This window comes from Nicotiana tomentosiformis, chromosome 4 (genome assembly GCF_000390325.3).
Source record: "Nicotiana tomentosiformis chromosome 4, ASM39032v3, whole genome shotgun sequence".
Lineage (NCBI taxonomy): Eukaryota > Viridiplantae > Streptophyta > Magnoliopsida > Solanales > Solanaceae > Nicotiana > Nicotiana tomentosiformis.
In genome coordinates this window covers 87,059,634-87,131,722 of record NC_090815.1, presented here as the reverse complement: position 1 = coordinate 87,131,722, position 72,089 = coordinate 87,059,634, and the positions used below count along the sequence as shown (strand labels likewise).

General features: G+C 37.3%; 2 protein-coding genes across 7 annotated transcripts; both read right to left on the bottom strand.

Moving 5' to 3' along the window:
• Nucleotides 1-14,409: 14,409 nt before the first annotated feature.
• Nucleotides 14,410-22,886, bottom strand: LOC104116489 (transcriptional corepressor SEUSS-like). Of its 2 annotated transcripts, XM_070199974.1 has the most exons (11): nt 22,626-22,886; nt 20,975-22,310; nt 20,718-20,837; nt 20,431-20,479; nt 20,049-20,266; nt 19,856-19,924; nt 19,131-19,228; nt 17,471-17,564; nt 16,487-16,556; nt 15,889-16,014; nt 15,675-15,858 (listed from the first exon to the last, which is right to left on the bottom strand). In XM_070199974.1, coding segments are annotated over exons 2-11 (1,860 nt in total). In that variant the 5' UTR covers nt 21,989-22,310; nt 22,626-22,886; the 3' UTR covers nt 15,675-15,856. The 2 variants fall into 2 exon arrangements, with proteins under 2 accessions (XP_009625648.1, XP_070056075.1); XM_009627353.4 differs by having other exon boundaries at nt 14,410-16,014; nt 22,626-22,881.
• Nucleotides 22,887-23,757: 871 nt separating this feature from the next.
• Nucleotides 23,758-34,162, bottom strand: LOC104116488 (transcriptional corepressor SEUSS-like). Of its 5 annotated transcripts, none has more exons than XR_004512168.2 (11): nt 33,873-34,162; nt 32,010-33,431; nt 31,753-31,872; nt 31,460-31,508; nt 31,120-31,337; nt 30,921-30,989; nt 28,944-29,041; nt 26,957-27,050; nt 26,061-26,130; nt 24,322-25,616; nt 23,758-24,236 (listed from the first exon to the last, which is right to left on the bottom strand). XR_004512168.2 is itself a non-coding variant. In XM_070199971.1 (11 exons), exons 2-11 carry the CDS (start codon nt 33,054-33,056, stop codon nt 24,592-24,594), a joined length of 2,724 nt encoding a protein of 907 aa, XP_070056072.1. In that variant the 5' UTR covers nt 33,057-33,431; nt 33,873-34,162; the 3' UTR covers nt 23,758-24,591. The 5 variants fall into 5 exon arrangements, 4 of the variants coding, with proteins under 4 accessions (XP_070056072.1, XP_070056073.1, XP_070056074.1 ...); XM_070199971.1 differs by having other exon boundaries at nt 23,758-25,616; nt 32,010-32,677; nt 32,744-33,431; XM_070199972.1 differs by having other exon boundaries at nt 23,758-25,616; nt 32,010-32,881; nt 33,285-33,431; nt 33,873-34,118.
• Between the last annotated feature and the right edge of the window lie 37,927 nt (nt 34,163-72,089).

Here is a 72,089-nt window from a genome sequence, read left to right as displayed (position 1 = left end):
CTCACCTAAGACACCCTCAATCTTCCTTGCAATCTCCACTACTTGTTGAAATGGAGTATCAGTTTGCAATTCTCGAGCCATGCATATTTTAATATCATATTCGATCCCTTCAATGAATCTGCGGACCCGCTCTCTGATTGTAGGAACCAAGATAGGTGCATGACGGGCTAACTCACTAAACCTGATAGCATATTCTGACACTGTCATAGTGCCCTAGCACAACCATTCAAACTCTGCGCGCCATGCATCTCTGAGAGTCTGGGGAACAAACTCTTTCAAGAACATTTCCGAAAATTGAGTCCAGGTTGGTGGTGTTGCATCGGCTGGTCTACCTTCTTCATAGATTTTCCACCACCGATACGCTGCGCCTGACAGTTGAAATGTAGTAAAGGCAACTCCGCTCACTTCCACAATACCCATGGTATGGAGAATACGGTGACAAATTTCCAGAAATCCTTGGGCATCCTCTGTAGTTGTGCCACTGAAAGTTGGTGGATCATATTTCTTAAACCTTTCAAGTCTCTTTTGTTCTTCTTCTGATGCCTCGGGCCTAACCTCAGGCCAAACCAGAATAACAGATTGTACTAGTACTACACCCAAAACCTGACCAACATAAACCTGCTGCTCTAGAGTTGTGGTAGGAGTCTGAGCTACTCCCTCAATCTGCGAAATATTTGGTGCAACAGAGATCAATCCCGCCTGAGTTAATGTACCAAACATACTCAGGAACTGTGCTAAGGTCTCCTGAAGTCCGGGGGTAACAACAGGTGCTTCTGGTACTTGTCCCCCAACTGGAGCTACTAGTGGGTCCTCAACTATTGTTCTAACAGGTGCTCTAGTCGCAGCACATGCCCTTCCTTGACCTCTACCTCGGCTCCGGACTCTCGCAGCCCTAGCAGTATGTGCGGATGCCTGCTCAGCTAACCCAGTATCATGTGTCCTCACCATCTATGAGAGAATGGAGATACAAAGGTTCAAATTCCAAATTCAACAAATTCCGACATGAATGAAAGAAATGGAAATATCCTAACAGTTCTGTAGCCTCTCGAAGATAAGTACAGACGTCTCCGTACCGATCCGCATGACTCTACTAGACTCGTTCGTGACTCGTAGAACCTATGAACCTAGAGCTCTGATACCAACTTGTCACGACCCAAAATCCCACCACAGGCATCGTGATGGCACCTAATCTCTAAGACTAGGTAAGCCGATTTCAATTACTTTTTGAAGCTATTTTTTTTTTTGAAACTAACAGCGGAAATAATTACAGTATACAGCCTCCCAAGACTGGTAGTACTGAGTCACAAACTCTAACTGAATACATAGAATGATCACGAGGATCGAATATACAATACTGTTTGATTACAAGTTAACAGTACAATGAAATGAAAAGACTCCAAGGGACTGCGACGACCAAGCAGCTCTACCTTGAATCCTTACGATCCTGCTTTAACTCTGCTCAAGTCCGTTATCTTCAATACATGGCTCTGCACAAAAATGTACAGAAGTGTAGAGTGAGCACGCCACAGCGGTGCCCAGTAAGTATCAAGACTAACCTCAATGGAGTAGAGACGAGGTACAGTCAAGACACTCACTAGACTAATAACCTGTGCAATATAATATACAAATTAATAGGAATAAATAATAATAAAGGCAGGATAAAACAACCAGTGATATGCACAACAGACAACAAGAATACCATAAATATCACTCAACAATTAATAAACACAATTACACCCAATTAAATCAAGCCCTTCAAATAAATATCTTTCACATAGTTCTTCCAGATAACTCTCTTTCAAATATAATTTTCTCAAATAATTATTTTTCAAATATAATTCTTTCAATAAATCTTTTCAAATACAATTTTCTCAAATAAATATCTTTCAAATATAATTATTTTATATAATAATTTCTAAGTAAAAATCCTTCCAAATAAATATTTTGAATATAATTCTTTCAATTAAAAAGTCATGATGTGACACCTCATTTCATAATCATCAAAATACGGGTCTCAGCCCATTTTTATAATTTTCGTAAACACGGGTCTCAGGCCATTTTCATATTTCCACGGCACCTCGTGTCCATAATTAAATCATCATATTTCTCCGGCACCTCGTGCCCTCATTTCATATCACAGCTGCATGGACAATTCACGTGCCAAATATCATTATCATTTCATCACAGCACCTCGTGCCCACATTTTATATCACAACTGCACGGACAATTCATGTGCCAATATCCCCATTTCATATCACAATTCCCGGCACCTCGTGCCCACATTTCATTTTATAAACCGCCTGGCAATAGCCACAGGCTCCCAATTTAAACATAAATCAGATTATTATCAATTTACTAACAACAAAACAAGTTACACAAGGTATAAGAATAAACACAAGAAAATCACAACATCACATGAAAATTGTCAACACCACAACCCCACATCATCACATATCATCCCTGACAATAGCCAACCTTATCGCTCATATTGCCACCCTCATCGCTCATATAGCCACCCTTATCGCTCCGCTCAGACAATATCAATTGCCACCCTTATCGCTCCTATTGCCACCCTTATCGCTCCACCCAGACAATATTCTAACAACACAACAATAGTGAAATGCCACCCTTAAACCCACATAATATCAATAGTAAAATGCCACCCTTATATCCTCAAAATAATAATTCACACAACACAATAATTTACACGGTAAATTATCACGGCAACATAACAAAATCAATTCACTTTACAGTTTGCTCAATGGCCACAACAAATTCCAAGAATATAACAAAATCAATTAATTTCATAACAAATAGCCAAAAACTCCACACAATGTGTACAACACCCAAAAAAATAACCAATAGAGATAGAAATTACTCAACATAAAGCAAAGTCTTCATTTAATTAAAAAATTTAATAATTATATAAACACATCTTCTTAAGCTCATTTAATTAATTATTTGCAGAGGAAAAATACATAATGAAATTCAATTACAATAATTATCAAACCAACAAAATCACGGGATCACATAAACAATCAAGTAACAATCACATCAAATTGTCATATAACAACAGATTTAACAATAACAAGGATCTAGGCACGACAAATAGATGATTAAATATATATACTAACAATTACCCAATTTATCACACAATATGCTTAAGACTTTAACTCAATAAAAATTTACACATATAAGCCGAGTACGTATTCGTCACCTCACGTACACTACTTTTCATATTTCACAAATGGCGCATAAGACTCGATGCCTAAGGGGTAATTCTCCCACTCGAGGTTAAGCAAGATACTTACCTCTTTGAAGTTATGCCGATATTCAAAAATCGCCTTCTTGCTTGAATTGACCTCCGAACCGTTCAAATCTATCCAAATTAATTGTATAACTTCATTAATGTTCATCGAAAATAATTCCGGATATTAATGCGTTGAGTTAAAATTTTATTCCAAAAAGTCAACAAAAGTCAACGCGGGACCTGCCCCTCGGAACCCGACAAAATGTTTATGAAATCCGAACACCCATTCCGATACGAGTTCGACCATACCAATTTTATCGAATTCCAATAACAACTCAACTTTCAAATCTTAAATTTTCGTTTTTGGAAGATTTTACAAAAATCTTGATTTTTCCTCCATTAAATCTGAATTAAATGATGGATTCGAAGAAATAATGATGGAAATTAATCAAAACTAGATAAGAATCACTTACCCCAAACACCCACGCAAGAATCTCTCCAAATATCGCCTTCTACCGAGCTCCCAATTAGATTTTGAGTTATGAACTCAAACCCCAGTTTTTGGAACTTTTAATTCTGCCCAGATAGGCCTTCTTCGCGTTCGCGACCATTGCTTCGCGTTCGCGACCATTGCTTCGCGTTCGCGAAGAGCAAAACCCAACTGCCTCAAATCTTTCATCGCGTTCGCGACCTCCTCGTCGCGTTCGTGAAGGCCAACTGTTTCTGCCCTATCATTTCCTCTTTGCGTTCGCGAACTCCTCGTCGCATTCGCGATGACCAGCTGACCAGCTCCTTCGCGTTCGCGAAGGCAAAACACCCTCAGGCCACACTCTTCCTTTCTTCTTTGCGTTCGCGTTGCTTTGTCCGCATTTGCGAAGGCTTGCCCAGATCCTTCTTCGCGTTCGCGTCCCTTGCTTCGCGTTCGCGAAGGCCAACCAACAGCCCCCCCTCAAATTCCCCTTTGCGAATGCGGGACTCCCTTTGCGTTCGCGAAGAAGGAAACCAGACTTCAGCAACAGCATTCCAAACAGCTCCAATTTGGTCTGAAACCACCCCGAAACACACCCGCGCCCTTCGGGACCCCGTCCAATCATACCAGCATGTCCCATAATATAACACGGACCTGCTCGAAGCCTCAAATCACATTAAGCAACATCAAAAACATGAATCCCACCCTAATTCAAACTTAATAAACTTTAAAACTTCAACTTCTACCATCTATGCCGAAACCTATCAAATCACATCTGATTGACCTCAAATTTTCACACAAGTCACATTCGACATTACGGACCTACTCCAACTTCCGAAATCATATTCCGACCCCGATATATAAAAGTCAACACCCCGGTCAAACTTTCCAAAATTTTGAGTTTCGTCATTTCAAGCTTAATTCCACTACGGACCTCCAAATAATTTTTCGGGCACGCTCCTAAGTCCAAAATCATCATACGGAGCTAACCGAACCGGCGGAACTCCATACCGGAGTCGTCTTCATACAGTTCTGACTACGGTCAAAATCCTAAGACTTAAGCTTCCTTTTTAGGGACCAAGTGTCCCAAATCACTCTGAATCATCCGGTAAGTGAATTCAACCATGCACGCAAGTCAATACGTATAATACAAAGCTGCTCTAGGCCTTATGCCACTGAACGGGACTTACATTCTTGAAACGACAAGTCAGGTCATTATACAAACGTACCCTGATCAGTATTTTGATAGTTTCGGTAGCTCTATATCGTGATTTGGGACTTAGGAATATGCCCGGAATTTAATTTGGAGATTCCTAGCTCAAGTTATGACCATTTAACGGAACTAGCAATTTAAAGGCTAAAAATTTTTATGTTTGACCACGGGGTTGACTTTGTTATATCAGAGCCGGAATCTAATTCTGAAAATTTGAACAGCTCAGTTATGTCATTTAAGACTTGTGTGCCAAATTTTAAGTCATTCCGGATTCATTTAATATGTTTTGGCACGAGATTTGCAAATTGAAAAGTTTAATACTCAAAGTTTGAATCGGGGTGTGAATTGTAATTTCAGCGTTGTTTGACGTGATACGAGACCCCGAGTAAGTCCGTATTATGTTATTAGACTTGTTGATATATTCGTACGGGGTCCCGAGTACCCCGAGAGTGATACGGATTGAAATCAGATCAAGAATTGGACTTAAGCAAAATCTGAATTTTTCCTTCTATTGTAATCGCACCTGCGAATTTTTGACCGCAGGTGCGAGCTCGCAGAAGAGAGCCTTCCATCGCAGATGCGCCCAGGCGTGTCCAGGCTTCGATCGCAGAAGCGGATAGCTTCTCGCAGAAGCGTGTCCGCAGATGCGCACCAAATCACGAAGATGCGGGACTGGGCTGGCCTGGGGTCTAGCCATTTTACGCAGAAGCAGATGTCGCAGGTGCGATAGGAGTGTCCGCAGATGCGGAACTTCACCTGGCAGCCTGGCATCGCAAATGCGAGTCCGCAAATGCGGAACCTTTATTCGCATATGCGAAAATGACTGGACAGAGCCCATAAATTCGGAAGTCGCCATTTTTACTCATTTTTTGAGTTTCAAGTCTCGGATTTGGGCGATTTCAAGAGGGATTTTCACGACTTTGAATTGGGTAAGTGTTCTTTAACCAAAAGTGATTATATTTCACAAATCCATGTCTATCTTCATCATTTATTTCAGATTTAGATGGAAAAAATTAGAATTTTTGTAAAACTTTCCAAAAAACAAAAATTTAGATTTGAAGGTCCATTTGACATCGGAATTGGATAATTTTTATATGGTTGAACTCGTACCGGAACAGGTATTCAGATTTCGCGAGTTTTTCCGGAATTTGAGACGTGGGTCCCACTACCGAATATTTTAATGAATTTCGGATTTTTATCCGGAAAATTTGTAAATTCATATGGAATTAATTCATATGATTCGTATTGATGTTATTGAATTCTTTATGAATAGATTTGAAGCTTTCGGAGACAAAGTTAGAAGGAAAAGCTGTGGTTGAATAATTGATTGGAATTTGCAAAGCGAGGTAAGTGTCGTGGTTAACCTTGACTTGAGGCAATAGAACCCTTAAATTATTTGTTCTGTGAAATGCATGTGAACGACGTTTAGGCAAGGTGACGAGTATCTATATGTCGTCAAATTAATTATTTGCATAATTACTTGAAAAATCATAAATCGTTTTAAATCATGAATTAATTATTATAATAATTGTTCCTCTCCTATTCTTTGTCAAATATTAATTCTTGAATTCCTGCATTAATTGTTGCATGTTATTTGAATTATGTGTCTTAATTATTATTTGACATTTAGCATATTAAATATTAAACTGCCTATTTTCTCCCTGATTTCCATAATAATTTGCTATTTGTCATTGTTTGTTCCATAATTAAAGCATAATTATTGTATGCTTGTTGTCTTATAATTTTATATTAATTGTTGCATTTATTGAGAAAATTTCTTCTATAAGAATTGGTAAATGGAAATATTGGGAGATCGGATTGCACGCTGCAATAGACTTATTTAAAAGTCAATATTGGAGGATCGGATTGCACGCCGCAATAGATTTATTTAAAAGTCAATATTGGGGGATCGGATTGCACGCCGCAGCAGACTTATTTAAAAGTTTATATATATATACTTGATTGAAATAAATATATGACAGACTTGATTAAAAGGAATATATATATTGGGAGAGCGGGTTGCACGCTGCAACAGATTTAAATATGAATATATTGTGAGAGCGGGTTGCACGCTGCAACAGAATTGGTTGAAATGATAATGGATTATGACTGCTGAGTTGGCTTAAATTATTATAAATGAGTTACCTGTTTTATTTCTATTATTTGTTGTTGTTATTAATATTGCGTACAGGTTAATGTAAGTGAACCGTCTTAGCCTCGTCACTACTTCGTCGAGGTTAGGCTCAGCACTTACCAGTACATAGGGTCGGTTGTACTGATACTACACTCTGCACTTCTTGTGCAGATTTTGGAGTTGGTCCCAGCGGCGTACCATAGACTTGCTCGGATTTCAGCTTCCAGAGGAGACTTGAGGTATAACTGCATGGCATCCGCAGTTCTGAAGTCCCCATCTATTTTATCTTAGCTGTGTGTTTATTTCCAGACAGCTTTATTTTATTCAGACCTTTATTTGTATTTATTCTAGAAGCTCGTGCACTTGTGACACCAATTCTGGGATGGTATTTAGACACCGTTATTTTTATGGAATAATCACTATATTTCAGACCTTACTTCCGCGTTTATTTCTTTGTTATTAATAAATCTAAAGATTGTTTAAAAATGGGTTAATATCATTCTAACGTTGGCTTGCCTAGCAAGTGAAATGTTAGGCGCCATCACGGTCCGAAGGTGGGAATTTCGAGTCGTGACAGCTAGCCTGGGGTCTTCGCTGGTGCGACCATTTTTGCGCAGAAGCGCGACCGCAGATGCGGACACACGTTGGGCAAGCCATTTCGCAGATGCAAGATTTTTCTCGCAAGTGAGAGCCCAGGCACCGCAGGTGCGGAAATGCCGGGGCAGTGTTAAAAACGAAGGCTTCCGAGATTTTTACTCATTTTGGTCATTTTGAGCTCGGGTAAGGCGAATTCTTGGGCGATTTTCACGGAAAATATTGGGGTTAGTGTTCCTTTTCTTATATTGATTATATTTCATGATTCTATACTCATTTACATCATGAATCCGTAAATTTAGGGAAGAAAAATTAGATTTTTATAAAATCTTCCAAAAACAAAAATTTAAGATTTGAAGGTCCAATTGACATCGGAAATTTGATAAATTTTGTATGGTTGGACTCGTCTCGAAATGGGTGTTCGGATTTCATAAGTTTTTTCGAGATTTGAGACGTGGGCCCCACTGTCGATATTTAAATTTCAGATTTTTATCCGAAAAATTAGTAAATTTATATGGAATTAATTCCTATGATTCGTATTGAGTATATCGAATTGTTTGTGAATAGATTTGACGCTTTTGGAGACAAATTCAAAAGGGAAAGTTGTGGTCGAATAATTTATTGAAATTTGCAAAGCGAAGTAAGTGTCGTGGTTAACCTTGACTTGAGGGAATAGAACCCTTAAATTATTTGTTATGTGAAATACATGTGAACGACGTATAGGCGAGGTGACGAGTGTCTATATGTGGTCAAATTAATTATTTGCATAATTATTTGAAAATCATAAATTATTCTAAGACACGAATTAATTGTTATAATAATTATTTCTTTCCTATTCTTTGACAAATATTAATTCTTGAATTCCTATAATAATTGTTACAAGGTATTTGGTTTATGTGTATTAATTGCTACTTGACATTTAACATATTAAATATTAAACTGTCTATTTTCTCCCTAATTTTCATAATAAATTGCTATTTATCATTTTTTGTTTCATAATTAAATCATAATTATTGTATACTTGTTGTCTTATAATTTTATATTAATTGTTGTATTTATTGGGGTAATTTTTTCTATAAAAATTGGTAAATGAATATATTGGAGGAGCGGGTTGCACACCGCAACAGACTTATTAAAAAGTCTATATATTGGGGGATCGGGTTGCACGCCGCAACAGACTTGTTAAAAGTCTATATTGGGGGATCGGATTGCATGTCGCAACAGACTTATTTAAAAGTCTATATATATACTTGACTAAAATGAATATATTGAAGGATTGAATATGAATATATTGTGGGAGCGGTTTGCACGCTGCAACGGAAATTGATGGAAATAATAATTGGATATGACTGCTGAGTTGGATTCAACTATTAAAAATGAGTTATCTGATTTATTTATATTGTTGTTGTTGTTACTAATATTGCGTACAGGTTAATGTAAGTGACCTGCCTTAGCCTCGTCACTACTTCGTTAAGGTTAGGCTCAGCACTTACCAGTACATGGGGTCGGTTGTACTGATACTACACTCTACACTTCTTGTGCAGATTCCAGAGTTGGTCTCAGCGGCATACCATAGACTTGCTCGGATTTCAGCTATTCATATGAGACTTGAGGTATAATTGCAGAGCGTCCGCAGTTCTAAAATCCCCGTCTATCTTATTTAGCTGTGTATTTACTTTCAGACAGCTTTATTTTATTCAGACCTTTATTTGTATTATTCTAGAAGCTCGTGCACTTATGACACCAATTCTTGGATAGTATTTTGACACCAATTCTAGGATGGTATTTAGACACCTATTTTTATGGATTATTCATTATATTTCAGACCTTACTTCCGCATTTATTTCTTTGTTATTAATAAATTTAAAAATTATTTTAAAATGGCTAATATTATTCTAACTTTGGCTTGCCTAGCAAGTGAAATGTTAGGCACCATCACGGTCCGAAGGTAGAAATTTCGGGTCGTGACAGTTTGGGGTATAAGCTAATACCGGATAATTTTTACACTAAAATAGTGAGATTAGTTATCTCATATAGAAGGTGGGATAATTAATCCCATGGGATATCCCACCTCATGAGATATTCCACCATTGTACCAAATAACCCCTTAGGGTATATAAATTTATTTCATAAAAAGAGCGTTAGAGTTAAAAAAAAAAAAAATTGAACAAAAAGTAAAAAAAAGGTTAGTATAGTATTAAGATTCAAAACGCCATACAAGTGTTTGAGGAAGCATAATCAAAGCTAAAAAAATGAACAAGAATAAGCTTTCAAGACTATATTATAAAGAGTCGACTCTTGTATATCGGGATTTTCTTTTGTAGATGCCTCCGGCGAAATCGAAATAATATTTTTATGTCATGCATTACTTGCAAATGTTAGACCACATGCATGATACTGTTAGCAATAATAACAAGTGGTGTACCAACAATAATTTTATTATGAGATCACCCACTTTATATTTGATATACTTCCTCAAACAACTGAAATGACCATCACAAATATATCAAAGCAGCGCAATATTGTTAATAATGAAAGCAAAATTAATAAGATGGGATGAAGCGTTTATGGCTAAGTGTCAAACGATCGAAATAACTGTCCGGAGTTCTAGAGATATACTGAATGTCATGAACCATTTGGTGGAAAATTAATGATTTAGGAGGTGATTTCTGTCAAATACTACCAGTAGTTTCAAAATCGACGAAAGCAAAAACTGTAAAAGTTAACTTGCCAAAATTATACTTATGGCCTCAAATGAAAAAAAATTCAACTGATAAGAAATATAAAGTAAGAATAACATCCAGTATTCAGTGACTTCTTTCTTCGTGTCGGAAACGAAAAAGAACATCCAATAAAAGATGATTTGATTCTTTCAAACACTTGGTTATCAACCTCAGTGGAAAGAGTAGTGCATTTAATAAGGGTAATATTTCCATCATTAGATTAAAACACAATTTGCAAATTGCATGATAGAAATTAAAAAGTTATTTTAGCTAGCACAAATGAATATGTTGATCAACTAAATAAAAGATTGATAGCAAATTTCATGGTAAAAATAAAATATTTTTCAATTTTTGACTTAGCAGAAGATGATACCAATAATTATTACCAAAAAGAATACTTAAATATTTTAATACCAAATGGCCTTCTACCATATATGTTTATTGTCAAGTTTATTATTTTTTACGTATGTTAGTGTCATCGTATATATAATAAACAACAACAGTAACCCAGTATAATCTCACTAGTGGGGTCTGGGGAGGGTAGTGTGTACACAGACCTTACCCCTACCCTGGGGTAGAGAGGTTGTTTCCAAATGACCCTCGGCATCCTTCCCTCCAAGAACTCCCCACCTTGCTCTTGGGGTGACTCGAACTCACAACCTCTTGGTTGGAAGTGGAGGGTGCTTACCATCAGAGCAACCCACTTTACCATCATCGTATATATAATAGACTAAGTTAAATTGATATTACGTTGTATATAGATTGATTTTGAAGAAAAGTATGCCCGCCATGCTATTGAAAATTTTAGATCCGCTGAATAGCTTATGTAATAGCACACAAATGGTATATAGAAGTTTTGACAATAACATCATACATGAAAAAATTATGATACTGGTCAATGTGCTTCTAAGTATATTTTTATCTCTTAATTCAACTTTCGTCTTCCAAAACTAAAGAATATCCTTTTAAATGTGTGTGAAAATAATTTTCAGTATGTTTATATTTTGCAATTATTGGACTATGTTTATCGCAATAAGTTTTCTTGCACGGACAACTATATGTTGCACTTTCAAGAGGAATATCAATATCGACAACAAGACAAGGTTATGGCAGAGCAACCAAAGCATTAGAAGGAAACATACACAAAAAAAATATCGTCTACAAAGAAGTGTTCAGTAAGATACCATCACATTAAATACTTTTAAACTATAATACATAATTATCTAACTAACATGACCAAATTAATCATTGTGTGAGTTTTGATGATGTCCTTTCATTTTGAATTCACTTATTATGCTAATGTAATAATATTTTCCGCCATTTAGATGATTCTTGTATTATTATACATAATTTTTTTCTCGTTAATTAAATTTTATTGTTCCTTCATATAAATAAATGTTTAAACTATCACGCGTCATTAATAACGTGCAACGCACGTTCATCGATACTAGTACTATATTAAAAGTGGAAAGCCCGTAAGTCAAAAGTTAAATTATTTTAATGCCCTTTTTATTAACCTAAATACCTATTTTTAAATGTTTCAAAAATTGAAAAACTAACGCCTATAACAAACTCCTTGACTGTCACAACGCTTCACATACAGCCCATTCTAAATAACATACTATTAACCGACGCCTACAAACAACATATTCTAAGCCAACGCTTCATAAAGAAAAATGCTTTTGTACAAACTCCGCAATTTTCTGTCAGAGTCCAACCAATTGAAATAATTGGCACAATCTTTTTTTTAAAACAGTCATGGATCTAAGTCTTTTTTAATCATTGATATTCTGCGGTTGCTTAGTTCAAATCTTTTTTTATTTTTTTTGGTGTGTAGTAAACTAGCTTTTTTGTATTTATGCTTGTGATATTTGGATTACTGAATACCATAGAATTAACATAAGAAGAACAGCATATGATTTAATTAATATCTTCGTGGCTAATTAAAATGAATAGATCATATCACACATATTATGAATTGAATGCATGCTTCTATTTTTTTTTGTATGATTTCTTTGTGTTCTTATTTCATTTTTTTGTGATAGTGCTCATAAAAGATGATGTTTTATCAATCTACTTTTGAGCATTATAATGTTTTTGAAAAAGGTGTAAGGCTATATCTACTAGAGTAACACTTTGTTGGATGACAACGTGTATGTTTGTAACTTTGGATATTGTTCACGGGGTTTCTTAGCAACCTTTTAATATTAGCTTTTCTAAGGGGAAAAAAAAAAGAAAAAGAAAATACGCTTTCAAATATTTTAATTAGAAGATAGAGCATGTCGAATTCATCTAAAATCAATATGCACTTTTCATAAGCTTGATGAAAGTGATAGATCAAAGGAGACTCTATGGAACGTGAAAATTTAGGCAACGCACCAAGTTGATTACTTAATTTTTTTGATGTGTAGAATCAAAAATATTGTGAAGGGATGTTGTATTTTGTTGTATTACTTAATTTTTTTGATGTGTAGAATCAAAAAAATTGTGAAGGGATGTTGTATTTTGTTGTATGTGGATTCTGAGTGTTCGTGTGTACATTCATTTTCATTTGCATGCAGGTAGTAGAGAGTGTGTGTAAAGATGCCATGTAAAATTAGAATTGTAATGAAATTATCTGATGGTGCAGTGTAAAAATGGTATTACTAATGTGTGAAAGAATCTGCGAGAATATAATAAACATGTGATTATATATGTGAATATATTTTGTGGAGAGTTAATTAATGGCATAAAAAAAAAATGAAAAAGTATGGATTTGTTATGTGCAGTTACAGCTTGTGTGAGCTGTTAGTTTTACATCCATCATCTCTTGCAGCGTTAGTTTTAAAGGATTGCTAGGAAAAGAAACAAACTCTAGCCAATTAATCCTATGGCGCAAACAAGGTACGCAAAGTTTGGTGTTTGTTTGTAAGAAACTTTCAAAGTTTGATGTTTGTTTAGAATGAATTTTCAAAAGTTTATGCTGTACTTTTAAAGAATATCAATGTGAACAAAAAGAGTGTTGATCATGACAGAGCAATCACAATGAATGAAAGGGATATACACCAAAAATACCGTATATGAGAAAGTATTAAATGAGCTACACTTAATTATATGTTTGTTCCTCATAAAATAAAAATATGTAAAAGAATCGCATGTATCTTTATAGGTTCATATGATATCCAATCTTCACCTTACGAACAAGTACAATATTACGATCCATATTAATCAATCACATAAAATTATACTTTATTTTTTCATGTATTTTACTCAAAATTTGTTTAAATAATATTGATATTATTTTGCGAAACCATATATAATACTATGACTTGATACACACATGGGAAGAAACTAGTAATAATAAAACCCCAACCTTAACGCACAAGAAAATACGGCTACCCTCACAATTCATTTCGATTTTTACATTTCCGGGAAGATAATTGCAAGAGAAAAATAACATACTCACACCTGCTATTTATACATTAGCAAACACTAATCTACCATGATTAAGTGATGAACTGAGGTGAATATATATACTACTGATTAACCATACTTAAGTGAGAGAACTATGAGAAAATCCCACATTATATATTCATTGTTCTGGTGTATCACCGAATGCAAATAATTAGATGCATCCCCTACAAAGTACAGTACCAGTTCCATCTTTTTTTTTTATGATTACTACCAACCTTATTTATAATACCGCGTTGAAATTACCAAAGATTTTATAGCACCAACATTCGCGATTCAACAAAAAGCACTTGGTTTGGACACAAAAAAGGGCAAACTACCGAGTTTTTTTAAGTTTTTGTGGATTAGAGACGGAGTAACAAGTAAATACAAATACTTAAAGGCTGAGATAACATAGGAAGGAAAAGCTCAAAAGTCAAAAATGGCCCCTTAATTCAAGTACCGACACCAACTCTCTCCCCACCACCCCAACTCCCCCAGGCAAATCATCATCTTCAGCATCCAGCCACTCTAAAAGCCAGCAACCACAATAATCAAAACTGTTATTGATATAAAAACATAGTAGGAGTCGGGGAAGAAGAGAAATGAAGTGATTGCATTAGACACATTACCCATGGAACAAGCGGTAAGTCAATTCTACCAGCTCCTGAAAGTTCTATAATAAAAATTCCTCCCACAATCCAGACTATATACACTCATGTTCCGGAGTGGTGACAGAGGTACAGCACAAGATGGGCAAGCTCTCATCAGAATCGGTAGTTTACAAATGCCTTGAAAGGGTACAAGTGTTCGCCAAGTCACTCCTGGAATGTCCTATTCAAGGCTATTAGTGCAAATATGTAGCTGTGATAAACCAGACAAAATCAAGTTAGAAGAATCTATGCGACCTCAGGTGATGTAACATTTCAACCTTGAAATTACTGTGCTACATATTTTGCTTCTCTCGCAAATCAGTACAACGGAAGCAAGCCCTGAAATGATCTCTTCAGGAACCATATCTGCTCCCAGCTTGCAAGGCAAACTCACGTTAACTTTGTAGCACAAAGCAGTGGCATGAGGACCAAATAAGCAATTACATCCACAAGAAGGATTTTGTCACCTTGTTCATACCTTCTTAGCTACAGCAAAGTCGAAACCTTTAGGGAGATGTTTTCCAGTCAAACTGAAGGTTATTGAAACCATTGACTGCTCCTAGACCACTAAGTAATTGGTTTCCCAAATCTTGTTGCTGTTGACTCATACTTTGCTCTCGTGACATTGGCATGCCTACTCTTCCATTCATAGCCACGGAATTATTACCTAATGCAGCCCGAATTCCATTGGCCATTGCAGCCTGGCTCAGTCCGTTGCCCATGTTGCCATATCCTGGACCCATACCTATATTAGCATTTGCTGTCCCATTCCCAACAAGGCAGCTGCTTCCATTAAGAATGGAATTATTAGCAGTTGCTATCATACCATTTACACTTTTCATATCATTCATGGTACCACCACCTACAAGGCCACCTCCACCAAGTTGGGAAGACATCATCATTTCATGTATGATCTTTTGTACAGAACTTTGAGAGTCATTAGCATCAATATCACCTGAAAGAGTGGGTTGATGCACTGAAATATTCGGGGAATTGGCAGAATTCACGTGTGGTCCTGATGATAAGCCACCATGAGAAGTTTGTGGTGGATTGCTTGATGAACACGGTGTTGGGGATTGGAACGTAGACGGATTTGGTTGAGATTGTGGCATCGTATTTGAAGAACTTGGTGAAGGCATTTGAACAGCATTTCCCGCATAGGGGCTATTCAAGCCATTTCCTGCATAAGGGCTGTTCACACCATTCATTGGGGTCTGTTGCCTAGAGTTCATGGAATTTTGATGCAATAGCCGAACAACAGAACTACTAGAGGAAGTAACAGATGCTGGGTTCAAAGAGTTGTTTACACTTGGAATCCCATTACTGGAAGCAAGTTGCATTGCACCAGCCTGGACAGAGCTGTCGTGGTTTGAGTTCTGACTGGCCGTCTGTTGTTGCTGTTGCTGTTGCTGTTGCTGTTGAGACTGTGGCTGCTGCTGCTGAGACTGTAGCTGCTGCTGCTGAGACTGAGACTGATCCTCAGATGGTTGAGCTGGATCATGTACCCCAACCGATGAACCATTCCTACGAGGAAACTTAGCCAAGCTCTCTGGAAAGGCCAAATTTCAAGCACAATTGTAAGGTTTAAAGAACTGTATCAATCCCAACATTCATGCGGTACTCTCAGGGTTAACTTCTTACACTACACAACCCATTATTTTATATATATTCGAGAAGTTCATTTTTTTTTCTTTGAATCAGTATTTTACCTCTGACAACTTAAAGGCACATAGAATGAAATCTGCATTCAAACACAGCCAGTTTGGGTTTTTTCACCTGTACATTATTAGTTACCAGTTGCCACCTCAAAAAGCAATTCATCGTCTTTTGTGAAAATTTAACTTTAGATGATAACATTTATGCCTTGTGATGAAAACCGATCGTATCCTAATCTCTAAACCATCAAACCACAGAAAGATTAGCCCATGCAACCTCACTTTGATCTTTGAGATTAATAGGTAGGTATAGAAAACCTTGAGCTAGCATCAGGAACAAGTAGAAAGGTACACAAGCAGACTTACCCATAGGCCCTGTCCTTGTCTCTCTGCTGTAGTCAATCAAATCCTTCATGCTATTAACAACTTCTGATATCTGCAATTGCACCAGCAGTACATAGCAGAATAAGAAATTATATCCCATGAGACTGTTAATTGAAAGGAAGATTAAAACAAAATCAGAAGAATTATCATTTGAATGCACCACGTATGCAATTTTCAGTCAGTTTATCTTTATAGTGAAAATGTCACTGGAAAAAAGTCTAGGCCTACGTGATAAACACTTGGAAAGTAAAAAGGGGGAAAATTGCTGAACTGGAAGTTATCTTGTACCACTAGACCCTTTATGACACAATGAAATAAAATTGTGGAAATAGGGTAACCTCTGAAAAGTGAGAAAGAAAACGTTTCTCAACAGGAACAGAGTTACATCAGAAATCTCTATCCCAAGAATAGGCCAAAATACATTCCGTCTACTTCACACATTAACTCATGAGTCAGATTTACCAGTAGGAATTTCCAATATTACAACAACAACCTAGTATAATCCCACTAGTGGGGTCTGGGGAGGGTAGTTTGTGCAGACCTTACCCCTACCCTGGGGTGGGTAGAGAGGCTGTTTCCGATAGACCCTCGGCTCCCTCCCTCCAATAACTCCCTACCCTGCTCTTGGGTGACTCGAACTCACAACCTCTTGGTTGTCTGAGCTGCTACATGCTAGAAATCTGAATTTCGACCTTCATTTTCAGCTTTGCTTTGAATTCCACGGGAAGATGACAGATTAAAAGGAGAGGGGGGCCGGAGAGGATAAGAAAGTTGGATAGAACTGGTTGAGTCAGATATCACGCACAGAACAGGCAAACCATGACCTGGTCGGGAAGTTAAAAGCACTAACAGAAGCAAATATTTCAAGAATTTGTAGTGATATCCACATTGATACAAGCGGAATGTCTCCAAATTCCAGAAAAGGGCCAAAATAAAAACCTTCCAGCATCAGAACAAGGTGCATACCTGAAGGCATCGCACATATCTCTTTGTATAACCTAGATCATTTACCAATGGAACTTCCAAAGCTTTTGCCAACTGACGAGCTGAGGCAACAAACCTGAGTCAAAATCATAAGTCAAATCTCAAAAGTGATATTACTTAAAATTAAAAGCTATATAAAAAAATACATGATCATCAGCAAATACGCAAAGCATAAAACAATTTTCTAGAATACAAGAATATGTACACATAATTTTACACCTTATATATAGATTGTTTTTTTATTACGATTGAAGGTGCTAAAGGGGCAGTCGACCCAAAATCATATGGAGAGGAGTTGTTGCCAGAAGATTATCATTTCTCGAATCAATGCTGACTTAACTAGGACAGAACATACTGAAAGCAAATTATCCAAATAGGTGACACCGACAAGTTAGGATTATAGTTTAGGTATTATTATTACACTCACATTAATTCTGATGTTTGCCAGTAATCTTTTAGTCTAGTTAGAGAGGTATTCCAATACAAGAAAAATTGTGAGTAAATAACCTCAAGATTTAGAGAAATCCTAATTTGCATTAAAAGAAAATTATTTATAAGCAGATTATTAATAGAGTTGAATGGTTACAGAGGATTTGGATTCGTAAGACTAAGCCAACCTTCTTTTTGGGATTAGGTCATAGTTGTTGATAGATTGACATAAAAGGGTATGCATGTATATACCTTCCCCTCATTCTTCCCCTTCTCGCACTAGTACACAGTCACTGAACAAGATGTGTTTCCCCCCCTCATTCTTCCCCTTCTCGCACTAGTACACAGTCACTGAACAAGATGTGTTACATATAGCTCCCAAATATATGTAGCTCCATTGTACAGTCACTGAACAACAACAAGAAGAAGATGTGTTTCATCCTCCACACACACACAAAAAAAAAAAAAAGATACAAACAACACGAGTCGTTTTATATTTAATCCTCATTATTTATTGGAAGATCCAACACATCACAGACCCTGAACTGCTCCATTGTACACTGTCTCAGGAAATGGAAAGTTGAGCTTTCAGAACCCAACAAGACGCTCATGTTAGTTAATAAAGACATTTTAACAATCAAACACAACTGTAATTCAGGTCTTCATCCAAATATAACAAACCGCAGGTATCAACTAGACATCCATATTTATAGTTTCAGGAGAAATTGAGCTTCCAAGAGTTGGCAGCACGACCACTAACAGCAATCCATAACATTAAAATTTGAGCTAAATCTACTAACAGACGTACACACAACTAACACAAATAAAAAATTATTTCACAGCAAACTCACTATGAGTTAAAACCATAGGATGACTGACTGGTCAAAGATCACAACCTTAGCATCCACAGTCCCAACTTAAGTCTGCTAATAATGATTTGTAAAATAGAAGTACCAGCACAGATCATCAAAGAAGCCAATACCCAAAAAATAAATAGATTAAAAGCTATCTAACATGTGAGACATGGCTCATCATTATCACCCACGTAAAAACTGGAATCCATAATGAATCACCAAGAAAATAACTTTACAACATACAGTGAAATATATGTGCTAAATGAAAATAGTTATGCTTCATTACACAAAGACACAGCACAATATTGTCAGCCTGAGAATTCCGTACAAAAACTGTACCATAAATTTCAGGGACTCACATATTGCAGTTATTCTGCAACTCAGAAACAGATGCAGTAGATGATCCATTTTGGGTTGCTGCCTGGTACTTTTGAGCTGCAGCGCCGAGTTGACTCACCTACGCGTGAAAATCATAAAAGCAAATCAAAAGGATGCAAAAATCACTATATCCAAAAAAAAATTAAAGATGGAGCTTTATCCAGACAAGACAAACAATTAGCCAAAAAGATGTGAGAAACCAATATAGAAGTTAAAGCTCACAGAAGGACAGGAAACACAAATATGAGGAAACTTTACAAAGATATATCAGCATGAAGAAGCACAAATTTCCTCCGGACACAGAACTTAAAGCACCAAAATTCAGGCTCCAGTGGCCTTGGTTATCATTGCCAACAGCTGAAACAGCAATTTAATTTTTTCCGCCACCCATCTACACTGTTGCGATACTATAGCATCAGCAAACCCTTAACCAGGGGCAAGGGCTAACACTACTACCCAATGCACTGCTATCCTTCCCATCAAATATATCTAGAAGGGACGTTAACAAATAAAGACCTCATTTGAGTAGCAAATAGCTGCTTAGCTAGACAACATGCATCTGCTCTAATATAAATTATAAAGGAAAGAAAGAAAGAGTTTTTGCTAAACCAGATTAGCAAACAGAAGCACACAAGTCAGGTTAGAGCTAAACCATGACTACACAGAGATCAAGGTAAATTAGTACTTCAAAGCAACATTGATCAACCTGAGGTATCAACAATCTTCTAGGGATTAGCTCCTCATGACGTCGAGCACAAAATTCCCAAGAGATGATCTGCCAAGTTGACGAAAAGGAAATCAGATAAAAGAAAATAATAGACATTAATCAGCATCGTGCTATGTCTTAATAACTGATTAACAACTATGGTTATTGAAACCAAAATGGCTCTTCAATTAACCTTTAGATCAGGCTGTGAAAACACTATTCGAAGCTGACCATCACGTACAACGCGAAGTTGCTCAAAAACACTCTCCTGAATTGCTTTTGCATAGTCTAGGACAATTTGTCCAGATGAATTCTGATATTCACGAGGCATATCAATATAGAGTAGCTCTTCCAAGGTCCCACTTTCATATTTTATCTTGAAAAGCCTGGGCAAGACTTCAGCGGTCGCTTCTGAATGAATAAGTTGAGAAACATCAGACCCCAATAAGGATTACACGGTGAAAGGATAACCAAATGGGTGCAGAAATTACAAGTCAACAATAATGGATTTGTAAAGTTACAAAGAAGAATGAATCTTCGACAACAGAAAAGATATCAAACCAAAAGAAACATACCAAAACCACGGCCTGGCTTGCGGTTGCATATTTCACAGTGCCATACATCCTGCAAATTATATGATAGTGATTACTTCTAATTTTCTACACAAGGAAAAAGTTGGTCTGCATAAAACTGCATAACATTTTAGGAACAAGTCCAAATTAGTTACCAGAGCTGAAAAAAGAATCTATTTTTTCATAACGGCAAACCGTATAAGAGGTATTTGACTTACTATAACAACATATTTTCACTAAATAAGAAGATTTCTCAAATTTGATTAAGAAAAACCAATAACACAACCAACCTGAGGAAAAACTCCAGTGGTCTGCCGGCCACTTCCATACATAGAGACGCACCACTTTTTCTTGGCATTTGGAGCAAAATACTCGGCGACAAATTTTCTCCAGAACTCTATGTTATTGTCCTATAAAAAAGGTAGTGCAAATGTAACATCATAGGGCTTAGTCAAAAAAAATAATAAACTAAGATCAGAGAAGCTGTGTGGTAGGGTGCAGAGTGTTATGGGCCACACAGAAATTATAGTTGGCACAGTTTTCTCACTTCAGGTCTGTGTTGCTGCTGATACAAATAATGAGTCAGCCGACGGGCACACATCCCAGGCTCATAAGCTGGTTTTACAGGAGACCTTATAGCATGATTCTGTGGTTGAAATTGCGGTTGAAGTGGGTTTCTCTGCTGAGGAATAGCCTTCAAGAGTTGCTGTTGCTGTTGTTGCTGTTGTTGCTGCTGGAGCTGCATAAGCCTCTGCTGGTGGAAAAGCTGAGCTGCTGCTGCAGCTTGAGGGGACTGTTTGGACATGTGAAGTAATTGCTGTTGTTGCTGCTGCTGCTGTTGCTGATGTAGAAACAAAGAGGGTGAGGAATGTTGTGACTCCATCTTCACAGTGGCAAGGCCTCTCATACTTTGTATCTGTTGGGGCTCCTGCTTTACAGTCGTCAGGTTTCGTAGTGCTTGCAACTGCTGTGGTGTTTGATCATTGGTCACTTGGGGCTCCTGTTTGACAGGTCCTACACCTCCTAATCCACCTCGTATGGATTGAAATTGCTGCTGCTGTTGTTGTGTTTGGGAATTGCTAGGGGCAGAAAATTGCTGAAATTGTTGATTATGTTGGTAGTTCTGGGAATCAAGCTGTTGGGACGGTGACTGCTCAGTTAACATCTGGTTACCAGAATGGCTGGGAAACCGCTGTCCCTGAACTTGACCTGAATTTGGATTTGCTGCCATGCCCGATGAGCTAAACGATGTTGAAGGAGCATTAAATCCCATACCATTGCCAGCACTGGCCATTGGATCAGACTCGGCCCCATTATCAGCTCGCCCTGAATTATGACCACCATTTCCTAAGGACTGATGGAGCAGAGACGAAGCATTTGGAGCATTTCCTAGCATATTCATGTTACCAAACTGAGTCCGAGGTGACACAATAGAAGGGAAACCACCTGGGGTAGGCATTCCACCCCCTTGACCACCCAATAAACTAGAATTTGATCGCAATAACGAAGACGGGACAGGCTGGGCACCTCCAAGTGGATTAGGAGGTCCTGGTGGCACCATATCTTTTATGCAATAGATAACAATCTACAAACACTTAACAAATTATAGAAAACTAAAACGGAATGAAGCCTAACACCCCAGATCTGGAGACTTCATACTTTACTCTGAAAAAGAGAATTACACAGAACAACAAGCAGAACCTACTACATCAATTGACATTCCAAAGTCCCTATTTTGAGCCAAACCAAAGGGAGAACCTTCATGCTGAGAAAACCTGTTGTGCATCATCAATAGAATACCAAGTACAAGCTACAAGCTTTAACTCTTAAACTTCCAAAGCTTCTCTTTTTCTGCTCAAATAAATATCTCTATCCACTTATCCCTGCAAGAAAAAAAACAAAAAAATAAAAAATTGTTTTATTGTGTCAAATTTCTCCCTTGCTTCCATAAAAACATAGCTAAACCCAAATCTCAACACAGTAAGAAAAATCAAAAAAAATCAAAAAAAAAAAATTCATACTCAATCACTAATCAAATAAAGCAGCTATAAGTGGAGAATACACGAAAACTTAAACAAGAAAGAAAATCAGAAAACTGAGAAATAAAAAGACGAAAAAAAAAATCCTCTAAAAAACGAAGCTCGGTACAGTAAATAATTCGAGAGTAGAAAAATAAAAACAAGTGATTAATAAATTACATGTTCACTTGATCGAGCCCTAAATCGCGCAATAAAGTGCAAAGAACAAGATCCACAGCTCAAATTAGCTTGGGGACTTTGCTTTGTCAAAGTGAAGAAGTTTCAGTAGAGAGAAAGAGAGGAGTTTTCTCTGAGTTTCTGCGCTGTCCTCTTTAGAGCGAGAAAGTTAGAGAGAGAGTTCTTGCGGACGTCAAAACTGCATTCAATCAGATTGAATATTTCTCTTTCCTTCACTCTTTCTTTCTTTACCTTTTTTTCTTTTTATTTTTAAATTTTAAATATTTTTCTTCTCTCAATCAAACGAAGTCAAATCCTCTTCTGCCTTTTTCCTGTGGGTGTGTGGGGTGGAGAAATGTTCTGGTGTACATGCATGTGCATAGTGCAAAAGCTCATAAATATGGACGTTCGGTTCATGAGATGGATGAAAAGGCATAAGTACCCTTAACTTTGAATCGATTTCTCAGTTACAACTTACACATCATATTTAAAAACATTTACTTATATTGTTAGTCTACAAAATTTAGATCACAACTTTCAAGAGTTTAAATTTATTAAATTATATATTAAGTTTTAACATGAATTTTGTCAATCAAATTAATTTATTATTATTTATTTAACATATTCATCAATTTTTTTCTTAAATTATTTAAGTAAATGGTATACATATAAGAGCTCTATGTTGAAAATGGGTATTCCAGCAAAAAAAGGGGAGAAAAAAAGAGATTGGGTGATAGAGAAGGAAGAAGGAAATGATGGACTTTCTAAAACTTGAGATGATTTTCGTTCTATGTGTATCGCCTTACGATTTTCGGAAAGGTCAAGCGTTGAAAATTGAATATAGAAATATTCATATTATTTAAGAATAGCAGTCCAAATTTATAATACGTAGTTTAAGGTTTGTTAACAAAACTACACTAATACGATAAATTTTACTATATAGCGATGTCATATTTAAGTAACATCATTTTGCCCAGTCTCATCTTTTTTTTTATGATTACCATCATTTAGCATACCGCGTTGTGATTACCAAAGATTTGATAGCACCCAACCAATGTCCCCAACATACGCGATTCAACAAATAGCACTTTGCTTAGCCACCAAAAGAAGAAGAAAAAAAGAGAAAAGAGAGGAATTAAGGAATTCTATTTCTTTCTTTTTTTGGATTAGAGAACAGGCGAATACAAATACTTTGACCGAGAAATCATGAGGAAAGAGTCAAAAAGTCAAAAATTGCCCCCTTAACAGAAATTAAAGCACTGATACCAATATCCCCTCCTCAGAGAGGTAAATCCTCATCTTTAGCATCCAGCCACTCCAAAAGCCAGCAACCACAACAATCAAAACTGCTTAATTGATATACAAAAACATAGTAGGTGTCGGGAGAGAGGAGAAATGAAGTGATTGCATTAGACACATTACCATGGAACAAGTGGCAAGTCAATTTCTACCAGCTTCTGAAAGTTCTAATATAAAATACCTTCCACACAATTCAGACTATATACACTCATGTTCCGGAGTGGTGGCACAGGTACAGCACAAGATGGGCAAGAGCTCAGCGATTCAGTAGTTTACAAATGCCTCGAAAAGGTACAAGTGTTTGCCAAGTCACTCCTGGAATGTCCTATTCAAGGCTGTTAGTGCAAATATATAACTGTAATAAACCAGACAAAATCAAGTTAGAAGAATCTTATGCTACCTCAGGTGATGTAACATTTCAATCATGAAATTACTGTGCTACATGTTTTCCTTCTCGGGCAAATCACTACAACAGAGGCAAGCCCTGAAATGATTGCTCTTCAGGATTCATACCTACTCTCAGTGTGCAAGGCAAAATCATGTCATCTTTGCAGCACAAAGCAGCACATGAGGACCAAATATGCAATTACAACCACAAGAGGGCACCCCTATCTCCTAAAGGATCTTGTCACTTTGTTCATCCTTCTAGGCTAAAGCCAAGTCAAAACCTTTAGGGGGATGTTTTCCAGTCAAACTGAAGGTTACTGAAACTATTGACTGCTCCTAAACCACTAAGTAGTTGGTTTCCCAAATCTTGTTGCTGTTGACTCACACTTTGCTCTCGTGCCATTGGCATGCCTACTCTTCCATTCATAGCAACAGAACTATTACCTAATGCAGCCCGAATTCCATTGGCCATTGCAGCCTGGCTCAGTCCGTTGCCCATGTTGCCATATCCTGGAGAGATACCAATATTAGCATTTGCTGTCCCATTCCCAACAAGGCAGCTGCTTCCATTAAGAATGGAGTTATTAGCAGTTGTTATCAAACCATTTACACTTTTCATATCATTCCGCGTGGCACCACCACCTACAAGGCCACCTCCACCAAGTTGGGAAGACATCATCATTTCGTGTATGATCTTTTGTACAGAACTCTGAGAGTCGTTAGCATCAATATCACCTGAAAGAGTGGGTTGATGCATTGAAATATTCGGGGAATTGGCAGAATTCACGTGTGATCCAGATGTTAAGCCACCATGCGAAGTTTGTGGCGGATTGCCTGATGAACACGGTGTTGGTGATTGGAATGCAGACAGGTTTTGTTGAGACTGTGGCATTGTATTTGAAGAACTTGGTGAAGCCATTTGAACAGCATTTCCTGCATAAGGACTGTTCACACCATTTCCTGCATAAGGGCTGTTCACCCCATTCATTGTTGCCTGTTGCCTAGAGTTCATGGAATTTTGGCGCAATAGCCGAGCACCAGTACTACTAGACGAAGTAACAGGTGCAGGGTTTAAAGAGTTGTTTTCGCTCAGAATACCATTGCTGGAAGCAAGCTGCATTGTACCAGCCTGGACAGAGCTTTCGTGGTTTGAGTTCTGACTGGCCGTATGTTGTTGCTGTTGCTGCTGCTGCTGCTGCTGCTGAGACTGTGGCTGCTGCTGCTGCTGAGACTGCTCCTCAGATGGTTGAGCTGCACCACGTACCCCAGCCGATGAACCATTCCTACGAGGAAACTTAGCCAAGCTCTCTGGAAAGGCCAAATTTCAAGCACAATTGTAAGGTTTACAGAACTGTATCAACCCCACATTCATGTGGTACTCCCAGGGTTAAGTTCTTAACACCACACAACCCACTACATTAAATTCAACAAGTTAAATGCATATACAATGAAATCTACATTCAGACACAGCCAGTTTGGATTTTTGCACATGTACATTAGGTAGTCACCTGTTTCGACCTCAAAAAGCAATTTATCTTGCGCGTAAAATTTAACTTCAGATGATAACATTCGTGCCTTGTGAATTGTGATGAATAACAATTGTACCCTAATCTCTAAACCATCAAACCACAGAGAAAGATTAGCCCCTGCAACCTCACTTTTGATCTTTGTGATTACTTGGTGGATATAGAAGACCTTTAAACTAGCAACAGCCAACAGGAACAAGTTGAAAGGTAAAAACGCAGAACTTACCCATAGGCCCTGTCCTTGTCTCTCTGCTGTAGTCTATCAAATCTTTCATGCTATTAACTACTTCTGATATCTGCAATTGCACCAGCAGTATACAGAAGAATATAAATTATATCCATAAGACTGAATTGAAGACGAGATTAAAGCGAAATACAATTACATCAGAAGAGTTATCATTTGAATGCATCATCGTGCAACTTTCAGCCAGATTAGCTTCATTTTAAAAATGTCACTGGAAAAAAGTCTAGGCCTACGTGATAAACACTTGGAAAGTACAAAAAAAAAAGGGGGAAATCGCTGAACTGGAAGTTATCTTGTGCCACTAGACCCTCTATGACCCACTGAAATAAAATTATAGAAACAGAGTAAACTCTAAAAATTAAAAAGAAAACGCTTCTCAACAGGAAGAACAGAATGGCATCAGAAATATCTATCCTAAGAACAGGCCGAAATATGTTCCGTCTACTTCATAGATTAACTCATAAGTCAGTTGCCAGTAGGATTTAGGAATTCCCAATATGACAAAAGAACAGTTATCAAAATCCCTGAGCTGCTACCTGCTACAAAATCCGAATTTTGGCCTTCATTTTCAGCTGTGCTTTGAATTACATGGGAAGATGGCAGATTAAAAAGAGAGAGAGAGAGAGAGAGAGAGAGAGAGAGAGAGAGAGAGAGAGAGAGAGAGGGCACAGGGAGGATAAGAAAGTTGGGTAGAACTGGTTGAGTCGGAACACACAGAACAGGCAAATAAAACCTGGTTGGGAAATTAAAAACTCTAACAGAAGCAAATATTTCAACAATTTGTAGTGATTTCCCCATCGAAACAAGCGGAAAATCTCCAAACAAATCCAGAAAAGAACCAAAATAAAAACCTTACAGCATTAGAACGAGGTGTATACCTGAAGGCATCGCACATATCTCTTTGTATACCCTAAATCATTTACCAACGGAACTTCCAAAGCTTTTGCCAACTGACGAGCTGAGGCAACAAACCTGAATCAAAATCATAAGTCAAAATCTCAAAAGTGATATTACTTAAAATTAACAGCTAAATGAAGAGATAAACGATCATTAGCAAATACACAAGCATAAGAAAAATCCAGAATAAGAGAATCTATAGACATAACTTTAACCATATATATACATTGTTCCTGATTATGGTTGAAGGTGCTAAAAGGGTACAAGGCCTAAAATCATATGGAGAGGAGTTGTCCTTAAAAGCTTACAGTTTCACGAATCAGTTCGGACTTAACTATGAGAGAACATAATGAAAGCAAATGATCCAAATAGGCGACACCAACTAGTCAAAGATTAACGCTTAGTTATTATTGTTACCTTAGATCTGATGTTTACCAGAAGTCCTTTCAGTCCAGTTAGAGAGTGGTATATTAATGCAAGAAAATTGTGAGTAAACAACCTCCAGTTTTATAGAAATCCTAATTTGCGTTAAAGAAAATTATTTATGAACAAAATAATTGGATGATTAAGTTGAATCAACCTTCTTTGCGATAAAATTGTAGTTGTTGATAGATTGATTATGTATTGTTTGTTCGTTATACAAGTTATGACATAAAAAGGACATGCATGTCTATAACTTTCCCTCATCCCTCCCCTTCTCCACCATTACATATAGCTCCCTACATTAATGTAGCTCCATTGTACACTACCAATGAACAACAACTAGATGTGTTCCATACAAAAATAAAAATTAAAAAAGATACAATCACCAGAAGTCCTTTCATTTTTAATCCCCATTATTCTATTGGAAGATTCAATACATCACAGACCTTGCATGGCTCCTCCCACCCAAACCTGCCTTTCCAAGTCCACAATTACAGCCAAAGGCGGGTCCAGGATTTTCAGTTATGGGTTCTAGACCACAATCCTTTTTGCTTATTGGGTTCTGGATAGATTATTTATACATATTAAACGATTTTTTTAATTTTTAATACAAATACAGGGTTTGAGCTAAAGCTACTGGGTTCTGCCAAACCACTAATATAAGCTCCGCCCCTGGTTACAGTGAGGAAAATCAATCAGAGAGAAATTTAGTGAAGTACTTTAAAATATAGAAAACAGAGATAAACTCATATTCTGACTGGCGACCAAGAAATAATATCATTTCTCCTTGAATCTTGACATAACCAAGTAGAGACATGACAAAATGCAAATCCATAGTTCAAGACCAACATTCCGTGTAAGATCTGCATTTTGAAGCTGTAGGAACATGTCTTATATTCACAGGTACACCGGGATAGCTAATTCACCACTTTCAAGAGGATATTTTCTTTCCAAAAAAGTTCAAGACCAATATTCTCTTTCATTTATCAGGAATGGAAAATTGAGCTTTCAGAACCCAAAAAGGATATGCTCTTTTCAGTTAATAAAGACATTTTAACAATCAAACACAACTGCAATTCAGTTGTTCATCCAAATTTAACAAATCATGGATATCAACTAGACTTCCAAATTTATAGTTTCAGGAGCAATTGAGCTTCCAAGACTTGGCAGCATGACCAGCAATAGCGATCCATAACACCAAAATTTGAGCTATATCTGTTATCAGACGTACACATCGTAGTAAGATAAAGCACTAATAGGATGACTGACTGGTCAAATATCACAACAATAACATTAAAGTCTCAATTTAAGTCTGCTAACAATGATCTGTAAAATTAAAGTACCAGCAGACCATCAAAGAAGCCAATCCCTAAATGGAGACAAAGCTCATCATTATTACCTACTTAAGGAAAATAAGTTTTCAACACAGAGTGAGATATATGTGCTAAATCGAAATAGTTAGACCCCATTAAACAAAGACATGGTACAACAGTGTCAGCCCAAACATTTCGTATAAAACCTGTGCCATAAATATCTGGGACTCACATATTGCAGTTATTCTGCAACTCAGAAACAGACGCTGTAGATGATCCGTTTTGGGTGGCTGCCTGGTACTTTTGAGCTGCAGCGCCGAGTTGACTCACCTACACATGAAAATCATAAAAAACAAATCAAAGAGATGCAAATGCCACTATATCCAAAAATGAAAGACAGCTTCATCCAGATAACACAAACAATCTGCTAAAAGATGTGACAAACCCCATAAGAAGTAAAGCACACAGAAGGACAGGAAACAAGAATATGTGAAAACTTTATAAAGAGACATTCTGAAGAGAAATTTAGTTAACCCTGTCTTGCAGTCAATTAGGTGCAACGGAAATGATAGTGAACTAAATGCTTCATCAGGTCAACGTCATCTAAAAACTTAAACTTTATGAGAAGATATTCAACACAACTCCGCATATGTGGATCACTCACGGGCAAATATAATGATAACCCCGAATCAGCACATTCAAAGCCAGGACTGTTAGCACCAAATTTTGAATGTCTTTTTCAAATATAAAAGCAAAAAGTATTAGCAAAACCAGACAGATTATTTGATCTCCAATATTTTGTCATTTTTAGTACCTAATTTTCTTATACTAAATCTCTATTTCTCTATTCTTAGATGCTAACATATTTATCTATAATGTTCCTTTAAAAATCAACATATCACTCTTCCAACTATATTTACTGTGTTGTCTCAATCATTTCAGGAAAGAGCTCATCGGATCTAAGTCACATGCGTTTGTGCCAATACTAAAGCGTCGCAGAAGTCTGAAGCAAAGTGAAGGGCCGAGACTACACTTCACCTAACTGCAGCACTAAGTGCACCTCAGTGAACTCTTAACAATATTGATTCTAGTGCTTCTGTATCACTACTATATTCTCATAGTTCGCCCTTCAACACTTAATTACTTTCAAGTGTACATTGGCATGACAGAAGCAAAAATGTCCTCGAACACAGAACATAAAGCACAAAATTTCAGGCTTTACTGGTCTCGGTTGCATTAGCCAACAGCCGACACAGGTTTTTGAATTTTTCCACCACCGCTCTCCATTGTAGCAATAGTTTAACATCACCAAACCCTTAACCAAGGGCTAACAATACTGATTCTAGTGCTTCTTTATCTCTACTAAATTAATCATAATTAGGGATACAACACTCAAACCAATTCCAATCATACATTGCCATGATGAAGCACAGATATCAGACACAAAACTGAAAGCACCAAAAGCCAGGGTCTACTGGCCTCGGTTACCATTGCCAACAGCTCAAACAGCATTTGGAATTTTTTCCTCTACTGCACCTCCACTGCTGCAATACTATAACATCACCAAACCCTTAATCAGGGGCAAGGGCTAACCCTACTACCCAATGCACTGCTATCCTTCTCAAACATATCCAACAGACATAGATCTATATTTATACCGATGGACTCCAACCTATGGATGGTAATTTGCATTCAAGTCAGAGAAAGTGATTTACAGTGCAATCTACTAACTGCTCCAACCAATTCATCACCATGGATCAGGGATGAGAATAAGATGGTCAGCAACCATTGTTCTATTTTCTAGCAAGATGGCATTTAATAAAAAATGGAAAAGAGAAAGCAAGTCAAATCTCTAAGATGTATATTAGCTTATACCAAGTCACGATGAAAAGGAAAATTAGAGGGAAAAAGGCATGCTCGACGGATTATGTTTGAAATACATATAACTTTACAACAGCAAAACCTTATTTGAGAAATTATACCTCACAAGACCTCAATCTCATCAAATACATCTAAAAGGGACATTAAAGACCTCGTTTGACTAGCACGTACGTACTTATCTGGACAAAATGTTTCTGTTCTAGCATAAATGGTAAGAGAAAGCAAAAGTTTTTGCCAAAACAGAAACATACAAGTCAGGTTAGTTAGAGCCGAAGCATGATTCACATAGATCAAGGTAAATTAGCAGTTCAAAGCAACATTGAGCAACCTGAGGTATCAACAATCTTCTAGGGATTAGCTCCTCGTGACGTCGAGCACAAAATTCCCAAGAGACGATCTGCCAAGTTGACAAAAAGGAAAACAGTTAAAAGAAAATAATAGGCATTCATCTGCAATGTGCCATGTCTTAAACAACTGATTAATAAGTATAGTTATTAAAATAAAACGCTATGAGCTCTTCAATTAACCTTCAGATCAGGTTGTGAGAACACTATTCGAAGCTGACCATCACGGACAACACGAAGTTGCTCAAAAACACTCTCCTGAATTGCTTTTGCATAGTCTAGGACAATCTGTCCAGATGAATTCTGATATTCACGCGGCATATCAATATAGAGTAGCTCTTCCAAAGTCCCACTTTCATATTTTATCTTGAAAAGCCTGGGCAAGACTTCAGCAGTCGCTTCTGAACAAATAAGTTCAGAAACATCAGATGCCAATAAAGATTACACTGAGGAAAATTAACCAAATGGGTGCAGATATTACGAGTCAACGACAATGGCTTTGTAAAATTACAAAGAAACATACCAAACCCACGGCCTGGCTTGCGGTTGCATATTTCACAGTGCCATACATCCTGCAAATTATATAATCGTGATTAATTTTCTAATACAAGGAAAAAGTTGGTCAGCAATAAATTTGCATAACATATAAGCAACAAATCCAAATTAGTTATCAAAGCTGAAAAAAGAATCAATTTTCAGAAAAGCTTTATCAATCCATAGATGTGGATGTGGTATATGACTTGCTATAACCACATTTTTTCACTATATAAGAAGATTTCTCACATTTGATTACGAAAAATCAATAACACAACCAACCTGAGGAAAAACTCCAGTGGTCTGCCGACCACTTCCATACATAGAAACGCACCACTTTTTCTTGGCATGTGGAGCAAAATACTCGGCGACAAATTTTCTCCAGAACTCTATGTTATTGTCCTATAAAAAAAGGTAGTGCAAATGTAACATCATAGGGCTGTAGTCAAATAAAGGATCAATTGAGATCAGATAAGCTGTGTGGTAGGGTGCAGAGTTTATAGTCCACCCAGAAATTATAGTTGGCACAGTTTTCTTACTTCAGGTCTGTGTTGCTGCTGATACAAATAATGAGTCAGCCGACGGGCACACATCCCAGGCTCATAAGCTGGTTTTATAGGAGACCTTATAGCATGATTCTGTGGTTGAAATTGCGGTTGAAGTGGGTTTCTTTGCTGAGGAATAGTCTTCAAGAGTTGTTGCTGCTGCTGCTGCTGGAGCTGCATAATCCTCTGCTGGTGGAAAAGCTGAGCCGCTGCTGCAGATTGAGGGGACTGCTTGGACATGTGAAGTAACTGCTGCTGTTGTTGCTGCTGCTGCTGCTGCTGCTGTTGCTGTTGCTGATGTAGAAACAAAGAGGGTGAGGAATGTTGTGGCTCCATCTTCACAGTGGCAAGGCCTCTCATACTTTGTATCTGTTGGGGCTCCTGCTTTACAGTTGCCAGGTTTCGCAGGGCTTGCAACTGCTGTGGTGTTTGATCACTGGTCACCTGGGGCTCCTGTTTGATAGATCCTAAGCCTCCTAATCCACCTCGCATGGATTGAAATTGCTGCTGCTGTTGCTGTGTTTGGGAATTGCTAGGGGCAGAGAATTGCTGAAATTGTTGATTATGTTGGTAATTCTGGGAATCAAGTTGTTGGGACGGTGATCGGTCAATTAACATCTGGTTACCAGAAGGGCTAGGAAACCGCTGTCCCTGAACTTGACCTGAAATTGGATTTGCTGTCATGGCCGATGAGCCAAACGATGTTGAAGGAGTACTAAATCCCATACCATTGCCAGCACTGGACAGTGGATCAGACTCGGCCACATTATCAACTCGTTGAGAGATTCCATTTCCGGGAAGCCCTGGATTATGACCGCCATTTCCTAAGGACTGATGGAGCAGAGATGAAACATTTGGAGCATTTCCTAGCATATTCATGTTACCAAACTGAGTCCGAGGTGACACAATAGAAGGGAAACTACCTGGGGTAGGCATTCCACCCCCTTGACCTCCCAAAAAACTAGAATTTGATCGCAATAACGAAGACGGGACAGGCTGGGCACCTCCTCCAAGTGGATTTGGAGGCCCCTGTGGAACCATACTTTTATGCAATAGATAACAATCTACAAACACTTAACCAACTATAGAACACTAAAATTGTATGAAGACTAACTCCCCAGATCTAGAGATTTTATATTAAAAAGAATTACACAGAACAACAAGCAGAATCTACTATATCAATTAAATGAATCAGTGATTTCCTTTCCAAATCGGAGCTAGACATTCCAAAGTCCATGTTTTGAGCCAAAACAAAGGGAGAACCCTCACCGCTGGGCATAACTCTTTGTGTATCAACAACAGAAAGTTGGAAATCACAGAATACCAGGTACAAGCTACAAGCTTTAACTGTTAACATCCTAAAGCTTCTCTTTTTCTGCTCAAGGAACTATCTTTATCCACTTTTCCAATCAGCCCCTGCAAGAAAAAGAAAAGGTCCAATTGTGTCAAATTTCTCCCTTTGTTCCATAAAAACATAGCTAAACTTAAATCTCAACACCGTAAGTAAAATCAAAAAAACAAGCTCCATACTTCATCACTAATCTAATAAAGCAGCCAAAAGAGTAGAATACACTAAAACACGAACAAAATAGAAAATCACAAAAATTCACCCTCAAACTAAAAAAAATGAAAATTACCTCCAAAATAACTAAGCTACAGTAAACAATTCGACAGTAAAAATTTAAAAACAAAATAAAAATTAGCGATTCATAAGTTACATGTTCACTTGATCGATCCCTAAATCACGCAATAAAGTACAAAGGACAAGATCCACAGCTCAAATTATCGACAACACCTAGGGCACCAAGCTCAAAAATATATAAATACATCCCAAAAGGGGAACAAGGAGTTACTTACCAAAGCACGCAGTCACAATCAGCTTATAAATATAATTTATGTATCTATATCGATATCTATACATATACATACAGATAAGCATGTATGTATTAGTTCATTCAACCAACTTTCACTTGTTGGGTTGGGGCTTTGGTTTTTTTTTTTTTCCACGCCTTTGGCTTTTTCAAAGTGAAAAAGTTTCAGTAGAGAGGAGAGTTTCTTCGAGTTTCTGCGCTGTCCTTTTTAGAGAGAGAAAGTTAGAGAGAGAGAGTTTGTGTTTCTGCGGACGTCAAATTTGCATTCCGTCGGATTGAATAATTATAAAATAAAATAAAAAAGAATAATTATCCTTCCTTCACTCTTTCTTTCTTTACCTTTTTCTTTTCTTTTTTATTGTTTTCTTCTCTTAATCAAACAAAGTCAAATCCTCTTCTGCTTCCATTCATGTGAGAGAACAATAACATGCATCATCACGAGGCTGGCAAATGTTAGTTCTCTACTCCATTTTATGTGGATTTGTTCTTTAACACCTCGGTTGGGTTGTAGTTATCTACTATATTGTTACTTCATATATACTCTCTGTTCCAATTTATGTGAACGAAATTTTTAACATGTTTGATTGGGTACGAAATTTAAAAAAAAAAAAAACTTTTAAATTTGTGATCCTAAACAAGTCAAAAAGGGGTCAGAGTATTTGTATGGTTATAAAAATTTGTCATTAAGGTTAGAATTATAAATTTAAGCTAAATTGTTTCCAAATTTAGAAATAGGTCATTCTTTTCGCAACAGACCAAAAAGGAAATAGGTTCACATAAACTGAAACGAAGTTAGTAATATTTATCTTGATTATTATTTAAATTTTATTGTATCGTGTATTTAAATTTATCGTTATGTAACGACAAAAAGCATCACTTTATATGACGATCGATTTGGCTTATTATTAAATAATCATATTTTCGTTTACGCTACTTTTTTATACAATTATTTCGCATTGTACCTTACTCTCTCTTTTTTATAGTTACAAGTTTATTATTCATATTGTTGGTGCATGACAATCTATCTAAACATACTTTTTTATACAATTATTTCACATTGTACCTTACTCTCTCTTTTTTGTAGTTATAAGTTTATTATTCATATTGTTGGTGCATAACAATCTATCTAAACATACTTTTTTATACAATTATTTCGCATTGTACCTTACTCTCTCTTTTTTGTAGTTACAAGTTTATTCTTCATATTGTTGGTGCATGACAATCTATCTAAACATTGTTTATAACAATACAATTCAATACAATATAATATAATATGATATGATATGATATATTATGAAATGACACATAACAAACATCCAAACAAACTGTTAAAAGATGACATAAGTTTAACATATTTTAATTGTAACTTTAATGACATGATCTTGAACTTACTTAATATAGAAAGGTCATTGTTTTATTAGGAAAGAGAGAATAAAAAGACACATAAAACACTCGCCATTACTTATTTAATCACTGTTAGTATAGGCAATTTTCGTACTTTACATACATTTAATTTATGTGTGAAGTTTTCTTTTATTTAATAAATTTAATTTATGCATGAAGTTTTTTTATTTAATAAACTCTATGTTCTATTAAATGCCTCATATAAGAACACAAAAGTTTCTATCGAGATATTTTTGAATTTTAATTAAGACCGACCGGATATGGAAGAGAGAAAAAAAGGTACGTTGTCGTAAACTTTTTATTGATATCTTGGCTGGAATCTGACCATCTCTAGTGGGTTCCACTATTCCACTCAGGGTTGTGCATTTGGATCGGATATCCGAGAATCCGAACCGATCTACTTTATTTGAATTTTTGGATTTCAGATTTTGGATATTTGGATAGGATATGGGTTATGTTTTTTAAAAGTTCGGATATCCGGATTAGATTCTGATTGGTATAATTTTAATTCAATCTGATTCAAAATCCAAAATTATAAGGACATGTATAAATACTAGACTTTAATTTTAGGGTTAGGTCTTGTTTCATTTTTTAGAGACTTAGTTTATATCGGGCCTCTCTCTCTCTCTAAGATCTCTTCATAGACTGCTGCTCTGTTCCACCTCTCTTCTCTGTGTCTCTCGACTCTCACTCAGTCTAGCTTTCCTATCGACGGTGATCGGACGATGCCTCTACCTTTATCGACGATAAGACTGACTCATTCTCTCTCTCTCTCTAAAACTTGGTTGTTTATTATTATTGGTTCCTTGTTTTCTTTCTCCCCTTTTATTAGAACTTAAAGGAGGTGTTTATTTTCTTTTGTTTCATGGAAGAAATCAAAAGGAGATGTTTGTTCTCTTCTTTTATTTTTTTGAATCATGTTCTGTCTTTTTCTAATTTTTGGGTGCATGGATCGGTTTGGCTTTAGGAATTTACTGCTAAGACTTTAGTTTTTTGCTTTTTGTCTAAATGTATTTTGGGGTCTTTACTTTTTTTAACAGAAATAACTCCAACTATGAGATAAACAATATACTTTCTTTACTGTCCATAGTCCAAATTGCTCGTCTGATTTTACTATGTATTTGTTTGTTTGTTTCGCAAATAGCAATGAGGCAGAGATGGGGAATAAACTTCAAACTCTTGAAAAATGTGGTGAAAGTGATGCTTCAAATGATTTCACAACCAACATTGAATTTGAATCTGATTCGTAAAAATAAAAAAATAGCCATGAAAGAAAGATCAGTTGCTTGGCGCCACTTCAACAAGTTCACTAATGTCGAGGGTGTTAAAAAAGCAAAATGCAAGTATTGTTCAGAAGAATATGTAGCTAATAACAAAAATAGTGGTACAAGCAATTTGCTATCGCATATGCTGAAGTGTCCGAACAATCCCCGAAAGGCGGAGACAAGCCAGACAAGATTAGCTTTTCAACAGAAAGGTCAAACAGGTGATGTCTCACTTATCCCTTGAAAATTTGATCAAGAGGCATGTAGGAGGGCTTTAGCTCGTATAATAATTATAGATGAACATCCCTTTATTTCTATTGAAAAAGATGGATATAGAGACTTTGTAAGAACTCTTCAACTTTTATTTGATATTGCATCTCGTACTATTATGACTAAGGATTGTCTTGAGATTTATCATGAAGAGTATTTGCTTTGAAGTCAATTTTTAAAGAATCAAAACAGAGAATTATATTACGACTGATACATGGACTTCAATCCAAATAATATATGTGTGTTACAGCATATTACATTGGCAAGAATTAGAAATTGCATAAAAGGTTATTGAATTTTTGTCCAATTACTAGTCACAAAAGTTAATATTTAGCTAATTGTATTGCTAAGTGTTTGCTTGAATGGGGAATGAATAAAGTATTTACTGTGACAGTTTATAGTGCGAGTTCTAACGATGTCATGGTTAAAGAAATGTCCAAACAATTTACTAGATGTGTAATGACCAGATCGATCATTTTGAACATTTGCATTCAGTTTGGTGGGTTGAGGTCATGAGTAGCTTCATATGGTGTATATAACTTGCGTGCACCGTCGGTTTTGGTTTTTGAGTGGTTTAGAATTGATTTGAAGGAATAATTCTCAACTAAGAAGCTTTAAGTTGGAAGAATTAACTAAGTTTAACATTTATTTATTTGACCTCGGATCAGAGTTTTTATGGTTCCGTTAGGTTCGGATGGTGAATTTGAATTTGGGCGTATGCTCGAATTTGTATTTGGAGATTTCTAGAAAGTTTTGACCCTAATTGGTGAAAATTGGCTATTTGAAGATTTAGAAAGTTTACAGGTTGACTTCGATTTTATCGGGTTCGAATTAGTGTTCTTAGAGTTGGAATACGTTCTTTATGTCAATTTAAATGTGTGTACGAAATTTGGGTTCATTCCATATTGGTTAAGCTTGAATCGAACGTTTTTTCGAAGTTTGATATTTATGAACTTAAGAGATTGATCTTGATCGATGATTCATGATTTTGATATTATTATGTATGATTTAAGGTCTCGAGTAGATCCATATTATATTTTGGGACTTGTTGGTATATTCGGACGGGGTCTCGAGGGGCTCGGGTGAGTTTCGAGGTAGTTTTAGATCATTTCGGATGGGTTTATGTTGCTGGTTCAGGTGGTCTTCGCGATCGTAAATGAGAGGACGTGATCGCGATGTGTAAGCTAGAGCTAGGCTTTTTCCTCTATGGTTCGTGACTGGAGGATCGCATTCGCGGAGCTTGAGTGGTTAGGTCATCGCGTTCGTAGGAGAAGATCCGCGATCGCGGTTCAATGTAGGAGCTGGAGGAGTTCCTCATAAGCGGATCGCGTTAGCGAAGATCAGTCATTGTGTTTATCGCGTTCATGGGTGCTGGGTCACGAACGCGAAGTGCATTTTATTGGCAGCCTTTTTTTTCTTCTACGCGATCGCGAGGGCTATACCGCGATCGCGATGCATATAATTAGGCAGTGCTTATAAGTACTCTATTTCGAAGGTTTTGGTTATTTTATCATATTTTGAGTTATAAAGCTCGGATTTGAGCGATCTTGGAGAGGATTTTCACGATTGTATTGGGTAAGTACTTTGACTCGAACTTGACTATTTTACATAATTCCATCTTTGATTTAGACATTTGATTGATGAATTTAAAAGAGAAATTGGGAGTTTTTTTCTAATTAAAGTGAATAATTGGGTTTTGAACATCGATTCGGAGTCGGATTTGAGTGAAATTAGTATGGTTGGACTAGTATTCGAATGGGTTATCAGAATTTATGAGTTTTGTCGGATTTTTGGGTACGATCCCGGGTTGACTTTTTTGTTGACTTTGAGCATTTGATTAAAGATTCGACCTTTATCTTTTGGGTTCGGTTCCTATGGGATTATTTGATATTTTTTAGTTTTTTTTGGCTAGTTTCAATCCGTTCAGAGGTCGATTCGTGTGGGATGGCGTTTCTAGTGTATCGATTTGGCTTGTTTGAGATAAGTGTCTTGCCTAACTTTGTTGGAAGAATTTTTCCTACTAAATGATATTGTTTGCTACTTGCGATGGTGATGCATATGCGAGGTGACGAGCGTATATGCATGTGTCAGGGTTTTCATGCTCGGGAGAGGGAATTATATGCTTCTTTGTGCTTCGTTGAACTTTGGTGATCCATTGACTTATGCTTTATTTAATTCCATGACTAATAAACTAAATTATATGTGTTAGAAATCATGTTGGAATATATGACATCTTAAAAGGATTTAATGTGTTATTTTTTTTTGAGACAATTCACATGCTTGATTGACCCTAGCATCAGAAACACCCATTTATACCTGTTATTATCATGTTACTTGAGCTTCTTTATCCGTAATAAGAGATGATGGTCGGGGCGTTGGGGCTATGTTTGGCACGATGAGTATTGCCGTGCAATGTGAAATAGGATTGGTCAGTTGGTTGCTACCATGTTAGAGGAATGATAGTTGAATCTTGTTATGATTACTTGTTCGTTAAACACTTATGTGCCCTCTATTCTGGTTTCTATTAATGTTTACTATTTTGTAGGCTACTTTCACTTTTGTGTTCCTTATGTAGTTATCTCTGTGATTCATGTTTGGCCCGATACTATTATATCCATGTTTCTACCTTGTCTGTTACTGTTACTCCTATGCTTTTACTTGATTTACTTTGATACATGTTCTCTTCGAATTCATGCCTTTACTGTTATTTGCCTATATTTGTTACGTGATTTAATTATTAGTTGTCTTGACCTGTTACACGCCTCCACTTACTACATGCCTTCACATATTATATGTCTTTACTTGTTATATGCCTCCACATGTTACATGATTTCACTCCTTACACACCTCTACTTGATACTTGTTTTATTTGACGTACATCCTTTCTCGCTTCATGCTTTACACTTCCTTGCTTAGCCGGATTGGGTAACTTTTAAATTGGTTGTGTGTTTATACTTTATGAAAGTTTTGGATTTATATGTGGGAGACTAGCTCTGGGTGCTATGCTGCTCACCGTACTTTGTTTGAGTTTGTATTCCTTTGAATTTCGCGTGTTAGTTTCCTTGGTGTTACGTTGTGAATTTTCCGTGCTTGGTTATTGTAGAATAGCTTCGTATGAACTTATTATATATATATTTGGGATTGATCTGCATATCACAACGATATTGATATGATATGTGGAATAGGGTTGCGCGCCACAACGGAGAAGATGTATTGTGGTTATTCTTGTCTATTAATTTCTGATATCGTATTGTGTCGTGAAATTGAGAAGTGATAATATTTTGGGGGCCTCTGTCATTTGTATGATTGTTTCATTTATTATGTGATTATACATGTCTCTTTCTCGTATTGCTCTCTCTGTTTATCATCTGCACAGTTAAAATATTGAGTGAATATCTTTTAACTTAAACCTCATCACTACTTCACCGAGGTTTGTCAAGATACTTACTGAATACATGAGGTTAGTTGTACCCATACTACACTTCTACAACTTGCATGCAAATCCTGGAGCTACGTAGTTGTGGAAGATGGATCCTTGCATTGGAGACGTACTTGCGTTCCAGATTCAAGCTACCTCTTGTTCATGGTAGTTTAGGATTCATCTTTGTTTATGTAAACTTCAAATAGATATTGTATTTAATCTTCACATCGGCATTGTAAATCTAGATCATAGTAACTCATGACTTGTACTAACGGTCCTTGGGAGGTTGTATATAATTCATATATTTACTTTTTGTTGTTGATAATCTGTTATTTGACTTACCTTGTTCTATGTTTGGGTTACCTAGCACTAGGGTTAAGTGCCATCACGAATAGATAGATTTTTGAGTCGTGACAAGATGGAACACTAACTTGATGGAAGGCAAGCACGTTCATGCTAGATGTATGGCTCACACCGTCAATCTAGTTGTTCAAGATGTGTTGAAAGAAGGGGGTGTGCATGTAGAACTCCACATATTTGATGTTGAAGGTTGCTACAGTTTATGAGAAAGCCTTTATAAAATATCGTGAAATTGATTATGGTTTGATGTCATGTATTTCTAACTGTCTTTGTGAGGATGGACAACTTGCAGGTCCACTTTTAAGTACTGACTGGGATAGTGTAAGACGCATTGTGAAGTTTCTTGAAAATTTTATGAACTCACCTTAAAGGTATCAAGTACACTTTATATTACATTTACTGTGCACTTTGTTGATAAGTGTGTTGTTTGTTCTTCTTTGAAAGAGTTGATGCAAAATGAAGATGTTGCCTGATGTGCTAGCCATTTCGATTTCTAGTGTTGCCTCAATATTAGCCTTTAGTACCGGCGGACGCATACTTGATCCATATAGGAGTGCATTGACTCCTGGATTGATTCAAGCTCTTGTGTGTGTCCAAGATTGGCTTCGAAATGAATCAACAACTCCAGTTAAAATTGAAAAAGATTTAGATAATCTTGAACAACTTGAAGCTGATAAGACTATCTTATTTCTTTTATTATTTGTGTTTAATGTATAATTTATTTGTATGTTTATTTAGATTATTCTTATACTAATTTCTTCTATTACTATCTTATTCTACATAATTTATTAATACCGAAAATGAGCCTTGCACCGCCGACATATAGTGATGAAGATTATTGTTTGCTATTGCCAGTATTTTGTTTTTGGTGTGTGCATCTTGTATAAGGATTTCTAGTATTACTGCTATTTTATTACATTCTTATACTTGATTATCTGTCCTATTTTATAACAAGTTGCATCTATATATATATTTTAATGATTCTTGTTGTAACCAGCCTATTTGAGATGATTGTTTGGTATGATATGACTAAAGAAAACTAACAAAATACTTAACGAGGGGCTATGTCATTTTTCTTAAGGAGCCAAGGAAGTCAAGATTTGTGATTAAGACTAACTTATGGCGAATGACACTATTTTATATACTATTTAACTCCATACTTTCTCAGAATTGTACATTTAAACCTATAATAAAAAATTAACCGTTTCATATTCTCTAATTTTCTTTATAAAGAGAACAAGTATAAGTATACATTCTCAGGATTGTACAATATAAACCTCTCTTTTATTGTTGCAGAATGAAGGGGGGTACATCAAGAAGACAAGAATTGAGTGGTATGGCCATGGAAGTTGGAACTTGGAACTCTTTTGTGTAATCTATTAAAGAATTCTTATTGATGATTTCAGTTTATTAGACATCTATTTGAGACATTCAGTTTATTTTATTTTGCTATGAAGATTGCATTTTGTTTATGCAATGAAAGACATTTGTTGCCTTTAAATTTATTAGAATGATGAATCGAACTAGACTTAAAAAGTGCAGTAGCCAATTAGATTAGCAATAGCCTTAATAAAGTACAATCCGATTAAAAAATCTGAAATATTTATCTGCTACAACTTTAGAATTCGATCTGATCTTATAATGACCCGGTAGGTCATTTTGAGTATTTTAGCCTCATTCCCCTATTTATTGCCTCTTATATGTTCAATTATGGTTATGTGACTTGCCGGGGTTGGCTGGTTTGGTTTCGGGTGAGTTTCGGAGTGAATTGGGATACTTAGTCCTAAAGTGGGAGGCTTAAGTTGAAAGAGTTTATCGGAGTTTGACTTTTATGTAGACGACTCTGAAATGAGGTTTTGATGATTTCAATAGCTTTATATGGTAATTTTGGACTTAGGCGTATGTCTGGATATTGATTTGGAGGCCCGCAGGTTGGTTTGAGATTTTTTGGCGAAAGTTGAAAAGTTGAAGGTTTGAAAGGTTTGATCAAGGGTTGACTTTATTGATATCAGATTCGGATTGAGATTTCGGGAGTTGGTATAGGTCTGATGTGTCATTTGGGACTAGTATGCTAAATTTGAGCTCATTCAGAGTTGGTTTGATATGATTCAGCGTTAGTTTTGAAAGTTGAATGTTCATTAATTCAATATGTTTGAATTGGGTATGATTCGTAGATTTGATGTTGTTTGATATGATTTTAGGCCTCGGGTAGGTTCTTTATGTATTTTGGGACTTGATGGTATATTCGAACAGGGTCCCGGGAGCCTCGAGTGTGATTCAAATCAAGTCCGGCTCCATTTTGGACTTTGTTGGACTACTGATTTTCTGTATCTGGTTTCCTCTTTCGCGATCGAGGAGGAAGGGGCGCGATCGCGAAGAGTTGTTGTTGGTAGCTGGAATTTATTCATCGCATTCACGTTAGTAAGCTCGCATTCGCATAGCATTGTGAGGCTCAGGTCATTGCGGATACGGAGAGGTCACGCATTAGTGCAGAGGAGTGGTCAGTTGGAGCATCAGGCTTTAAGCCTACACGATCGCGAAGTTGTGCACGCGTTCGCAAAGAGTCAGATCGGGTAAGCCTCGCGTTCGTGACTGTGTCTTTGTGTCCGCGTAGATAATTTTGGAGGCAGTGATTATTTGTTCTTCGCGATCGTGACGTGGGTCCCACGATCGCGATGCACAACACCTGGGCAACAGATTTAAAAATCCAAATCGAGGGTTAGAGTTATTATTTCATATTTTGAGTTGTAGAGCTCGGATTTGAGCGATTTTGGAGGGAATTTTCACATTTTCGATCGAGGTAAGTATTTTTGACTCGGATTTGTTAATTAATCATGATTCCATCTTAGTTTTTATCATTTAATTAATAAATTAAAGTGTAACGACCCGGCCAGTCGTTTTGAGAATTTAAGTCCTGTTCGGCGGCATAAGGACCTGAGCATCTTCTTATTATGTGTATTGACTGCGTACGTGGTTGAATTCAGTTACCGGGTGATTCAAGTGATTTGGGACACTTAATCCATAAAACGAAAGCTTAAGTTTTAGGATTTTGACCTTAGTTGAAACTGTGTGAAGATGACTCCGGAATGGAGTTTCGTCAGTTCCGTTAGCTCCGTTGGGTGATTTTGGACTTAGGGACATGTCTGAATTGTGTTTTGGAGGTCTGTAGTTCATTTAGGCTTGAAATGACGAAAGTCGAATTTTTGGATATTTTGACTGAAAGTGGACTTTTTAATATCGGGGTCAGAATCCGATTCCGAAAGTTGGAGTAGGTCCGAAATGTTGAATATGACTTGTGTGCGCAATTTGAGGTCATTCGGACGTGGTTTGATAGGTTTCGGCATCGGTTATAGGGTGCCCAATTCTTTAAGTTTGAATTGGAGGGTGATTCGTGATTTTGGCATTAGTTGATATGATTTGAGGGCTCGACTAAGTTCGTATGGTATTTTAGGATTGGTTGGTATGTTTGGTTGAGGTCCCGGGGGCCTCGAGTGAATTTCGGGTGCTTAACGGATTAAAAGTTGGATTTGTATTGCTGCTGAAGTCTTCAGGCATCTAGAATTTTTGCACATGCGGTAGAGAGACCGCAGATGCGGGATCGCACGTGCGGAGAGGCAAGCGCAGAAGCGGAAAAGTGGAGGAGTGCTAGGGGTCGCAGGTGCGAGGTAAATTCCGCATCTACGATGCCCACAGATGCGATGGAGCAATCGCGGGAGCGGTAAAGGACCGTAGAAGCGGACATGGGTCCGCAGGTGCGCACCCGCATGTATGACCCTTGGATCGCAGAAGCGGACACTGAGTTTTGAGTGGAATCCGCACTTGCGATGGGAATTCTGCAGGTGCGGTGACGCATGTGCGAAGGCAGGTCCGCAGATGCGGTTTAACTAGTAGAAAAGGGGACAAATCAAGGGTTTGATTCATTTATTCATTTTTGGACTTGGGAGCTCGGGAATTGGCGATTGTTCGAGGGATTTTCAGAGAGAGATTTGGGGTAACGATTTCTAACTCGTTTTTGGTTGTATTTCATTAATCTATAGTTGTTTTCTTCATTAAATTTCGGGTTTGGATTGCAAATTTAGGAAAAATGGGAAGAAGTTCTTCAACTAAGATTTCTGAGTTTTGATTGGGATTTAGACATTGGATTTGGATAATTTTGGTACAAGTGAACTCGTGAGTGAATGAGTATTCGTATTTTGTGACTTTTACCCAATTCCGAGACGTGGGCCCGGGTCGACTTTTTAGGACGGATTTCAAAATTTTTATTAAAATCTTGATTTCATTAATTAGATTAGCCCATTATAGTTGTATTTATGATATGTAATTGTTTTGGCTAGATTTGGGCCATTTGGAGTTGGATATTCGTGGGAAAGGCATTGTGACCGATTGATTGAGCTTGGTTCGAGGTAAGTATCTTGCCTAATCTTGTGTGAGGGATTTTCCCCTTAAGATTTGAGTCTTTTATGTTGGTTGTAGTCCATGTACGTGAGGTGACGAGTACGTGCTCAGACTTATTTGTGGAAACTTGGCCTTTTAGGATTCTTAGGTCCTTATATTCACCGAGTATGAAGTTGTTCTTGATATGATTAAGTTCTTATTTACTAGTTTCAACTCTACATGCTTTAATTAGAATTAATTGCTTCAGGATTCACTCTTATTTGACTTAACTAAAGATTTTACCTCTTCTATTGCCATGCTATTTTTTCATGTCTGCTTATCTTTATTTGGAATCGTTATTATCTCATCCTATAATTGTTCAGTCTTAATTAAGGTTATGATTATCTTTACGCTGCTTTTGAATTGTTGAATATCCTTCGTAATTTCTCAACCTTAAAAAGAAGTTTAGATATCCTATATCTTAGTCGACTTATTTTATTTGGAATTATTTGACTCGTGTTAGCTTCCATGTTGTTGAAATGTATATTATGGGATCGTTGCTACATATTAGTTTCCCCTTGTTGAGCTGATATCTTTACGCCTAACATTCTTTACTGTGGTTATTCCTTGCGAATTGGTTCTACCGTTTCATGTGATTTAAAGTTCTTGAGTTGATTTACTTATCATACTTTGTATTATTGCCATTGTTGATGTTGTACTTGTTGTGGTGATGTATAAGGTTTCTGTCGTGCGGTTGTTATTATGGGGTTGCACGAGGTTTCTGCCATGCTATTGTTACTATTGATATTTGCACATGCGGCATGACATATATATGTGGGTTGCGCATGTGGCGAGACAAGGTGGGGACATTGTTATGCACGTGTGGCGAGACAAGGCGGGCACTTACTTTATTATTGCACACGTGGCGAGACAAGGTGGGATGTGTCAGGGATTGATTTGTGATGGCATGGTGGCATTCTTGTTGTTAATATTTGTGTAGTGGTACACTTACCTATGTGAGCTTTATCTTGTGAAAGCTGTGATAAAATATTCTATGTGTTGTCCGTTCTTTTTTCCTTATGCTTATTTCCCAGTATGGACTATGTTAGGACACGTGCACAAGCATACACGTAGTTAAACACTCTTATCGGATAAAAGGTGTTCTTGATATTGTTGAGCATAGATGCTCACCCTTGTTTACTTGCCTTCTATGTGAGAATGACTCTAGTGGCACGTGAGTCGTCAGTGCGGTTATGAAGTGTAATGAGGGCACAAGATGCCAAGTGTTAGGGTTCAGGTATTGAGACCCGTGAGTTGTGATTTGTCCGAGGTTCGGTACCTCGTGGAGTTTGATGACTAAAACATGATGTAAAAGCGGTTGTAGTTGTTGAGTTATTACTTGTCCTTGCTGTATTTTTGATTCTGGGTGTAGGTTGTGTTCCATTCACTTTTCTGAGTCATTTTTATGGTATTCCGCTGATACTTGCGAGCCATATTGCATAGTCTTAATGTATATATCATATTTCTGTTGTTCATATTCTTATACTTGTTCAGTTTATTAGACTAGTAGGTGTCTTGACTGTTCCTCGTTACTACTCCACCGAGGTTAGTCTTGATACTTACTGGGCACCATTGTGGTGTGCTTATTCTACACTTCTGCACATTTTTGTGCAGATCTAGGTATTTGTTCGTTAGCTGCTGTGTGGGTTGTTGCTGTGGAGACTCAAAGTAAACTTGTTGTTGCATTTGCAGACTTCGGGGTCACCTTCAAGTTTTTGTTTGGCACTGTTTATTCTTAATTCTAGACAGTTGTATTTAGAAGTTTTCTAGCAAACACTCTCTAGAGTTTATGGCTTGTACTACCGGTTTTGGGAATTTTAAATTTATTTTGGAGGTTTTCATTTCAAAGATTGTTAGATGTTATTTAATTATTATTGTTATTTAATAAATGTTAGGCTTACCTAGTCCCTAAGACTAGGTGCCATCACGATACCCAACGGAGTGAAATTGGGTCGTTGGGTATCGTGATATAAAGTGAAGAAATGGGAAATTTTTGTAAAACTTTCTAAAATGGAAATTGGGGATTTGAAGGTCGATTGAGGTCAGAATAGGATAATTTTGATATGGTTGGACTCGTTATTGAATGGGTGTTCAGCTTTTATAAGTTTGATCGGGTTCTGAGGTGCGGGTCCGGAGTTGACTTTTTAATTTTCTTTAAAGATTGCAACGTTATGATCCATAATTGTTTTCTATGGTTTGTATTTATGGTATTAAGTTATTTTGGTTAGATTCGAGCCGTCCGGAGTTGAATTTTCGCGAGAGAGGCTTAATAGTGGGTTAATTTAGCTTGCTTGAGGTAAGTATATTACCTAACTTTGTGTGGGGTAACTACCCCTTATGAATTGGGTGATTTGTGTTGTTTGAGTTATGTGAAAGATGTGTATATAAGGTGACGAGTGTGTACACAGGCTTATGTGTGGTATTTTGACCGGACTAGACTCTTAGACTCTTTCATGCATTAAATTAGAAATTATAATATTATGTTATATCTTCCATTGTTAAATTGCTCTTACATGCTTTACTTGATGTTGTTATCACATGCTCTATCCTTTATTGTCAAACATGTTCTTATATGCTTTAATTGCCTTTGTTATCTCTCTTATTGTCATCATACCTTTTTTATTGTCGAGTTATTCTTATTTAGAGTTGTTATTTCATGATGTCCTTCCTTGTTGAGTTATTTCATGTATTTAGATATAAATACTACTTCATACCATCTCTTTTACTGTTAAGCTTACGTTGTGCTTTTGAAAGTGAAAATTGTCATTCCGTGAAAATACCTTCATTTTGAGTTATTGAAGTTGAAGTTATGAAAGCTAATATCACCTTGAGGTTGAAGTTGTTGATGATTGAGATATCTTTCCTTGTTGAGAAATTCTCGTTCTTATTGTTATTATTGAGATTCGTGTTTATATTATGGTTGATTCATAGGCTATATGTTGTGGAAACTTTTTATTGTTGATTTTTGGTAAGTTGTGGAATATGGGCACTTATGGTGCGACTTGTTATTGTGTTGTGATATTGACGCGCATGCAGTGGTATAAGGATAGTGGTTAATATATATGCGGCAGCATAAGGTGGGATTTATGTGTGTGTTGCTAGTAAGGGAATTACTTGAAGTCACGCGGCGACATAAGGTGGGCTAAAGTGCATGTAACTATTGCGAAAAAAATATTTTCAAAACTATCTAAATGTAAGGCTCATGCGGCGGTGTAAGTAAGATTGTGATTATGATTCTGAAATGAAGTTACGAGGCTGTACCTCGGTTGTGATTCTTGTTGTTATATCTTACTTACCTCACTTGTTTTTGTCAGTATTGTTTCCTTGATGTTCTTATCATGTGTTCCCTCCTTGTTGCCTTTGTTGCTTTAAATTCAGTTGTTAGCTTACCTTATTGTCTTGCTTTTATTGTCACTATTTTCATCATTTTTATTATCAGACTATACTATATACTTGTTTAGTTTTTTTTCTTATCCTAGTAGGTGTCTTGATTTGGCCTCGTCACTAATCTATCGAGGTTAGGCTTGATAAATACTGGGTACTATTATGGTATACTTTTACTACGCTTCTGCATATTTTTGTGCAGATCCGGGTGTAACGACCCAACCGATCATTTTGAGCTCTAGCACGTTGTTTGGCGGTTTGAGGCCTTGATTAGCTTCACTTCAGGTATTATGAATTGTACGTGTGGTCGAAATTGAATTTCGGGAATTTGAAGTTGATTTAGAAAGAAAATTCTAAATTCGGAAGCTTTAAGTTGGAGAGTTGACCAAGGTTTGACTTTTGAGTAAACGACCTCAGAATAGGGATTTGAAGGTTTCAATAGGTTCGTATGATAATTACGGACTTGGGCGTATATTCGGGTTGAGTATCGGGTAATCCGGGGGCATTTCAGCGCTTAATATGGAATATTGGCACTTTGAAGGTTTTAGAATTTCTTAAGTTTGATTTGAAGTAGACTTTGGTATTATCGATGTCCGTTTGAGATTCCGAGCCTTGGAATAGGTTTGTATCGTGATTTGTGACTTGTGCGTAAAGTTTGGCGTCATTCTGGTATGTTTAAGTATGAATCGGACGCATTCGTCGAAGTTTGAATGTTTGAAAGTTTAAAGAAAGGTTTTGATCATCGATTCGTAGTTTTGATGTTTTTTGGTATGATTTGAGGTCTCGAGCAGGTTCGTGTTATGTTTTGGGACTGGTTTGTGTAATCGGAGGTGTTTAGGTTGTGCCGCGCTCTTATTTGATGTTTCGACATCGTTTCTTTGGGCATAAAGGGAACTATATTGATCCAACGACCTTTGATTTATGATTGGATTGAACAATTAGATCAGTATTGTAATTATGGAGCCATAACAATAAAAATCGTCGAATTTCGATGTCGTATGAGAGAGTTATGCACATTTCGGTGTCAGACAAAATTGTTGGTTTATGGTGCGAAGCTTTGTTCTTCGCGAATGCGAGAGAGGTTCCGCGAACGCGAAGAAGGATTTATGGGTTGATCGATCAACGCGAAAAATTGCTCTTCGCGAACGCGAAGGTCTCCCGCGAAGGCGATGAATAAAAATCATCTCAACAGTGTTTTAAACCGAGAATTTTAGTATTTTGGGCATATCTTGAGTTCTAGAGCTCTGTTTGAGGTGATGTTCACGACGTTGTTCTAGTCCCAACAAGGGAGTAAACATCTAACCTTATTTTGATGTTTCTCCATGATTATTTTCGTTGGTTATTATTTTTATCCGTATTTGGATTATAGAAATTAGGATTTTGAGCCCCAAAGTTGAGAAATGGTAAATCCTTGATTTGAGGGTTGATTCATGGACGAAATTGGATGATTTTCTGGATATAGACCATAGGAGTTATGGATAATATTTATTTTTAATAATTTTCGGAATCCGAGCACGTGGTGCCCGAGGGTTGACTTTATTGACTTTTCGAACGGAGTTGGGAATTTTTATAAAATTGATTTATTATGAGTATTAGAGTATATTTTTATTGGTGTGCACATCGTTTGACTAGTTTTGGAGCGACGGGCATCAATTTGAGGTGTTAGAGTGACGTTGGAGCTGGTTATGGAACTTCAGAGCAAGGTAAGTCTCTTGTCTAACCTTGTGAGGAGGAAACTACCCCCTATGTGATGTAATTGTAATGTGCTACTAGTTGTGGGTGCTATGTACGCACGAGATGTCGAGAGTTCGTACGTAGCTAAAGCATATTTATGTCCGGTAGGACTTTATCATGTAATATTTGAATTATTTGAACTCATTCTGCTGGCTTAATTAATTGAATTTCTAATTGAAATTGATTTAGTAATAGATGTATATATTAGGCCGAGTCTTATCACCTTGAGTTGTTGGCAAGTTATTTGAGAAACGGTAAAGGTTATATTCACTTTGTGCTCATGTACTGTATTGTAAGCATGTGTCTCGTAACTCAGTAATTTTCTTCCTTTCTTGTGGAGCAGGCCGAACGTCTCGGCAGTATAATAGATGCATCTATGGTTCGTGCCGCTCGACCCTCGGTAGTGTACACATTATTCTGGATCGGGCCGAATGACCTCAGCATAATCGTGCGTTATTTCGTTGGCAGTCCGAATATTCATGAGATTATCCTTCCACTGATGCTTGGCATTTTATATGGTATTTCTTATCTATTTGATACTGGTACTTGATACATCTGAGCTGTTGAGGTAGAATACAAGACTGAGAAATTCATACCTTTAATTTTTTTTTTTGGAAGATTATGTAACTTACAGATTTACCCCATTATTGTTGTGTGCTTCATATCTGCTTATGTTTTATTATATTGCTTTATTGGACCTTTATTAAGTGTCGATGTCCACCCATCGTCACTACTACTCCGGGGTTAGGCTAGATACTTACTAGGTACGTGTTGATTTACGTACTCATGCTGCACTTCTGCACTAAATGTGCATGATCTAACATGTTTATTGGTGGTCACCTTGGCGCATAGGCGCAGCTGCTGAGGGGACTTTATGGTGAACTGCAAATTCCAGGCTACGTATCGCAGCCCACATAGTCTCCATCGTATTACTTACTTTATCCTATCTTATTTACATTTCGTACAGATGTTGTATTATTATTGTACTCCTTAGTAAATGCTCATGCACTTATGACACCGAGTTTTGGGATATTCTAGGTGATGACTATGGATTTGTATATTATTATCACCTTTCATTTCCTTTTTCAGACTACTAGTTATGTAGATACCCGTGATTTTAGAGGTGTAAACTTCCTTACTTAATTACAATTATGATTTCAAAAATAATAAAATGAATAATTAAGTTGTTAGTTCATCATTGGCTTGCCTAATGGCGACGTTAGGCGCCATCGCGACCTATAGTGGGATTTGGGTCATGACAGCAAGCACCTCATCTCGGGTTAGGTATCCGTGATTTGGCTATACATTCCGGAGACTTCAAGGTATACCTGCTTGGTGCTCGTAGGCCTTGGAGTCACCTTTAGTCATTACTTTTACTGTTGTTTATCTTTAACTCAAACAATGTTGTATTAGAGGTGTTTAGACCATCTCTGTAGAGCTTATGACTCAATTTCATCGATTTTGGGAATCTTGTTACAAAAGTTCTGTTTTAGAGTTATTACGAGTTCTATCGAATTATCTAGTTGTTAAATTCTGTTAAGTTCATGAATGTCAGGCTTACCTAGTCTTAGCGACTAGGTGCCATCACGATTACCTTAGGTGGGATTTTGGGGTCGTGATAAGTTGGTATCAGAGCTCTAGGTTCATAGGTGTTACGAGTAATAAGCAGGTTTAGTAGAATCTTGCGAATCGGTACGGAGACGTTTGTACTTATCTTCGAGAGGCTACGAAACTGTTAGGAAAAATTCCACTTCTTTGATTCCTTATCGTGCGAAGTTGTTGATTTCGAAATCTAAGTTTTTGTCTTTCTATTCTCTCACATATGGTGAGGACACGCATTAAGAGATTTGATGATCAGACACCTGTGCCCCCTGCTAGAGCCGTGAGAGGTCGGGGCTGGGGTAGAGGCCGAGGAGGAGCACGTAGTGCAGCCAGAGCACCTGCCCGAGCAGCGACTGAGGAGCCACCAATAGCTCTAGTTGGGGGACAGGCCCCTCGAGGCGCCTATTGTCCCCCACACTTCAGGAGACCTTAGCACATGTTTTGAGCATGTTTGGCACTCTAGCTCAGACGGGATTGATTCCCCTTACACCAGCTATATCTCAGGGTGGGGGAGGAGTTCAGACTCCCGCGGCCCAAACTCTAGAGCAGCGGGTCCATATTGATCAGGTCCCGGAGGTTATGTCAGCGCAACATGTTGTTCTAGTTCAGCCCGAGGTTAGGGCAGTAGCATCGGAGGAGGAGAACCTCAGACTTGAGAGGTTCAAGAAGTATCATCCTCCTACTTACAGTGGCCTAGCTACCGAGAATATGTAGGGTTTTCTAGAAAAGTGCCATTGTATTCTCCGCACCATGGGTATTGTGGAGACAAGCGAAGTTACGTTTACTATATTTCAGATATCTAGAGCGGCCTACAGGTGGTGGCAGGCTTACGAGGAGGGTAGCCCAGCCGATATAGCTTCACTCACTTGGGATCAGTTTTCAAAGATGCTCATTAGGGAGTTTGTTCCCCAGACCCTTCGGGATGCATGACGCACATAGTTTGAGCAGCTGTGTCAGGGTGCTATGTCAGTGTTAGAGTATGCTATCATATTCAGTGAGTTATCCCGACATGCGCCTGCTTTGGTTGCTATAGTCAGAGATCGAGTCCGTAAATTCATCGAGGGGCTCAACTATGATATTAGATTCAACATGGCTCGAGAGTTGGAGACGGATACTCCGTTTCAGCAGGTGCTGGAGATCGCCCGGAGGTTGGAGGGTATGCGGTGTGGGGGGAGAGAGAGGACAGAGAGGCCAAACAACCTCGAGGTACTAAAAGATTTAGTTGTGGCCACGTTGCAACTACAGTCTATTATGGTAGGGGATATGTGAGTCGGCCAATTCATTTAGCACTTCCAGCTACTAGCAGTGCTCCAGCTACTTCCAAGTCTCAGGTTGCCAATTATGCACCTCCACTGACCAGTGCACCTCCTGCACGGGGTGCTTTCAGCGTTCAGTCCAACCGACCAGGCCAGGGTCAGTTTCAGCAGCCACACCTACCGAGAGCTTGTTTTGAGTGTGGTGATACTAGACAAATGGTGAAGGACTATCCCAGACTCAGGAGGGGTGCACCTCCACTGACAACACAGGCTCCATGGATTGTACAGGTTCCATAGGCCATGGTTGCTGCTCCAGTTGTCGCCCCACCTGCACCACCATCAAGGGGTGGAGGTCAAGTAGGTAGAGGTCGCCCTAGAGGGGAAGGCCAGGCTCGTTTCTATGATTTTTCGGGCAGGACGGAGGCTACCGCTTTAGACATAGTCATCACAGGTATTGTTCCGGTCTGTTTCAAGGATGCCTCAATTTTATTTGATCCAGGCTCCACTTACTCATATGTATCATCTTATTTTGCTCTGTATTTGGATCTACCTCGTGATTCTTTGAGCTCTCCTGTATATATGTTCATGCTTGTGGGAGATTCTATTATTGTGGACCATGTTTATCGGTCGTGTTTAGTTGTTATTGGTGGTTTTGAGACGAAGGTTGACCTATTGTTACTCAATATGGTAGACTTTGATGTGATCTTGGGCATGGACTGGTTGTCGCCCTATCATGTTATTCTAGATTGTCACGCCAAGACTTTGACACTATTATGCTAGGTTTGTCGCGGTTGGAGTGGAGGGGTACATTGGACTAAATTCCTAACAGGATTGTATCGTTTCTTAAGGTATATCGGATGGTTGAGAAGGGGTGTGAAGCATATCTAGACTTTGTGAGAGATGTCAGTGCTGATACTCCTATCGTTGAGTCAGTTTCAGTAGTGAGAGACTTCCCATATGTATTCCCAGTAGATCTTCCGGGCATGCCGCCCGATAGAGATATCAATTTCGGTTTTGAGTTGTTGCCGGTCACTCGCCCCATTTATATTCCACCATATCATATGGCACCGGCAGAGTTGATTATCGGTAGTTGAACAAGGTTACAATGAAGAATATGTACCCATTACCGCGCATTAATGACTTATTTGACCAGCTTCAGGGAGCCAGAGTGTTCTCGAAGATTGATTCGAGGTCAGGGTATCATCAGCTGAAGATTCGAGATCGGGATATTCTGAAGACTGCTTTTAGGACTCGGTGCGATCACTACGAGTTCCTAGTGATGTCATTTGGGCTAACTAATGCCCTATCAACATTTATGCACCTGATGAATAGTGTATTCTAGCCATATCTTGATTCTTTCATCATCGTATTCGTTGATGAATTCTTGGTGTACTCTCCCAGTCGAGAGGATCATGCGAAGCATTTGAGTATAGTGCTCAAGACCTTGAAGGAGAAGAAGTTGTATGCAAAAGTTCTCAAAATGTGAATTTTGGCTTGATTAAGTGGCGTTTTTGGGTCATGTGGTATCTAGTGAGGGGATCAAGGTAGATCCAAAGAAGATTGAGGTAGTTTAGAGTTGGCCTAGACCGTCTTCAGCTACTGAGAATTCGGAGTGTCCTTGGTTTGGCAAGATAGTATCGCCGCTTCGTAGGGGGTTTCTCGTTCATTGGTGCACCTTTGACCTGATTGACCCAGAAGGGTGCTCCATTCAGGTGGTCTGATGAGTGTGAGGAGAGCTTTTAGAATCTCAAGAATGCCTTGACCATAGCTCCAGTCCTGGTTTTGCCTTCATCATCGGGGTCATATATAGTGTATTGTGATGCTTTGCAGATTGGTATTGGTGTGTCTTGATACAGGAGGGTAAGGTGATTGCTTATGCTTTGCGCCAGTTGAATCCCCATGAGAAGAACTACCCCGTTCATGATCTAGAGTTGGCAGTTATAGTAGACGCATTAAAGATTTGGAGGCATTATCTTTATGATGTGTTTTGCGAGGTATTCACAGATCACCGGAGTCTACAACACTTGTTTAAGCAAAAGGACCTGAATTTAAGGCAACAAAAGTGGTTAGAGCTGATGAAAGGCTATGATATCACTATTCTATATCACCTTGGAAAGGCTAATATGGTGGTCGATGACTTAAGTAGAAAGGCAGAGAGTATGAGTAGCCCTGCATATATCCCAATTGGTGATAGGCCATTATCATTAGATGTCAGGCATTGGCCAATCAGTTTGAGAGATTGGATGTTTCGGAGCCTAGTCGGGTTCTAGCTTGCATAGTTTCTCGGTCTTCTTTGTATGAGTGCATCAAAGCGTGTAAGTATGATGACCCCCATTTGCTTGTCCTTAAGGACACGGTGCAACACAGAGATGCCAAGGAGATTTCAATTGGAGATGACGGGGTGTTGCAAATGCAGGGCCAGATATGTGTGCCCAATGTGGATGGGTTGCATGAGTTGATACTTTAGGAGGCCCACAGTTTGCGGTACTTTATTCATCCGGGTGCCATAAAGATGTATCAAGATTTGAGGCAACAATATTGGTTGAGGAGAATGAAGAAAGATATAGTGGAGTATGTGAGTGCTTGAACTGTCAACAAGTGAAGTACGAGCATCAGAGGTTGGGTGGTTTGCTTCAGAGACTTGAGATTCTCGAGTGGAAATGGAAGCGTGTTACCATGGATTTCGTTGTTGGGCTCCCACAGATTTGGAAGAAATTCGATTCAGTTTGGGTGATTGTGGATCGGTTGACCAAGTCAACATATTTCATTTCGGTGGTGACCACCTATTCTTCAGAGCAGCTGGCTCAGATCTATATCCGCGAGATTGTTCAACTTCATGGCATGCCAATATCCATTATCTCTAATCGGGGCACACAGTTTATATCACATTTCTGGAAGGTCGTGCAACATGAGTTAGGCACACGAGTTGAGTTGAGTAAAATATTTCACCTCCAGACGGACGGGCAGTCTGAGCGCACCATTCAGATCTTAGAGGATATGCTACGTGCTTGTGTTATGGATTTAGGGGTTCTTGGGGTCAGTTCATGCCGCTTGCAAAGTTTGCCTACAACAATAACTACCAATCGAGTATTCAGATGTCTCCTTATGAGGCCCTGTATGGGCGGCAGTGTCGTTCTCCAGTTGATTGGTTTGATCCGCGAGAGGCTAAGTTGTTAGGCACTGATTTGGTTCGGGATGCCTTGGAGAAAGTCATGTTGATTCAGGATCGGCTTCATACATCACAGTTTAGGCAGAAGAGTTATGATGATCATAAGGTTCGTGATGTAGCATTTATGGTGGGAGAGAGGGTTTTGCTGCGGATTTCACCCAATGAAGAGTGTGATGAGGTACGAGAAGAAGGGCAAGTTGAGCCCTAGGTATATTGGTCCTTTCGATATCCTTGAGAGAGTCTGGGAGATGGACTAATAGCTTGCATTACCCACCAACTTGTCTACAATTCACCCGGTGTTCCATGTTTCCATGCTTCGAAAGTATCACGGTGATCCGTCCTATGTACTCCCTCCGTTTCAATTTATGTGAACCTATTTTCTTTTTAGTCCGTGCCAAAAAAATAACCATTTTCCTTATTTGAAAATAATTTACCTTTATGCAATAATTTATAGGCACACAAAATATATATGCCTCATTTTACACCACAAATTCAAAAGTCTTCTATGTTTTTTTAAACTCCGTGCCCAGTCAAATGGGTTCACATAAATTGAAACAAAGGGAGTATTAGATTTCAGCTCAGTCCAGTTGGACAAGGATTTGACTTATGTCGAGGAGCCAGTGGCCATCTTGGACAGGTAGGTCCGAAAGTTAAGGTCAAAGAACATTGCTTCACTGAAGGTTCAATGGAGGGGTCAACAATCGAGGAGACGACTTAGGATACCGAGCATGATATGCGTAGCCGTTATCCTCACCTTTTCAGTACTTCAGGTATATCTCTATACTCATTCGAGGACGAACGTTTGTTTTAAGAGTGGAAGAATGTAACGACATGGCCGGTCATTTTGCATATTTTAGCCTTGTTTCCCTATTTATTGTGTCCTCTATGTTCAATTTAGGTTACGTGACTTGCTGGGGTGGTTGATTTGATTTTGGGTGAGTTTAGGGGTGAATTGGGATACTTAGTCCCAAAGTGGGAGGCTTAAGTTAAAAGAGTTAACCGAAGTTTGACTTTTATATAGCCGATTCCGGAATGGAATTTTGATGGTTCCACTAGCTTTGTATGATATTTTGGACTTAGGCGTATGCCTGGATATTGATTTGGAGGTCCGTAGGTTGGTTTGAGGCTTTTTGGCTAAAGTTGAAAAGTTAAAGATTTGAAAGGTTGATAGGTTTGACCGAGGGTTGACTTTATTGATATCGAGTTCAGACTGTGATTTTGGAAGTTGTCATAGGTCTATTATGTCATTTGGGACTAGTAAATTTGAGCTCATTCGGTGTTGATGTGATATGATTCGGCGTTAGTTTTGAAAGTTGAATGTTCACTGATTCAATATGTTTTAATTTGGGTGCGATTCGTATATTTTGTAAGGCCCCGTAAAATTTTACCTAAAACCCGGGGTTTTGTGATGCCGAGGTAGACTTATGCATTGATGATTGTAGAGATTCTAAGCTCGCCGCAGTTCATTATGCGGTTCTTCGCGGCGACCGCAGATCTGCCGCAAACTGAAGCAGAAATTTGGGCAAATTTTTGGACCATTATGCGGCCGCATAATCATTTCGCGGGCCGCACAACCCATCCAGATCCAACATAAAAACAATTCCGAAGGAAAGTTCTGCGGCGCATTATGCGAACACAGAATAGGTCCGCGGACCGCAGACCAGTCGCAAAGTGAGGTAGGAGTGTCCAGTTCTGGAGGGCCATTATGCGGTCCATTCCGCGGACCGCAGAAGCGTTATGCGATTGCATATGCGACCATAGATCTGTATTTATAAATTTTTAACCCAACCATATCACGATAATTAGACATAAGGGACCATTGTTTAAGGGAATATATGGTATTTTTAGAGAGGGGGAGTGCCCTAGAGTGTGAGGTGAAATCCCTAAGCTAATTGTTCATCCAAAATCTTGCTCAAGCCTTGAAATTCAACAAGAAAGCTCACAAGGTCTTCAACAAAGAGGTAAGATTCTAGCCATAACCTTCAATTTCAAAATTTTGTTTGGGAATAGGTAATAGGTAGGAAGATTTTGAGGATGAGGGTTGTTGTTTATGCATGCATATACATTTATGAGTTGTGGGAAGGTAGTTGAACTCAAATGGGTAGACCTTGGGTTATGGGGTGACGAAAATCCTCCACAGGAGAAGATATAAATAATAATGCCCACCTAGTGTTTGATAAAATGCTCAAATGAGGTGGAAACATGGACTCCTCCCTAATTTGTGTTCAATTTTGCTATACCTCTAAATAGATCAAAGTTGCTAGGATTTCCGAAACGGTGTAGCGAATTAAAGAAAGCTCAAAGCGAGGTATGTTGGCTAAACTTCTCTCTTAAAATTGAACCCCACAATATCCTTGTAAGTCTCGTGTTTCTCATTATAAATTGATTATTTCGAATAAGCCTTGTGTCAAAAGATATATGCGTTCAATTTGTATTCCAAATGTTCTTGTTATGTTGAGTTACTATTTAAGAAGGTGATTAAGCATGGGCTATGTGTTAATATGTTATGATTTGAAAACGTGATTCTAATGAAAACTAGCATATCGAATTGTGTAAGAAATCACATATGCCTAAGACCCTTAATTTGGTTAGTTGCTCAAATGTGTATTTAAAGTCTTGAATAGAAATGTTTGTTGTTGACGATCCGTGATAATGTTTAAAAGTGAAACAATAAATAAAGAATATGAAATACGGCCAACGTGCCAACAATGACTTTATATTTGGGGCCATTAGTGACAATAAAACAAAGTGGCAAGAACAAGATGTTGAAATGAGTTGTGAATCCTTTTAAAAATAAATGCTTTGTGAGTATCATTTAGTCACCGAGTAAGGGTAGGTCAAAATAACCTAACCCCGAAACTACATGTGCTGGTGTAGGAGTGATTGAGGGGTAAATCCCCGTTTTAATGTGATGAGGTTGCTTCCCCTTATATGGGATGAGAATGATGTGTTGAGATGTTTTCCCTTGAATGGGATGAGATTATTGATAGCGAGATGTGATGTGATGTCGACCCACACGTCATTGTGGTGAGACGGCTTAACCGATCGGGCTGAGATCGGATGCCATGTCGCGCACATAGTGGTATTGTAAGTGAATGTCTCGAGGTGAGATGGCTTAGCAGGTCGGGCTGTGATCAGACTCCACGCTAAAAATACGGTGGTGTATCGGTGCTAAAGATCTCTCAACTTAAAATACCGAAACTTACTTGAAATTTACCTTTCCCTAACTTGTCACCTTGACACTGTTTGAGTCTCTTATTGATTTCATGTTTTCTTCTCCATTTACTGTTACTCGTTATATTGAGAGCGTGTTTAGTTTTATATACTAGTACTATTCCATATGTACTAACGTCCCTTTTGTCGGGGGTGCTGCATCTTTAATGGATGCAGGTGGTTCCATAGCATGTGGTATTGATCAGTGATAGCAACACACCCTCTCCTCAACTGACTTGGTGAGCCCCACTTCATTTCGGGGTCATATATCTCTTATCCTTTGTGCATAGCATTTTGAGGTATAGTCGGGGCCTTGTTGCCGGCACTGTCGTAGCACTCTTTTGTTTCTGTTAGAGGCTCCATAGACATAGTGTGGATTGTATCTGTTTTTGGGAAGGTTAAACTAAAAATGTTGTAATCGTATCATTTGTTCCACTTTAACTATGATTGTACAATGTACTGTTTTTGAGACTTGTTAATGACGTAACTAATGGAAATGAACAGGTGTTATTCACATGACCTCTTACTGTCTAATTAATGGAATGTATTCCTCTCTTTATTCATGGGTGAGTTGGGTAGACGATACAGTGCGGGCTTGCTCGACCGGGATAACTCTATTGAGCACCGGTCGCGCTCCCCGAGGTCGGGGCGTGATAGATTTGATGTTGTTTGATGTGATTTTAGGCCTCAAGTAGGTTCGTTATGTGTTTTGGGACTTGATGGTATGTCCGGACATGGTCCCGGGGGCCTTGGGTGATTCGGATCAAGTCTGGCTCCATTTTGGACTTTGTTGGACTACTGATTTTCTGTATCTTGTTTCCTCTTTCGCGGTCGCGGAGGTAGGGGCATGATCACGAAGAGTTATTGTTGGCAGCTGGAATTTATTCATCGCGTTAACATTAGTAAGCTCGCATTCGCGTACCTTTTTGAGGCTCGGGTCATCACATACGCGAGAAGGTTCATGGGGTCGCGCAGAGGAGTGGTCAGCTGGAGCCTACGCGATCGCGAAGATGTGCACGCGTTCGCGAAGAATCAGACCCGGTAAGCCATGCGTTCATAACTGTGTCTTCGCGTTAGCGTAGAACATTTTGGAGGCAGTGATTATTTGTTCTTCGCGATCGCGACGTGGGTCCCACGATAGCGATGCACAACATATGTGCAACAAATTTAAAAATTCAAATCGAGGGTTAGAGTTATTATTTCATATTTTGAGTTGTAGAGCTCGGTTTTGGGCGATTTTGGAGGGAAGTTTTACATTTTTGATCGGGGTAAGTATTTTTGACTCGGATTTGTTAATTAATCATGATTCCATATTAGTTTTTATCATTTAATTAGTAAATTAAAGTGAAGAAATGGGAAATTTTTGTAAAACTTTCTAAAATGGAAATTGGGGATTTGAAGGTCGATTGAGGTCAGAGTTGGATAATTTTAATATGGTCGGACTCGTTATTGAATGTGTGTTCAGATTTTGTAAGTTTGATCAAGTTCTGAGGTACGGGCCCGAGGTTGAATTTTTGATTTTCTTTAAAGATTGCAACGTTATGATCCAGAATTGTTTCCTATGATTTGTATTTATGGTATTAAGTTTTTTTGGTTAGATTCGATCCGTCCGGAGTTGGATTTTCGCAGGAGAGGCTTACTAGTGGGTTAGTTTAGCTTGCTTGAGGTAAGTATATTGCCTAACTTTGTTGGGGGGGGGAGGGGAGGGACTACCCCTTAGGAATTGGGTGATTTATGTTGTTTGAGTTATGTGAAAGACGTGTATACGAGGTGATGAGTGTGTACATGGGTTTATGTATGGTATTTTGACCGAACTAGACTCTTGGACTCTTTCCTGCATTAAATTAGAAATTGTAATGTCATGTTATATCTTCCATTGCTAAATTGCTCTTACATACTTTACTTGATGTTGTTATCACATGCTCTATTCTTTATGCTTTAATTGTATTTGTTATCTCTATTATTGTCATCATACCTCTTTTATTGTCGAGTTATTCTTATTTAGAGTTGTTATTTCATGATGTACTTCCTTGTTGAGTTATTCCATGTATTTAGATATAGATACTACTTCATAACATCTCTCTTATTGTTAAGCTTACATTGTACTTTTGAAATTGAAAATTGTCATTCAGTGCAAATACCTTCATTTTGAATTGTTGAAGTTGAAGTTATGAAAGCTAATATCACCTTGAGGTTGAAATTGTTGATTATTGAGATATCTTTATTTGTTGAGAAATTCTCGTTCTTATTGTTATTATTGAGATTCTTGTTCATTTTGTGGTTGAGTCGTAGGCTATATGTTGTGAAAATTTTTTATTGTTGATTTTTGATAAGTTGTGGTATATGGACACTTATGGTACGAGTTATTATTGTGTTGTGATATTGATGTGCATGCGGAGGTATAAGGATAGGGGTTAATGTGCACGCGACGGCATAAGGTAGGATTTATGTGTGTGCTGCTAGTAAGTGAATTACTTGAAGTCACGCGGCGACATAAGGTTGGCTAAAGTGCGTGTAGTTATTTCGGGAAAAATATTTTCAAAACTATATAAATGTAAGGCTCACGCGGCGGTATAAAGAAAGATTGTGATTGCGATTCTGAAATAAAGTTACGAGGCGGTACCTCGGTTGTGATTCTTGTTGTTATATCTTAGTTACCTCACTTGTTTGTGTCTGTATTGTTTCCTTGATGTTCTTATCATGTGTTCCCTCCTTGTTGCTTTTGTTGCTTTAAATTCAGTTGTTAGCTTACCTTATTGTATTGTTTTATTGTCACTATTTTCATTGTTTATATTATCAGACTATACAATATACTTGTTTAGTTTTTTTTCTTATCCTAGTGGTGTCTTGATCTGGCCTCGTCACTACTCTACCGAGGTTATGCTTGATACATACTGGGTACTGTTGTGGTATACTTTTACTACGCTTTTGTACATTTTTGTGCAGATCCAGGTACCTCATCTCATGCTAGGCATAAGTGATTTGGCTATACATTCTGGAGACTTCAAGGTATACCTGCTTGGTGATCGCATGCCTCGGAGTCACCTTCAGTCATTACTTTTACCATTGTTTAGCTTCTACTCAAAACAGTGTTGTATTTGAGGTGTTTAGACCATCTATGTAGAGCTTATGACTGAGTTCCACCGGTTTTGAAAATCTTATTACAGAAGTTCTGTTTTAGAGTTATTATGAGTTCTATCGAATTATCTTATTATCTAGTTGTTAAATTCTATTAAGTTATTTATGAATATTAGCTTGCATAGTCTTAGCGACTAGGTATCATCACGACTACCTTAGGTGGGATTTTGGGGTCGTGATAGATCCGACGTTAATTCAGATTGGATTCAGATTGCATTTTGTAGAATCCGAAATCCGAAATATGCTAATTCCAATCCGATCTGATCGATGCGCACCCCTAGTTCCACCATTTTGAATCCTAAGTATCTTGTTCCTTTTGTTGGGATCGAAATAACTCAAGTATCATGTGAAAGATAACAAAGCAAATCTTGAACGAAGATAAATCACACAACAAAGAAAAATATATTAAAAGAGACACACTACTTTAATATGATTTGGTCAATTAAACTATAGATACATAAACTAAGATAAAAGAAAGAATAAAAACTTATGAGAGAATAATCTCTGCCTAAATAAGGGTTTTAATGACTATATTGTGGATCTATTGTGTTGTCATCTGAAAAAGGATGATGTATATTTTTTGGAAAAGTAAAAATCAATCATGATAAATATTTGTCCTTAATTAAAAAAAAGTAACAAATTTCAATGGACGCAAAAAAATTAGGTGATTTCTTCTTATATATTCAAGTTTTGGTGGACAAAGTTACCTAGTATTTGTTGCTGGTGAGAGATAGCAGGTATCCCATGGAACTAGTCGAGGTGCGTGCAAGCTGGCTTGGACACTATGAGGTCGTTTGGTAGGGTGCATAAGAATAATGCTGAATAGAGTGTATTAGTAATGCTGGTATTAGTTATGCTTGCATTAGTTATGCTGACATTAATTATGCTGACATTAATTATGCTGACATATTCCTTATCCATTATTTGGTTTGATGTATTAAGGCATTGCACAATTTCTAAAAGAATTATTTGTTTACAAAAATGCTCTCAAAACCAGTCCATCACTCTGTCTTTTTAAAAGAAACATATGTTGAGGAATGTTTTTATATGAAAAAGTTTTTAAAAATTTATCTGATTAGTCTACCTATATTGTAGTATAGAACTGAATATTTATTTATAAAAAAGAAAATATGCTAAGTATTTATTTATTTACTAGGGATATAATTTTATTTCTCACTATTTGGATTATTTTAAACTTGCATTAGTATAATAGCATATTTTAATCAAGCATAAATTTTGAAGGACAATTTTGTCTTTAACTGAGCTAATGTGTGCATTAAAACATATTGCATTGCTAATACTATAGTTTTTTATGTATAAGATAATACCAAATATGGTGTATAACTAATGCATAAGTTCAAAAAGTGTATCAAATAATGTATTATTAATACACAAAGCTAATGCATGCATTATTTTATCTAATGTATCCTATCAAACGACCCCTATGGTTATTAAAAAAAAAGTAAAACCCAAATATAATAAGAAAATTAGTAACACCTTTCATTCTCAGTTTTTTCTTTTTTTTGTTATAAAAGCCAAACCCCACACTTTTTAAATAGCAAAATCTTACATTTTCTTGAGTTAGCGACGGCTTTATGACAATCACGGCAACGAACCTTAACGGAGGACAAGAATGGTCAGTTAGGCTGCGCAGAAGGCTTTAAACTTTGAAAGAAAGGTAAAAAGGATGAATTTGAGAAAATCAATTGAGCAGAGGGAATTATTTTTAAAAAAATGGTTGGTTGACGGGTGGGACTGTGGAAATAATGGAAAACTTCTATTCCTTTTTTAGGGTAAGTTCAAGAATATACTGAGGTAGTTCTAGAATGATTTCTCAAAAATAATCTATGGCTATGGGCTATTTTTAGAAAATTCTTCAAAAAATTGAATCTTTTTTAGTTTTTTCTATCTGAAATGATTTTGAGTTATAATTAAGCAGAATTTTTTTTGAAAAAGGAAACATTTTGGCGAATATTGAAACCAATCAGTATTAGTTTGGAAGACAAAAAAAATATGTAACAAAAAAGAGAGAAGAAAAGTAAGAAATGGGGTCGTAGTGCATGTATAAAATTGCCAAGCATGAATATGATTTTTTTTAAATGGGGTAAGAAGTAGCCCTAACCTGTTTGGAATTGAGGAATATTGAGGTTGGAGCTTGCGCATAAAGTTAGAATATATCGTTGATTTTTCAGGACAAATTTAGAATGTAATTACACAATTTCTCTATATATGTGCGTCTTTATATATATGTGCATGTTGTATGCAATAACCATGCATGCATATTACATGCATAAAATGGACATCAAACATATTTTTTTTTTTCTTATATTCCCATAAAACGTCAATTAATCCTCTCCTCCCTTGCTAAATTAGAAGAACAGAGTGCCAAAATTATCGATTCTAACTTCTATTTTTTTCAGAATAATTTTACAAAATTCTGAAATTAAATGAAGATGATATAAGTTGAATCTTTCAGTTTGGAAAATGATAAAGAGCACTACATTCTTTTCACAAAAATCAATATAATTTACTCTCAATGAATGAAAATGACGATATCTCTAAAACTTGGGAAGTAATGGAAGGCTGCTAGCTTGGTTAATTTTTTGCTAATAATAACTCATATTTTGTGATTGTTAAAGTACACTAGACAATACTTAGTCAAGGGGTGCTCTTTTCGCATAACTAATTATAAATCAATTAAAAATATATAATTAAACAATAGCTGACAACTAAATTAAAACTTTTGAAACTGTAAATCAAATTAAGCTCTCTTATCTACATGTTGTGACATAACAACTTTCTTAGGTTCAATTCGGGCACTTGATTAAATTTTTATTTTGTCAAATCAACACCTAAAGCTACAACACATAATTTAATACGATTATTATAGCCCGATAAATATTGAATTGCATCACGTATTTACATTAGAATTATAAAATTAAATCTTAGTAAGTAAAAACTAAAGTGAAAAAATATTTTGATTAATTAATTATATTAAGTGATAAATGTGTATAACAATGTATTTATCAATATTTATTAGTTTAGTGTAAATATGATGTGAATATCCATAATTAGCTATTATGACAAGACAAAAAGTTGAAAAAAGAAGAATGAAAGAAAGAACTCAAGAGGAGATATTATTAGTACCACTTGGCCTTGAATACAGTTCCTGAGCCCCTTTAAAATATTGAAACGGCGTAGGCTATGACGATATGTGGCAATCAGCATTGACATATGTTACGTCCGTCTAAGAACAAAAGGAAACCGTTATTATTTGGAAAAAGAGGTATGAACGTAATATTGTAGAATTTAACTTCTATTTATTGGTTTGTATAGTTTTTTTTCGCAATCAGATTATTTAAAATTTAATCAACTTCATTAGAAAACGGGGTACGGTAATGTACAAGAAATGATGAATAATCTGCTACAGTAAGTACAATCATACCTGTAATGTAAAAATTAAACAAAATGTTGGTGTACATAAATTTAATCCACATAAGTATATAACCGCCTAATGCTTAAACATGAGTCATTGTTTTCTATAAATTATTTTACATGCATTTACGTTGAACATGTTTAAGAATTTCGTTTTGAACTTGTCAAATTCATCTATTTATTTAATAATAACTAGTAGGAGATCCTTAGCATCAATTAACCTGGGTTGATTTTGATCATGAATCCTAGTACAAGTTGTACACAATAAATTTGCGCCGATAAACATAAAATCAAGACCGAAAAATATTACAACAATCATAGTATTTTATTTTAAACAACATGAGTGTTACAATCTCTATGGTTCATCTAATTCTACTTTTCCAATATAAATTCAAGGGCCTTTGAGCTTGATCTTGAATTTGAATTTGATTTATCCGTCGCGAACACTTTGATGGTTGCCACGAATTCTATCACGAACAAGTAGCCTTAATCTTGAACGGCTTGATCTTGAATACTTGAAATTTGCGTCAAAGTGCTTGAATGCTTGAACACTTGCAGTTTGGAGAGAATTGTGGCATTTGATCCACAAGCTCACTTGTGTCTTCTTGTTATAACTTTTGATCCCTTTTCTGAGTTATGAAGACCCCTGTTTATAGTTGTGGAAGAGAAGAGTTATGATGAGAACAAACTCTTTCTGACCAATCAGATTGAAGAGTGACAAGGCCACATTTGATTGGTTAAAACATGTCGCTTGCACATGTGGCACAGTTTCATTGGCCTTTTGATTTGACTTGGCATGCCCAGTCATTTTGACACGCGACATGATCCTATTGGCTCTTCTGTTTGACTTGGTGCGCCACGCCATTTAACACGTGGTACCAAACTGGGCTCATAGGAAGATGACATATTGAGCCTAATGAAGTGGGCTCATCATTTGTAGCATAATTAAATGAGCTAGCCCAGTCAATATTCATTGGACTAAAGTAATTAATCCAATTATTGTCACGACCTAAAATCAAACTAGTCATGATGGCACCTAACCCAACCCGCTAGGTAAGCCAATTAACAATAATCCAATTCCAATGAGATTTACTGAAAAAAATAAATGATGAAATAACTACTTTAATACAAAATCCCAAGGATTTGTAGTACAAGTCATGAGCCACTAAGACTTAGATTTACAAAACTGGAATGAATAAATACAACATATGTTTGAAATGTATTTGAACAAAATTCGAATCTAAGCTACCAAGGACAAGTGTCAGCCATAATTGGAACGCAGATACATCTTCAATGCCAGCCCTCGCCATACACAACAATATCAACACAAAGATCTGCACGCAAGGTGCAGAAGTTTAGTATGAGTACAACCGACCCCATGTACTCAATAAGTATCCTAACTAACCTCGGTGAGGTACAAGAAGTAAGAACAATAAATGATACTCATCAACGCCTGTACAGTTCATAATTTCAAAAAGTATAGAACAAGTATATGACCAATCAGGAAAAACTCATGTACAACCAACGTGATGCTCACAATTCTTTGTTTAAAATATTTTGCTTAGTCAACAATCTAGCATATTAGGAAGTTATGCAAATAATTCAGGTAAACAATCAAGAAAAATTTCAAGTAAAGATGAAATACAATAAAAAAATATCAGTCAGTTACGGCGCGCAACCCGATCCAATAACAGTAACCAGTTCTCTCGGAGCTCACATCAACCAGAAACCCGTCGGTTTCACACAATACGCGCGTACACCATCAAGAGAGAAACATGAGAGGGTGACCCTAGGGGGATGGATCCTTATCCACATGCAAGCACGACCAATTCAACGTGCTACCAGCCCGACGTGGTCACAGGCTCAACGTGATGGATCTGTCCGACGTGGTCATATGATATATCACAATCCGTCGGCGTGGTCACAAGCATATCATCACAATCCGCCCGGCGTGGTCACATGCATATCAACACAATTCGCCCGGCGTGGTCATAGGTATATCAACCCAATCCGTCCTGCATAGTCACAGGCATAATAACACAATTCGTCCGGCGTGGTTACAAATATAACAACACAATCCACCTGTCATGGTTACATGTATCCAGTCCAATCATATCACACAGGAGAAAATAAACAAGAATACATGTATGTGATGAATGAATAACAAATCCCATGCTCATGGACTGGTATAAATGACATGCTAAAGTGTAGGCATGTGCAACGTATGCTATCATAGCTCAAATCGGTAATCTTATCACATAATAGTATTTATCAAGTTCATTCAGGGATTAAACCTCTATGTAGCCTCAAAATGGCTCAAATAGTTCACACAATGTTTCAAATATGATAAATATCATAACTTAAATCTTAACAGTCAATTCTAGGCTTATCATAGCCTAAGCACAACTCGAGTATGGATAAATACCCCCGGTGTTAGTACATGGGCTAAAACCCCACACATGTGCGCACCCATAGCATGTAGCTATCACAAATAATTCAGGCAACTAGTGCCTCAACCAAGTTTAAATAAGATACTTACCTCAAACAAGTCAAAATAATTACCGAGCAAGCCAAACAACTCTCTTGGAATTCCATCTCACGCGTATCAACCTCCGATCGACTTGAAACTAGCCAAAAGCAACTCAAAAATATCAAATCATGCCCAAAGAAACAATCCCAAATGATAAAGGTCGAATCTTTACTCAAAGTCAACCAAAAAGTCAAACATAGGCTCGCACCTCAGAACCCGATAAAACTCATAAAATTCGATAATCCATTCAATTACGAGTCCAACCATACTCATTTCACTCAAATCCGACTCCGAATCGATGTTCAAAACTCAAAAATTAACTTTATAAAAATTTAGACAAAACTCTCAATTTCTATTTAAAATTCATAACCCAAATGAAAAAATCGAAGATAGTTTCACGTAATATAATCAAAACCGAGTATAGAACACTTACCCCAATCCGTGAGGTAAAAATCGCCCAAATCCAAGCTCTCCAACTCAAAATATGATAAAATGAACCAACCCTCGAATTAATATTGTTCTGCCTAGACCTTTTCGCATCTGCGATAAATGAGCCGCTTCTGCGACAAGACATCCGCTTCTGCGGAAATAGCTGAAAAATCGAGTAATCGACCCTCGCACATGCGGACAAAATATCCGTTTTTGCGACATCGCAGGTGCGAGCCATCATCCGCTCATGCGCACATCCTCGCTTCTGCGCTCCAGACAACCGCTCCCACGCTTCCGCAAAAGCGCTCACATTTCCGCTTCTGTGATCTTGCCTCACCCAGCCTTTTCTCGCTTCTGCGACCACTGGTCCGCATCTGCGATCTCACATCTGCATCCATTCTTCCGCATATGCAGAAACACTAGCACCAGACCCCCCTCAGCCATGCAACATGAAGCAAAATGAACCGAACCACGTCCGAAACTCACCCGAGCCGCTCGGGACTCCGTCCGAATATACCAACTAGTTTCCTAACATAACACAGACTTAATCGAGGCCTCAAATCACGCATAACAATATCGAAACGACGAATCGCACCTCAAATCAAACTTAATGAACTTTCAACTTCCAAAACTCGTGCCGAACCATATCAAATCAATATGGAATGACCTTTTTGCACACAAGTCCCAAATGATATAACGAAACTATTCCAATTCCCGGAACCATAATCCGAACCCGATATCATAAAAGTCAACTCTCAGTCAATCTTATGAACATTCCAAACCTTCAAATTTTTAACTTTCGCCAATTAGTGCCGAAACCTTCTAGAAATATCCAAATACAAATCTAAACATACGCCCGAGTCCAAAATTACCATCCGTACCTAACAGAACCATCAAAACTCCGATCTGAGATCAAATACTCAAAAGTCAAACTTGGTCAACTCTTCCAACTTAAAGCTTCCTAGTTGAGAATCATTCTTCCAAATCAATTATGAATCAACTGAAAACCAAAACTAGCGATACACACAAGTCATAATACATTATACGAAGCTATTCATGCCCACAAACTATCGAGCGAAGTGCAAATGCTCAAAACGACTGGTCGGGTCGTTACAATTATATTAGCCCATAATATTTATTTGGACTAATGTAGTCCAAATAAATTTATTAAATTTAAATTCAATAAATTTTGCATGCCTACACAAGTCACAACGTCGAGGATTCAAATACCAAAACTTAAATACACATATCTTAATTGATTTCTAATGCCTTTGCTCCTTGATTTTCATCCTACTAAAGTAACTAGAACTTACGGTATTTAAATTCTGAATTTGTCATAGCCTAAAACAAAATCTCTAATGCTAATAGTCTCATATTAAAGTGTGGATAAAGTAATTGGTTTTCTTATACGATTTTGGATAATTCTTACCTTATAAACTAACTTTCACGGTTGAGTTTGTCTTAATGTCCATTTCTTATCATGTCGGATCCATCTTAATTCTTAATTTACCCGTTGGACAATCCTTGAGTGTTAGTAATCTCAGATCTAGAGGCGAGTTATGATTCAAAATTTATGGATTTGGGATTATAGTCATTTTAAGTAAATGAATTCTAAAGCAATAATTTATACATACTTAATTAATTTCTTAAGTCAAATATAGCGTTAGACCAAAGTTATTGGGTTCGTCCGAACCCGTAATTTAAAGACTAGCTCCACTCATGCTCAGATTGGATGATGATGGAGTAATAAACTGGTTCCTTATATAATCTTGGACGATCCACATTTCATGAGCTAATTTACTTATATCTAATATCGAAAAATATTAGCGTTAATTAAAAAAATTGTGCTATTTGTACATTATGCCCCTTTACAATTTTGAATTTAAGAAAATGACTTTTTTAGATCTCTTATGTGTAAAAGACAAATCTCTTACATATAAAAGCAAATCTCTCATGTATATAAAAAAAGAGGTAGAATCATAAAACTAAATACAAATTTGTAAATAGCCACTCATTAAAATTCCATGAGTAAAACTAGTTTCCCGAAAATTACAAATCTCTTGATAGACTAATGTCAAATTAAAATATTAGTTTATATATAAAAAACAAATAAAAGAGTGAAGAAGTCATAACGGCCGTTTGAAAGCTAATTCATATCTGTTGACAGTTGGACCCTGACCCTTAAGTGTTTCTAAAGAACTAAAGAAGATTCCTTCCCGTTCTCTAATTAAAATATTTCTTGAGGTCCATTCACCTACATTTCATCCCATCTTAATCAATATACGCCTTCAGTTTTTCCAAGATATAGATTTCGATGATCTTTCCATCTGTCTACTTTTGAATATATATTGGTTAAAATATTCAAACGTGTAACTCGGGTTACAGCTCAAACAAATTTATTTATGCAATATGTTATTATTAGTATGCATGGAGTTAGGGGCTGAACGGAGGTCATCTGTATCATTATACTTTATATATAAAGTTAATATTTTATGTATACGTATTAGATGTTGAATCTCATTAATTTTTTACATATTTATTTATTTATTTATATTTTTAAAATTCCCTCAAAGAAAATTCTGCATATGACACTCAAGGGCTTAAGCATATGTGTGGTCTAAAGACAAAATTTAATGTGAGGCCTAAATTTTTACATATTTAACTTTTTTTTTTTACCTTTTATATGAAAAAATCTACTTTTGTACTAAAGGTATTAATTTTGTTTAAAAAAATACCTATGAACATGTTATTTCTGAAAAATTAGGCCCTTCAAATATGGAGGCCTAAGGCGCATGCTTTATTATCTACAACAATAGAGCCGCCCCTGATGACACTGTTAGTATATATATTTATGTGTGCATGTGATGAACAACAAAAAGCCAACTAATTAAGAGCTGCAGTTGATCGTTTTTTATTTTAGAATACAAATTAGTATCTGTGTGCAACGTTTGTGATAAATAAAGCAATAGTACTCTATTAGTAGGATTTTTGCTCGGAGAAAGTTGTCATTCAAATGCAATACAAAGGTGATTTCGTTTGGTACTAATATGATAGGACAATTGTAGTTATTTTGATCAAGGAGTTAGTTCGTGAGATTAGACTTAAGAGTAGTGATGGAGCCCAGCCCAATCACATTGAACACAAACCATGAATCAATAG

Excerpts from the sequence above, each read along its gene's own strand:
- LOC104116489 (XM_009627353.4), bottom strand. The coding sequence starts at position 21,988 with ATGGTGCCACCAGGACCTCCTAATCCACTTGGAGGTGCCCAGCCTGTC. Across the intron at positions 20,480-20,717 it reads CCACTGGAGTTTTTCCTCAG|GATGTATGGCACTGTGAAAT; the intron begins GTTGGTTGTGTT and ends TATAATTTGCAG. Across the intron at positions 16,557-17,470 it reads GATATGTGCGATGCCTTCAG|ATATCAGAAGTTGTTAATAG; the intron begins GTATGCACCTTG and ends GTGCAATTGCAG.
- LOC104116488 (XM_033661384.2), bottom strand. The coding sequence starts at position 33,056 with ATGGTTCCACAGGGGCCTCCAAATCCACTTGGAGGAGGTGCCCAGCCT. Across the intron at positions 27,051-28,943 it reads TTGCAGAATAACTGCAATAT|GTTTGTTGCCTCAGCTCGTC; the intron begins GTGAGTCCCAGA and ends ATTTTGATTCAG. Across the intron at positions 26,131-26,956 it reads GATATGTGCGATGCCTTCAG|ATATCAGAAGTAGTTAATAG; the intron begins GTATACACCTCG and ends GTGCAATTGCAG.